The sequence below is a fragment of the Eurosta solidaginis genome, chromosome 5 (assembly GCF_040869045.1).
Source record: "Eurosta solidaginis isolate ZX-2024a chromosome 5, ASM4086904v1, whole genome shotgun sequence".
NCBI lineage: Eukaryota > Metazoa > Arthropoda > Insecta > Diptera > Tephritidae > Eurosta > Eurosta solidaginis.
Window position 1 is genome coordinate 64,489,741 of NC_090323.1, and position 60,948 is coordinate 64,550,688.

Genomic DNA, 60,948 nt, shown 5'->3' on the forward strand with positions numbered 1-60,948 from the left:
CCTGGATACTTTGCACCTTCTGCTAACGTTCACAATATGGTCTTTATTTTGTCTACTTTGGGAGCAGTACAATTTTACTTGAATATCACGAACTTCGCAAAAGCGTGTTTAAATCAAACTGATTAGTCATTCCTTTTATACTCTTTGTTGTTTCGTCCGCATATTTCTCCTAAGGTCTGGACGTTTCACCTTCAAGAAGTATTCAGCCTTATTGTAAACTTCGCGTGAATGCAATTCCCAATGGAAAAATTCCCACATTTGTTCTGTTCTCATTGTGAACTTCACATGTGAAAAATTTCCCATTTTCGAAAAATTACCCTAACCGTCAACAAATTTTTTTCCTCTTGAATGTATAGAATTTGTTCGCAAAACTGAAAGTGGGAAACAACACTCGATAAAATGTAAGGATTGTTTATTGCTTATTAAACTTAGTTAAGAATTATTTTATATCACATTAGGTCTATAAACAAAACTCAGTTGACTTTCCTGGTAAGCACTATGGCCGAAAATCCTGAAATAGGAAAGGGCTTCCAAAAAAAAATAAAGATAAAGTGCTGGCTTTTTGGAAGAATTGAACAATTCTCTCAATAGCATGGGCCCACCATCAAAATCAATCTCCGAATGGAAAAAGGTGACTATCAATGCAATGTGGCTATGGAATGTGCCATAATTTATATAGCCATTGCTTACAGGTTTGGATTGATCAAAAACGATACGTACGAAACAAGGCTGTCGAAAATACCAAAAATACCAAAAATAGGAAAAAGACCGGTGGAGGACCTTGCAAGCAACATGTTTTTTCTGTATTAGAACAGTCAATTTTGGATATAACTGCGTCAGTAGCAGCTGCGGAAGGTGTCGAAGATGGCAAGCCTTTTGGTTTGAATGCAACGAAATCAACTGGTAAGCAACGTGAAAATAACAGCAGTGATGAAGACAACAGCTCTAGTGAGGACTCTGAAGTGGAACTTAGTTGCATGGACAATAGCTTGGACGAAAATAGCACCGAAACTGCCGGTGACACGCAAAGGGAAAGTGCTTTGCCTGCACAAAAAACCAGCCAGCAAACTCGCAAAAAAATTAACCCTTCGGAGCTATTAAACATTGAACTAGATGTTCAAAAAGAAATGAATGACAACGTCAGAAAGGGCTTGGAAATCCATCACTATACTGAAATAGAAGGCCACTTAAAGGAATTAAACCAAGGCCTCGAAAACTTTCAAAATATTCAAAACAGTTTACTAAAGGAAACAAAACGCCACAATTCGGAAATTGGACGGCTCAGAAATAGAAGTTGACCGTAAACTCATACTTATAAACAGCCAAATCGAGGTTCAAAACTTGAAAATACTAGCTGCAAAGAAAAGCTTAGGCATTAATTAGAATGTTTCGAACGTTTTTGTAAAAAAAATAAATGGTAGGTACTTTATTTTTTCAAATTGGTAAAGCAAGATTAACAATAAAGCCGCTTTTGAGCTAATACAAATCAGACATTTCTTTGAAGAGTGTCATTCAATTATAAAAACATGTTGTCATAAATTTACATAAGGCAATTGCCTATATTTGCTCTAATACGCTTAGCCTCATTGAGGTATGATGAATGCGATTCAGATTCTTCAAACTGCACGTGTTCAGAAATTTCCAGTTGAGAAGCTCTATTTGAAATAAAAGGTGTGTCATTGCACCGATAGCATATATTGTGCAACGCGCAACAGACATTAGTAATTTGAACTGCTTTCTTAGGCGAATAATGTAGCTCCCTGGCTCCTAGTACACACCTCCATCTATTTTTTAAGACGCCATTGGTCCTTTCCACAATGTTACGTCCACGTGCATGAACCTCATTAAATTTGCTTTCTGTGGAGCCCTCTTCCGTTGATCTGTGGGGTGTTAGCAACCAAAGCTCCAGTGGATATCCAGCGTCGCCTATGAACAAAATTTGATTTTGGGACTTACAGATTTCATTAATTCATTCATTATATCTCCTGCTTGGTAATTTTGTGAAGTACGTGATATCGAAGTATAATTGTACTATTCCCAAAGTAGACTAAATAAAGACCATATTGCAATACTGAATATTGGAGTTATTTGTTCGACAGTTCAGCCATACGAACGTTAGCAGAAGGTGCGAAATAATCGGAACTCTCCAGAGTTCGTTACAATTGGTGTCAGAAAAGGAATTTTTGAATAAATTCCGAAAATTTTGAATACAACTTAAACATGGTGAAGTTAAGTGAATTGAAAATCCAGCAGCTCAAAAAGGAGTTAAAAGCTCGCGGCAACAAATCCGAGCTACAAGCACGACTACGCATATGGCTAGTAGAAAAGCATAAACTACAAATATACATGTATATAGAGAAATACAACTGTTCGCGAAATTACTAGACCTTAGAAGAAATGGGCGAATGAGAAAACGGAGAGTATAAAAGCCGTGCAAGCTGAGGAATCAGTAATCAGTTTGATTTAAATAATCGGAATTCCCCAGAATTCGTTACAATATATAACATTTTTGAAAACGCATAAAACCTGATTATTTACTAAATAATGATCTAGAATCTTGAAATTTGATGTGTGGACTGATTTAAAACTTGATAAAAATTAAAAGTGAAAATGGGCGTGACACAGCCCATTTGTGGTAGAATAAATTTTACAAATATTATTAATCATAAATCAAAAACCGTTACACCTATCAAAACAAAATTCGGCGGAGAGGTTGACTTTACTATAAATAACGTATGTCTGGCAAAGAATATATTTTCAATGTCTTACACTCAGAAAAAATCGTTATAAAACGAACGAAATAAGTTCAAAATTAAGAACATTCGTTGACAAAAGTGTGTTAAATACGTTTTTTCTTAACACGTGACCCATGGGCTTGTTTTAAAAACAGTTTTTTCAAATAGTGCTTGAAGTGAGCACAGAAGGTTCACACATCAATACCAAACTGGTCATAAAATAGGAACGGTGTGCTTGAAAAAACTGTTTTTAAAACAAGCCCATGGGTCACGAGTTGAGAAAAAACGTATGTGATTTAAATTTGTAGTCCGTTCTCAATTCAAGAACGGTTTGTGCTTGATCACTGGTGGGAGTGGGAAGGTAATTTTTTGATAGGTACCCAGTTATTTTTTTTATTAATAATATTTTTTTATTAATGACAAAAAAATTATTATTAAATTCCAAAAGTATAAGAACGGAATAATATAAATTTTTTCCATATATTTCTCTTTCAAGCTGATTGCTTACAAGTGACGATTGGATGAAATTTTTTTGACGTTAATTCATTGTTCGTGTCTTAAGACATTACTGCTCACATTTTACTTACAGTTTTTGTACTTCTTTTGAACGGAATGGAATGAGAAAAGAAGGATTAATATATCAAGCGAGGTTCGTGTCTCCGCTATTAAGCACAACTAGTATTGTAGCGAGTTATTCAACTACTGCCCCTAGATGGGTCTAACTCTCCTTTGCGCGCCTAGCCTAAAGTTACAAACAAGCATACATACAAGTGAAGCTAATATAAGCGTGTTAAAAAAATTGTACGTTGATTCAGTAGTGGTAGAGGGTGGTGTTTTTTTTATATAACTGCCTCTCCAACTCAATGGAGGTCGCCCCCTCCTCTGCTTCCAAATTGCGGTGTCCAGTGAAATACCTTCTTGGTCGGAGCGTCTTCGTTCATTTGCATAACATGACCTCGCCAGCGAAGCCTTTGGGTTTTTTTCACTGCACTATTGTCATATATGCGTAAAGCTCATCATTATACCTCCTTCGATATACGCCGTTATCGTGATTTGTGTTCTTTGTGCGAGGACATCTCTTTTTACTCTTTCTTGGATAACAGCAAGTAATTCGTTTTGTCCACCAGAGAAGGCGGGGCTCACAGCATGTTTGTTATTATTATTGATTGTACCACGACGGTTTAGTTCTGCTGATATAAGTATCTTCTCCAACATTATGTTAAAGAAACAACACGATATGGAGTCGCCTTGTCTTAAGCCTCATCTGGTTTCATTGGCTCGGAGAGGTCCTTCCCAATCCTTACGGAGCTGGTGATGTTGCTAAACGTCATTATGCGGAGCCTTGTTAACTTTGCAGGGAACTTAAATTCAAACATATCAGCTTACAAGCAGCTTCTGTTTGCGCTGTCAAATGGTGCTTTGAAGTTCACGATAAGGTGGTGAATGTCGATTTTCTTATCGTGAATCTCCGCAAGGATCTGGTGCATCGTGAGGACCTGTTTGATAGTAGATTTACCAGGTCTGAAAGCGCACTGATAAGGTTCAACTAGTTTGATGACTGTGGGCTTATACGCGATATTAAACAGGCTGATTTCGAGGTAGTTGAGAGTACACATAAGTACAAATCTGAAGGCATGCGTGCATCCGACCATATTTTGCATAAGAGTTGATGCATGTTTGAACAGCCCGGATAGTATTCCGTCATTACCTGGCGCCTTGTGTTTTTTAGCCGGGATATTGCCTTTCTCACGTCGTCATGATTTGTGCCGGAACGCTGCTCATGTTCTCTTTTATGCAGGTTGAAATGCGTGCGAATGTCGCGTCAGTTGCCAAGGACTTGCCCATGTGTATTTGCAAGGTTTAATTGTGTTATTCAGTTGACACGTGTACAATGAATATATTTTTAATGAAAAGTACAAACGTTTAATTAGTTTTATCAGTTTCCAAGCAGCTGTTCCTTGTTTATTTTAATTCTTTATTTTCTTTGCCGTTCTATGGAAAGGTTACTGCTTTTGCAGACGACCTTGCTTTAGCCTATAGTTCATCGAACTATCTGGAATGTTTAAGTTTGTTTAACGGAGTAGATTGAATGCTATACATTAATTTAATTTAGTATACAGAATATATGAACCAAAATTGGAATAAAAAGAAAAAAAATATGTACCTTTTATTGCAAACATATATAATGTGAAATTCTAATTTTCCGAGATATTATGATAAAATATTATTAACTGGCTGACGACATTGTGTTCAGTCTCGTATTACACTCAATGAGATGAAACTAGCTGAAATAGATCTATGCATCTTTGTTTTACGGCGGCCACCGTGGTGTCATGGTAGCGTGCTGCGCCTACCACACCGGATGCCCTGGGTTCAAACCCCGGGCAAAGCAACATCAAACATTTTAGAAATAAGGTTTTTCAATTAGAAGACAATTTTTCTAAGCGGGGTCGCCCCTCGGCAGTGTTTGGCAAGCGCTCCGGGTGTATTTCTGCCATGAAAAGCTCTCAGTGAAAACTCATCTGCCTTGCAGATGTCGTTCGGAGTCGGCATAAAATCATGTAGGTCCCGTCCGGCCAATTTGTAGGGAAAATCAAGAGGAGCACGACGCAAATTGGAAGAGAAGCTCGGCCTTATATCTCTTCGGAGGTTATCGCGCCTTAAATTTTTTATTTTTTTTATTTATCTTTGTTTTATAAATTTTGCTAATTGAAAATGCTTTGATTTTTAAATATAAGATGAATCAACCCGAAATATATCTGTAAATGTAACACCATAAAAACATGATTTATTACTATTATTTTTATACTACACCGATGTATTCAAAAATACTCCGTATGAATTTATTCTGAAAATTGTATTTGGCTGCATAATATTTATATAGTAAAGTGAATCAATTTTTAATGAAAAATGTAGAGGAAAAATATAGCAAATTCTTCAAACTATTATAAAAATATTCTTTAGCAGAAAATTAGCCACCCACTTCAGTGCCCTAGAAATTAGCCGGAGAATTCATTCATATACAAACCATATGACAAAGCTTGAATTGCATTCTCCAAAAAAACTTAAATTTTGAGTTAATCTGTTTACAATAAGACGAGTGATATATGTTTCTATAATTCTTTTTCATCAAAAACACAAATTTTATAAACCTGTTAACGGCTACTGCCTAGAAGTATTAACTTATGAATAACACAGGCAACCAATCTTAAACCAAGTGTAAAGACCCAGGTCTATTTGGCGTCACATAGTGTAATTAAAAACAAAAAAATTCAGTCATTTAATTTCTTTTATAAAGTTCATGAAATTAAAGTTTCAAAATTAACTTATATTGCTTGTTTAATATTTTGACAAATATTAGATATTTTATTATAAATACTTAAATATAAAATCAAAATGTAAATGTGTAAAAATCCAAACAAATGTTAATAAGCTTTTAAAAGCGCCCCTAAAAAATTCAACACCATTAGGTTAAAACAGAATATAGAATTATATCTACCTACATGGTGAATATAATGAATTAGAACAAAGGTAACACTTAGAGACCAAGTATTAGTATTAGAATTTCATGCTGAAGGAAAATAGCCAATCGATATAATCGCTATTGGCGAAATGCTGCCAGCGGTGATTGTCATTCAAATTAATCGAATGAAGGAAAATCGCCAATCACTGATATATTTGGATAGCAATAGCTATCGCTATTAGTGATTTTCATTCACGGCGATGCAATCAGCAATAGCGAAATATCGTTGCAACACTACTGCAGACGTTTCGCTCTGAGCAATATGTCGTGCTCTGGCACATTGTTTATCATGTAATAAATTGTAGGGATAAGTGTGTGGCATTACCACAATACAAGATATTTGTATTTATGTAAATGCCAGAATATGTCTAGCTTGTAATGCACAAGCAAATTAATTCCACTTTCGACCACACACAAATAACACATAGCGGTATAGTCATAGCGGCATAGATAAGTTATATTGGACCCAGCGGGGAGCCGTATCCGTTTACAGTTGTTTAAGCCATAAGCGACACACTCACTAACTCACGCATCGATCAACATGCCTGATCGATAGCATCGGTTTGTCGGTGCGACTGACCAAACATTATTACATAGCTAGGTAATAAGAATATTCTACTAAATAGGTATACAGAAATAGAATGTAGTTATTCTTAGTGTGTAAGCATTGTATGTAAATGTTGTAATAGTATTGTGAGTAATATTAATATAAAAAAACACGTGTCACTATGTTTGAGGCCAATGGACTCTAAAACTACTGAACCGATTTTGAATTTGTTTTGCACCCCGTTTGTAGTTTGATCTAGCTTGAAATATAGGATAGGTTATATCTCAGTTTATATATCTTAGTTTATAATCGCAATATTATTTTATTGCAAATTTTTTTATTAGTTTATACGTAATAATAAAATGTTACGTATACGCACCGGCACTCACATTTTCAGGTGGTGCGGATATACTTGCGTGTAATTGGTTGGTGTTTAATTAAACAACGTGCTTATCAATAAAAAATATTGTAGCGAATGATATCAAGTATAGCACATCACCAGGGCCGGCGAGAGGGGAGCCCGGGGCTTCTGAGGGGGCCCGCGATTTGAGGTACTAAGACATTTTTTTTAATTCAGGAGAGTCTTTAATTGTTCCATGTGCAATTTTTAAGCCGAATTTCAAAAGCAACGAAAATCTGCATTTCCTTTTAATATTATAGTGAAGTGAGAAAAATAAAAATCTATATATATAAAAAGAAAGGCTAAAATGTATGTTAGTTGGTCGCCGGTGTTTGAAGAGATGCGTCGGTCAATTTTGTTCAAACTTTCACACAAGTTGCGTAAACCTCACGCGGTGGTTACTACATAGGTTTGGTTGCGATCGACGTACAGGGTCTCCAGATATAGGCCGAAATGTGGACCCGAGTACCCCTAGAATGTGTTTATAGAATATGGATAACAAACGAAAGCTGTTGATGAGTGCTTTAGTAGAGGGCCATTTTCATAACCTGGGGTGACTAGGGTCTCGAGATATAGGCCAAAACGTGGGCCAGTGAATGCCTAGATAGTGTTTATACAATATGGATATCAAATGAAAGCTGTTGATGAGTGCTTTAGTACAGAGTAATATATTATCCAGTGACGGACTGGGACAGGGATTAGGATTAGGACTAGGACTGGGACTGAGACTCGGAGTGGGACTGGGACTGGGACTGGAATAAAATACATACCACACTCTGGGACAGGCAATAATGGATGCAGAAGAATGAGAAGAAATTGAGAGAAGGGAAAAGAGAGAAAGAGATTGAGAAAGAGATAGAATGAGACGAATATGGAGATAGATGAAGCGAAAAAGACGGAGGAAGGAGTGAATAAAAGGATTAGGAAAAAGTAAAGAGGGGGAGGGCAGGGTCAGAAGGAAAAAGCTTATTAAAATGTATGCAGATATGCCAAATTTAGGGCAGGACAACGTCTGCCGGGTCTTCTAGTTTTAATATAAAAAAGAAAGTATTCAAGAATAAAAATCAATCTGATGTCTGCGCTGAGCATAAACGCTCCTCAAACATTTTCGCTTTAATTTACTTTAATCTTTCTACATAGCGATCCTGCCAGTCTAGATCAAAATTAGCAAAACTGCTAAAGATCTAGCTGGAGGAAAATCCTGGATATAAACCAAGCAGGATCGCCTTTGAAATTTCTACATGGCGATCCTGCCAGTTTAGATTAATATCGGCAAAACCGCCAAAATAATCTAACTGACTAGAAATTCCGCCATGCTTAAAGTAAAAAGGTAAAATTCAAGATTCCTTGCCAGTTAAGCAAAAAGGAAAAATTTTATTATCATAAACGCTCAAATTTAAGCGAATATTCATACTTGCGGGCAAAGTCAGCCCGGTACTAATATTTGGCATATGATGAATTTCATATCAAATCCAATATGCGTTGAACCCGACCCCCTCAGAATTTGATGAAATTTTGCATGGGGTTACATATTACCCACCCAAACACAACCTCATTTTTAGAAATTGCATTTTCGAAAAATTGTGGGCGTGGCAAGGTATTGAAATATCCGAAAATATTAGAAAAATGACGATAATAGGTACTTTTAAAGTGTGATTACTACGGAATGGCTTTACCGATTTCAAAGATCTTCATACCATTAGAAAGGTATTGAAATAAGCTTTCAAAAAAATACACTGTAAAAATTTTTAGTACACTGAAAAAAATTTTTTTTTAAATGAAATTTAAAACTGAAAAAACACTTTAAAGATCAAGCGATTTTGAAAAATAAAATTTTATTTTAGAAAGGTCTATTTAATATATATAACATATCTGAAAACTAAAATGGGGGTTTTTTTTTTTTAATTTTTTTTGAGTAAATGCATCTCTTGGTTACTTTCTGATATTTTGATATCACGCGTAAACTAATCAACCGATTTCAAAAATTTTTATACCGTTAGAAAGGTATTAAAATCACCTTTTGAAAAAATACACTGTAAAAAATTTTTATTCCAGTGGGGTGCACCCCAGCTAACATCAAAACAACGGCTCGAATACTTCACGTACAAGGAAAAGGTCGGCGGCTCTATGTACTTGAGAACATGGAGATATACGAGTTAAAAACATTTGACGGCAGGATAATAAACGTACAAACCAACACTATCTCTCACGAAATATTTGAACCATTAAAACTAGTTTTCAAAAAACAGCACAAGCCAGAAGGTACAGCAACCAAACACGTAACAATGAACAAGCAAAAACGAAAAATTTACCAAACGGCAAAAATCACCGATTTCTACCTACCTCAACCTACCGCTTAGCTAACAAGCGGTATGTCTAGATACCTACAAAAACAACCCTTGGAAAAGGTAACAATTCGGACGTATCAATACCGCGCACACACACACGCATATTAACGTTACCTACCACGGACACATAGATTGACATTACCTGCCACAGCACCCATGGACTATAAAAAACAACACAACGGATAGACACAGACCAGAACGAAACTAGGCATTGATATGGAATCAACTAATAAATACAGATGTGTGCAGCTATTAAGAAAATGTTCCTCTCAACTTCGAAACATTAGCTTAAACGAAGCAGCGCTGATATCTGAGCATTTTCCAGCAGTCTCCGACATTCATCGTTGCCGTATTTGCGAAAGTTGTCGCTTTAAACTTAAGGATGCTATCAAGATTGCTGATAATCAGCGTTCTACTGAAACGGAAAGTGAAGAGGCACAAGCAATCTTGACTAGCGGTGAATTGTATCAAGAATATAAGGAAGTTCCAACATGTAGCAGCTATACTAAATCACTCGAACGCAACGAACTCGTCGACAATATAAATAAGCATGTTATTCCTCATCTTGGAAGCCATCCATCGCCAATGAAGCGAAAATATTTAGAAAGGGATTCATACTGCAAAAAAAAAACACAGCAAATTGCGCAAAGTATTTCGGATTCACTTGGAGGTGGCTCACTGTCAACTTTATCAGAAGATCAAAGCTTACTACGAACAAATTTTGGAGAACATGAAATATCAAATCGAAAACTGCTCAAATAATTTGGATAAGCAAAAAATATTATCTCTATTACCAAACACCATGACATCTAAGGAAATTAAAGACATTTTTGGGCATGATTTATCTTACGAATTGATAAAAATTAGCAAAGATATACAAAAAAATAAAACAAAGTTTTCGGACGTCAAACGCTCTAGCATGGACAGGCGTAGTTTACCTGAACAAACTAGTAAGTAAGCAAATATTCCGAAAGTCAGCAGTATGAGCTGCGCAAAGTTGTATATTAAATCTAAATAAATAAAAATAAAAAATTAACTTTATCAAGTGTATGTCTATTTATTGTGCGTGTCTGAAAAATTTGATAATACGATTCTTGTTCGAATCTATTAGAATACTTAGTCATAGTATCTGTATCTGTATAACTTACAAAGTATAGCTAGTTTCCATTTTTGTCACACAATAATAGCAAAATAAAAAAAAAAGTTAACAAGAGATGGTTTTACTTATAAATTTTTTTAAAAGAGAAAAAAACACCATTCTAGTTTTTATATTAAATCGACCTTTCTAAAAAAACTTTTTTTTAAATCGCTTGGTCTTCGAAGTGTTTTCCCAGTTTGAAAAAAAAAAATGTAGAAAAAAATTAAAAATTTTTCAGTATAATATAGAATCTTTACAGTACATGTTTTCAAAGGTGATTTTAATACCTTTCTAACGGAATAAAAATTTTTGAAATCGGTTGATTAGTTTACGCGTGATAACAAAATATCAGAAAGTAACCAAGAGATGCATTTACTTAAAAACATTAAAAAAAAAAACCCATTTTAGTTTTCAGATATGTTATATATATTAAATATACCTTTCTAAAATAAAATTTTATTTTTCAAAATCGCTTGATCTTTGAAGTGTTTTTTCAGTTTTAAATTTTATTAAAAAAAAATTTTTTTTTTCAATGTACTACAAATTTTTACAGTGTATTTTTTTGAAAGCTTATTTCAATGCCTTTCTAATGGTATGAAGATTTTTGAAATCGGTCAAGCCATTCCGTAGTAATCACACTTTAAATGTACCTATTATCGTCATTTTTCTAATATTTTCGGATATTTCGATACCTTGCCACGCCCACAATTTTTCGAAAATGCAATTTCTAAAAATGAGGTTGTGTTTGGGTGGGTAAGATGTAACCCCATGCAAAATTTCATCAAATTCTGAGGGGGTCGGGTTCAAAATGTACGTTTTTTCAGCCTTTGATATGAAATTCATCATATGAGAATAAAGGACAACACAAGGAACACAAATGGTACTAATATTTGGCAACAGCAGAGATTGGAATTTTAACAAGTGCAGCCTTTTCGTTCGAATTATTGGCAAATCTCAAAGTGAATGAGAATCACCAGAGGACAAATTAATTACTACCATAAAAAGATCAGCGTTACCCACTGGCAACGAGCGGGCATAATTCAAGTGGAATAAAAAGGAGAAACGTTAGCAAATAAAGATCATCAGTGGAGGAACAGCAAATAAAGAAACCTTTTATATGGCACAAGGACCAGCAGCAAGCGGAAACAACTAATCTTTTATAAGTATATTTTTAAATTTCTAGAATAATTGACCTTGGCCTTGAGACGCTTAACCATTAGCAAAAATTCTATTCAAAATATTCAAAACAGTTTACTAAAGGAAACAAAACGCCACAATTCGGAAATTGGACGGCTCAGAAATAGAAGTTGACTGTAAACTCATACTTATAAACAGCCAAATCGAGGTTCAAAACTTGAAAATACTAGCTGCAAAGAAAAGCTTAGGCATTAATTAGAATGTTTCGAACGTTTTTGTAAAAAAAATAAATGGTATGTACTTTATTTTTTCAAATTGGTAAAGCAAGATTAACAATAAAGCCGCTTTTGAGCTAATACAAATCAGACATTTCTTTGAAGAGTGTCATTCAATTATAAAAACATTTTGTCATAAATTTACATAAGGCAATTGCCTATATTTGCTCTAATACGCTTAGCCTCATTGAGGTATGATGAATGCGATTCAGATTCTTCAAACTGCACGTGTTCAGAAATTTCCAGTTGAGAAGCTCTATTTGAAATAAAAGGTGTGTCATTGCACCGATAGCATATATTGTGCAACGCGCAACAGACATTAGTAATTTGAACTGCTTTCTTAGGCGAATAATGTAGCTCCCTGGCTCCTAGTACACACCTCCATCTATTTTTTAAGACGCCATTGGTCCTTTCCACAATGTTACGTCCACGTGCATGAACCTCATTAAATTTGCTTTCTGTGGAGCCCTCTTCCGTTGATCTGTGGGGTGTTAGCAACCAAAGCTCCAGTGGATATCCAGCGTCGCCTATGAACAAAATTTGATTTTGGGACTTACAGATTTCATTAATTCATTCATTATATCTCCTGCTTGGTAATTTTGTGAAGTACGTGATATCGAAGTATAATTGTACTATTCCCAAAGTAGACTAAATAAAGACCATATTGCAATACTGAATATTGGAGTTATTTGTTCGACAGTTCAGCCATACGAACGTTAGCAGAAGGTGCGAAATAATCGGAACTCTCCAGAGTTCGTTACAATTGGTGTCAGAAAAGGAATTTTTGAATAAATTCCGAAAATTTTGAATACAACTTAAACATGGTGAAGTTAAGTGAATTGAAAATCCAGCAGCTCAAAAAGGAGTTAAAAGCTCGCGGCAACAAATCCGAGCTACAAGCACGACTACGCATATGGCTAGTAGAAAAGCATAAACTACAAATATACATGTATATAGAGAAATACAACTGTTCGCGAAATTACTAGACCTTAGAAGAAATGGGCGAATGAGAAAACGGAGAGTATAAAAGCCGTGCAAGCTGAGGAATCAGTAATCAGTTTGATTTAAATAATCGGAATTCCCCAGAATTCGTTACAATATATAACATTTTTGAAAACGCATAAAACCTGATTATTTACTAAATAATGATCTAGAATCTTGAAATTTGATGTGTGGACTGATTTAAAACTTGATAAAAATTAAAAGTGAAAATGGGCGTGACACAGCCCATTTGTGGTAGAATAAATTTTACAAATATTATTAATCATAAATCAAAAACCGTTACACCTATCAAAACAAAATTCGGCGGAGAGGTTGACTTTACTATAAATAACGTATGTCTGGCAAAGAATATATTTTCAATGTCTTACACTCAGAAAAAATCGTTATAAAACGAACGAAATAAGTTCAAAATTAAGAACATTCGTTGACAAAAGTGTGTTAAATACGTGACCCATGGGCTTGTTTTAAAAACAGTTTTTTCAAATAGTGCTTGAAGTGAGCACAGAAGGTTCACACATCAATACCAAACTGGTCATAAAATAGGAACGGTGTGCTTGAAAAAACTGTTTTTAAAACAAGCCCATGGGTCACGAGTTGAGAAAAAACGTATGTGATTTAAATTTGTAGTCCGTTCTCAATTCAAGAACGGTTTGTGCTTGATCACTGGTGGGAGTGGGAAGGTAATTTTTTGATAGGTACCCAGTTATTTTTTTTATTAATAATATTTTTTTATTAATGACAAAAAAATTATTATTAAATTCCAAAAGTATAAGAACGGAATAATATAAATTTTTTCCATATATTTCTCTTTCAAGCTGATTGCTTACAAGTGACGATTGGATGAAATTTTTTTGACGTTAATTCATTGTTCGTGTCTTAAGACATTACCGCTCACATTTTACTTACAGTTTTTGTACTTCTTTTGAACGGAATGGAATGAGAAAAGAAGGATTAATATATCAAGCGAGGTTCGTGTCTCCGCTATTAAGCACAACTAGTATTGTAGCGAGTTATTCAACTACTGCCCCTAGATGGGTCTAACTCTCCTTTGCGCGCCTAGCCTAAAGTTACAAACAAGCATACATACAAGTGAAGCTAATATAAGCGTGTTAAAAAAATTGTACGTTGATTCAGTAGTGGTAGAGGGTGGTGTTTTTTTTATATAACTGCCTCTCCAACTCAATGGAGGTCGCCCCCTCCTCTGCTTCCAAATTGCGGTGTCCAGTGAAATACCTTCTTGGTCGGAACGTCTTCGTTCATTTGCATAACATGACCTCGCCAGCGAAGCCTTTGGGTTTTTTTCACTGCACTATTGTCATATATGCGTAAAGCTCATCATTATACCTCCTTCGATATACGCCGTTATCGTGATTTGTGTTCTTTGTGCGAGGACATCTCTTTTTACTCTTTCTTGGATAACAGCAAGTAATTCGTTTTGTCCACCAGAGAAGGCGGGGCTCACAGCATGTTTGTTATTATTATTGATTGTACCACGACGGTTTAGTTCTGCTGATATAAGTATCTTCTCCAACATTATGTTAAAGAAACGACACGATATGGAGTCGCCTTGTCTTAAGCCTCATCTGGTTTCATTGGCTCGGAGAGGTCCTTCCCAATCCTTACGGAGCTGGTGATGTTGCTAAACGTCATTATGCGGAGCCTTGTTAACTTTGCAGGGAACTTAAATTCAAACATATCAGCTTACAAGCAGCTTCTGTTTGCGCTGTCAAATGGTGCTTTGAAGTTCACGATAAGGTGGTGAATGTCGATTTTCTTATCGTGAATCTCCGCAAGGATCTGGTGCATCGTGAGGACCTGTTTGATAGTAGATTTACCAGGTCTGAAAGCGCACTGATAAGGTTCAACTAGTTTGATGACTGTGGGCTTATACGCGATATTAAACAGGCTGATTTCGAGGTAGTTGAGAGTACACATAAGTACAAATCTGAAGGCATGCGTGCATCCGACCATATTTTGCATAAGAGTTGATGCATGTTTGAACAGCCCGGATAGTATTCCGTCATTACCTGGCGCCTTGTGTTTTTTAGCCGGGATATTGCCTTTCTCACGTCGTCATGATTTGTGCCGGAACGCTGCTCATGTTCTCTTTTATGCAGGTTGAAATGCGTGCGAATGTCGCGTCAGTTGCCAAGGACTTGCCCATGTGTATTTGCAAGGTTTAATTGTGTTATTCAGTTGACACGTGTACAATGAATATATTTTTAATGAAAAGTACAAACGTTTAATTAGTTTTATCAGTTTCCAAGCAGCTGTTCCTTGTTTATTTTAATTCTTTATTTTCTTTGCCGTTCTATGGAAAGGTTACTGCTTTTGCAGACGACCTTGCTTTAGCCTATAGTTCATCGAACTATCTGGAATGTTTAAGTTTGTTTAACGGAGTAGATTGAATGCTATACATTAATTTAATTTAGTATACAGAATATATGAACCAAAATTGGAATAAAAAGAAAAAAAATATGTACCTTTTATTGCAAACATATATAATGTGAAATTCTAATTTTCCGAGATATTATGATAAAATATTATTAACTGGCTGACGACATTGTGTTCAGTCTCGTATTACACTCAATGAGATGAAACTAGCTGAAATAGATCTATGCATCTTTGTTTTACGGCGGCCACCGTGGTGTCATGGTAGCGTGCTGCGCCTACCACACCGGATGCCCTGGGTTCAAACCCCGGGCAAAGCAACATCAAACATTTTAGAAATAAGGTTTTTCAATTAGAAGACAATTTTTCTAAGCGGGGTCGCCCCTCGGCAGTGTTTGGCAAGCGCTCCGGGTGTATTTCTGCCATGAAAAGCTCTCAGTGAAAACTCATCTGCCTTGCAGATGTCGTTCGGAGTCGGCATAAAATCATGTAGGTCCCGTCCGGCCAATTTGTAGGGAAAATCAAGAGGAGCACGACGCAAATTGGAAGAGAAGCTCGGCCTTATATCTCTTCGGAGGTTATCGCGCCTTAAATTTTTTATTTTTTTTATTTATCTTTGTTTTATAAATTTTGCTAATTGAAAATGCTTTGATTTTTAAATATAAGATGAATCAACCCGAAATATATCTGTAAATGTAACACCATAAAAACATGATTTATTACTATTATTTTTATACTACACCGATGTATTCAGAAATACTCCGTATGAATTTATTCTGAAAATTGTATTTGGCTGCATAATATTTATATAGTAAAGTGAATCAATTTTTAATGAAAAATGTAGAGGAAAAATATAGCAAATTCTTCAATCTATTATAAAAATATTCTTTAGCAGAAAATTAGCCACCCACTTCAGTGCCCTAGAAATTAGCCGGAGAATTCATTCATATACAAACCATATGACAAAGCTTGAATTGCATTCTCCAAAAAAACTTAAATTTTGAGTTAATCTGTTTACAATAAGACGAGTGATATATGTTTCTATAATTCTTTTTCATCAAAAACACAAATTTTATAAACCTGTTAACGGCTACTGCCTAGAAGTATTAACTTATGAATAACACAGGCAACCAATCTTAAACCAAGTGTAAAGACCCAGGTCTATTTGGCGTCACATAGTGTAATTAAAAACAAAAAAATTCAGTCATTTAATTTCTTTTATAAAGTTCATGAAATTAAAGTTTCAAAATTAACTTATATTGCTTGTTTAATATTTTGACAAATATTAGATATTTTATTATAAATACTTAAATATAAAATCAAAATGTAAATGTGTAAAAATCCAAACAAATGTTAATAAGCTTTTAAAAGCGCCCCTAAAAAATTCAACACCATTAGGTTAAAACAGAATATAGAATTATATCTACCTACATGGTGAATATAATGAATTAGAACAAAGGTAACACTTAGAGACCAAGTATTAGTATTAGAATTTCATGCTGAAGGAAAATAGCCAATCGATATAATCGCTATTGGCGAAATGCTGCCAGCGGTGATTGTCATTCAAATTAATCGAATGAAGGAAAATCGCCAATCACTGATATATTTGGATAGCAATAGCTATCGCTATTAGTGATTTTCATTCACGGCGATGAAATCAGCAATAGCGAAATATCGTTGCAACACTACTGCAGACGTTTCGCTCTGAGCAATATGTCGTGCTCTGGCACATTGTTTATCATGTAATAAATTGTAGGGATAAGTGTGTGGCATTACCACAATACAAGATATTTGTATTTATGTAAATGCCAGAATATGTCTAGCTTGTAATGCACAAGCAAATTAATTCCACTTTCGACCACACACAAATAACACATAGCGGTATAGTCATAGCGGCATAGATAAGTTATATTGGACCCAGCGGGGAGCCGTATCCGTTTACAGTTGTTTAAGCCATAAGCGACACACTCACTAACTCACGCATCGATCAACATGCCTGATCGATAGCATCGGTTTGTCGGTGCGACTGACCAAACATTATTACATAGCTAGGTAATAAGAATATTCTACTAAATAGGTATACAGAAATAGAATGTAGTTATTCTTAGTGTGTAAGCATTGTATGTAAATGTTGTAATAGTATTGTGAGTAATATTAATATAAAAAAACACGTGTCACTATGTTTGAGGCCAATGGACTCTAAAACTACTGAACCGATTTTGAATTTGTTTTGCACCCCGTGTGTAGTTTGATCTAGCTTGAAATATAGGATAGGTTATATCTCAGTTTATATATCTTAGTTTATAATCGCAATATTATTTTATTGCAAATTTTTTTATTAGTTTATACGTAATAATAAAATGTTACGTATACGCACCGGCACTCACATTTTCAGGTGGTGCGGATATACTTGCGTGTAATTGGTTGGTGTTTAATTAAACAACGTGCTTATCAATAAAAAATATTGTAGCGAATGATATCAAGTATAGCACATCACCAGGGCCGGCGAGAGGGGAGCCCGGGGCTTCTGAGGGGGCCCGCGATTTGAGGTACTAAGACATTTTTTTTAATTCAGGAGAGTCTTTAATTGTTCCATGTGCAATTTTTAAGCCGAATTTCAAAAGCAACGAAAATCTGCATTTCCTTTTAATATTATAGTGAAGTGAGAAAAATAAAAATCTATATATATAAAAAGAAAGGCTAAAATGTATGTTAGTTGGTCGCCGGTGTTTGAAGAGATGCGTCGGTCAATTTTGTTCAAACTTTCACACAAGTTGCGTAAACCTCACGCGGTGGTTACTACATAGGTTTGGTTGCGATCGACGTACAGGGTCTCCAGATATAGGCCGAAATGTGGACCCGAGTACCCCTAGAATGTGTTTATAGAATATGGATAACAAACGAAAGCTGTTGATGAGTGCTTTAGTAGAGGGCCATTTTCATAACCTGGGGTGACTAGGGTCTCGAGATATAGGCCAAAACGTGGGCCAGTGAATGCCTAGATAGTGTTTATACAATATGGATATCAAATGAAAGCTGTTGATGAGTGCTTTAGTACAGAGTAATATATTATCCAGTGACGGACTGGGACAGGGATTAGGATTAGGACTAGGACTGGGACTGAGACTCGGAGTGGGACTGGGACTGGGACTGGAATAAAATACATACCACACTCTGGGACAGGCAATAATGGATGCAGAAGAATGAGAAGAAATTGAGAGAAGGGAAAAGAGAGAAAGAGATTGAGAAAGAGATAGAATGAGACGAATATGGAGATAGATGAAGCGAAAAAGACGGAGGAAGGAGTGAATAAAAGGATTAGGAAAAAGTAAAGAGGGGGAGGGCAGGGTCAGAAGGAAAAAGCTTATTAAAATGTATGCAGATATGCCAAATTTAGGGCAGGACAACGTCTGCCGGGTCTTCTAGTTTTAATATAAAAAAGAAAGTATCCAAGAATAAAAATCAATCTTATGTCTGCGCTGAGCATAAGCGCTCCTCAAACATTTTCGTTTTAATTTACTTTAAACTTTCTACATAGCGATCCTGCCAGTCTAGATCAAAATTAGCAAAACTGCTAAAGATCTAGCTGGAGGAAAATCCTGGATATAAACCAAGCAGAATTCGCCTTTGAACTTTCTACATGGCGATCCTGCCAGTTTAGATTAATATCGGCAAAACTGCCAAAATAATCTAACTGACTAGAAATTCCGCCAAGTCTAAAAGTGAAAAAGTAAAATTCAAGATTCCTTACCAGTAAAGCAAAAAGGAAAATTTCTATTGTCATAAACGCTCAAATTTAAGCGAATATTCATACTTGCGGGCAAAGTCAGCCTTCGTAACAGCCCAGGACATTTAAACAATATAAATGGTACTAATATTTGGCATATGAGAATAAAGGACAACACAAGGAACACAAATGGTACTAATATTTGGCAACAGCAGAGATTGGAGTTTTAACAAGTGGAGCCTTTTCGTTCGAATTATTGGCAAATCTCAAAGTGAATGAGAATCACCAGAGGACAAATTAATTACTACCATAAAAAGATCAGCGTTACCCACTGGCAACGAGCGGGCATAATTCAAGTGGAATAAAAAGGAGAAACGTTAGCAAATAAAGATCATCAGTGGAGGAACAGCAAATAAAGAAACCTTTAATATGGCACAAGGACCAGCAACAAGCGGAAACAACTAATCTTTTATATGTATATTTTTAAATTTCTAGAATAATTGACCTTGGCCTTGTCCCGAGGGACAAATTGGTGATTAAGAAATGAAATATATATTGCAGTAGGCAAATTTAATTGTAATAAAAATAGGTACCAAAGTTCTCTAAGATCAAATAATTGCACTAACCCAAGAGGTTGTGCATGTGACTAATCCCGGAAAAATAAATATAAACTCTTCATAGAAGTCATGACGATTCTGTCTTGGTGACCGCCGCAGAAATCGCATGACAAGTAAGATCAAAGAAATTGCTGGAAAATATCGAAAACATAAAAAGTATAAAGGTATGAAAAATTTTTGCATGCACTGTACCTTCCGTTTACCCATTAATTAAAACTACTATACTCTTCCATCATTCACAACCCCAAATTTTTTTTTGCACAATGAGTGACAGATTTCTTACTTTATCTGTCCTTAGTTAAGTACAACTCGATAAACAATGAAAATCGTTGTTAATATAAACATCAATCATCTTAGGGAACGTACCCAAATTACGTGACCCCTTTAGGGGGAGGGGGGTTTCTTTAGGTATTACACCTGGTCACAGGGGGAGGAGAGGGATTGGGGCTTTGTCACGTAGTCAATAACTCTAGAAAATCTTCCAATTTTTTGTGGAATTTATTTCGCGTCAAAAATTTCCATGGAAAATTGCCAGAAAAACGTGCGCGGTAATTGTTTTGCGGGGCAGTGGACCCGGGGAAGTCGGGCGTGTGCGTTGCAAATAAAAAGAAATAAAACACCGAATTAGTATCAAAACAATAACAATTTATTCACTGTGTAAAGAAGATGTGGTTATTAATTATCAAAGGTTCAGTAGGGTGAAAGTTCAAAACACAAAGGGTGTGCAAGGTACACTCGCAGTATGTAATGAAGGGGCCTAATTAATTCCAACTCAAAGTATTGGGTAAAGAAAGAATTAATTAAAACGCACGCTTCACTATGCACAAATAATTACTTGCAATATTAATTCACGGAATGTAAAGATGGGAATTAATTTAAGGCACAAAGATGAAAATAATTATTTGCATATCACTTCAAAATACAACTTCTTACAGCGTACAAAAAAATGGTTGGTTTTTATTTTTACTCACCTGGGGCTAGCTGCCCGCTCGTTGACGTTCCAAATAGAAAAGAAACTTTAAAAAACGAAAAAGGTCCGCACCACCTGCCGATAGCTAACTTTCGTCGAGTTTTTCCCCTTTGAAGTTAGCGCTCGGCAGGGGTGGGCCGTTACCGGTAAAATAAATAAAATTGCCAAAATTGTGCATTAGGGTGGTAGCGAATATTTAGGCTGGTGGCCTAAACAGTAATGCAGTGGACGACGTGTCTCGCGAGTGAAGTATGTACTTTCGATTTTAAATAAAACAATATACTTTATTTGTATCTATATGTACTTTAATGAATTCTAAACTGAAGTTCATATGCTTCAGTGTAATAGAAGACTAACTTATTTCTATGCTTAATCGTCTATTTATATGCTCTGGTTTCTTTTGTTTAGTGGCTGCTGATAATGTTCAAAAAAAGGATCTTGCTGATGATGTTTAAGTAGAAATCTTATCTATGCTTACAATGGTTGAATAGGAATCTTTTGTTCGCTGATAATATTTTATTTGGTTTTGTTTATGTTTTGTTTATGTTTGTATTTGGTTTATGTTTAAATATAAATCTTATCTTTGCTTACAATGTTTTGGTTTCTGATAATGGTTAATAGATAGATAGACAATGTTTAAAGAGGACCATACTTTTTATGTAAACTACTGATTCTATATCATACATGGGATGATGTTATCGGTACAGTAGTGTATTTTCTGTTGCACTAACTCTCCTCCCTCTTAAAATTAAATGTCCTCATTTACAATTTGGACTCTAGTAATTTTTGTTTTCTTTCTTCATGGTCTTTTTGACATTGTATTAGTGCTCTTTGATAAAGTATATTCCTTCTCCTTACTCTAAATTCTAATAATAGTTTGGTTATTGTGATTAATAGGGTTATAATTAATATAGTTATAAATGTAGTCTTGATTGGATTTTGTTCAATTGGTACAAATATGGATAATATTTCGTCTAGATTATTGAACTTGTATTCTGATTGAGATTCTAAGTATTCTAATATATCTAGATTTTCTTTATGCTTTTTATGGAGTATTTTTACCATAGTTTCCCTAATGTTTATATATACTTCGTTATTTAATGTTATATTGGTTTTGAAATAAATTGAAAAATCTCCATCTAAAATCTCGTTGTTTAATATATTCAATCCGCTAATAATAATGTTTCCGTTACCATAATTAATAAAGGGTGGATTCTTTCCTTTTATCATTTTACATTGAGCATTATTTTTCTCTAATATTTGTATTGTACATCCGTCCTTTTTATTCTGCTTACATATAGTTTGATCTATAAAATCTTTACATTTATTGATTCTTACGTATTGATTTCCTTTACATAAAGCAATATTTTTATCCATAACTAATTTTCCTTTTTTTGAAGCTAATGAGTGGATGTAGAATTGTTCACATTTTTCTTTGATTTTTGGGTATTTGTAAACTGTTACAAAGTTTTGTTTGAATTTAACAATTTTAATTTCTGCATATTCTAAAATATTTATGGTTAAAACATTTGTTTTTTCTTTCGCAATGATTTCTGTAATTTCTTCTAAGTCCAATGAAGTTGACAGGAAGTTGTTATTTTTTGCTAAATTAATTGTAGTTAGGAGAGTATTAAGTTCATTGTAGACGTCTGTGAGTATTAATTTTTCAGAGAAATCCTTGGGGTTTAATTTGTTTAAAATTTTTTCGAAATTACTATTTATTATTTTTTGTTTATTGTGTCCCTCAATTAGTTGATTGATTCTTGTCTGTATCTCTACTTCATCATCGTGGTCTGGTGTACCTGTTATCCATTTTAATATTGTCCCTAAAGCGTTTAATCCTCTTTTAAATCTATTAACTGGATTAATTTGTTTTATTAATATTTCAATTCTTCGGTGTAATATTTTCACTTCAGGATTTGAATTATATTTTGAGTTTAATATATTTTGGTAAGGTGTTAATATTCTAGTTAAATTTGTAATATGATATAAATAATCATAGCTATCAAATATAAAAGCTGGATTCGTTTCTATTAATATATAATCTTTTCCTTTCAGGTCTGTAATACTTGTGTCTGAACTAATTCTGTTTATGCACAGCAAGATTATTATTATTGTGAGATTCATTTCTAGTTCGTACGGATGTTATCTTTGTGTATTATTCTTTTATCAGTTGTTGTGACTGTTTTACCGTTATCCTGTTCAATTATTTTTTTCATAAATCTATCGTGTTTTTTATTTCTTCGGCTTCTCTTAACGTAAATAATATCACCTTTCTCGTAAATAATTTGTTTGTTCGGTGCCTTCTGTTGGGTGATATCTCTTTCTTGCTTATAACGAATTCTGTTTCTGATGACTGTATAGTCGTATCGTCCCCTGTTGAAAAAACGTCCTCGGGTTTATGTCCTGTGACCGAGTGAATGGTTTTATTGTACTGTCGTACTGCTTCGAATATTACCTCTTCGTGTTTACCTTTGGTTTCCTTTACTAGTAAGTTAGTTAGCTCCACTATTGTGCTGTGCGTCCGCTCTACTTAACCGTTCGTTGTCGAATGTTGTGGTGGCACTGCTGTGTGCTGTATATGTAGTCGATCGTATAAGGATTTTGCTACTACATTAACATATGTCGGGTCGTTATCAGTTGTTAGGTTCGTTGCGTATGGGAATATTTGGGATAGTATTTCATTCAAATATATGTATGAGTTTTTCTTATCTGGTATTTTTCTTATATAGCAGAATTTTGAGTATCTATCTACTGTAGTTATATATATTTGGTTGTCCAAAAAAAATGTATCCATGTGCAGATGTATACCTACTTCATTTGGTATTGGGGTTTTTCCGTAAAGTAATTTATTAGGACGTCTGTCGTATTTACATTTTTTACATATCTCACATATTTGTGCTGCCTTCTTTGCCATATCTCGCATGTTAGGTCAGTAATAGCTCTCAGACAGTTCTTTTATATTATTTCTATAATTTCTATGTGCTCTTCTGTGTATTTGTTCAACTATCTCATTCTGTTCATTTTCGTCAGTGATGTCTCTGACTAATGCATTTGTTATTACAAAAGTAGTGGTTGGGAAAGTTTGTACTAGTGTAGTTTTTATTTTCTATAGAATTTCTTCGGTAGTGATTATGGCGTTAATATTGTTTGGGTGTAGTACGCCTTTAATATCACTTATCAATTGTTCTATAGTTGTGAAGTATATGGTATGTCTAAATTTTCCGAATATATATTTACTTTCTATTCTTACTAATCCATTGTTAGTTTGGATAATAATTTGATTATTAAAATGGTTTAAGCTAGTGCCTACCCTTCTTATGGTTTCAGTGGGTGAGCTGAGTTGAGAGTGCTGCGATTCTGAGTCGGTTAATTGATTAATTTGTTGCCGACTTAGTGCATCCGCAACGATGTTTTGAGAACCTGGTTTGTATACCAATTTGGCACCGTATTCTTCTATTTGGTTTTTCCACCTTTTTAGTTTATTATTAGGGTTCTTCTCTGAAATTTGCCGAGTCACTTTGCATATTTGCTGTTGCATTTGATTGGCATTTATATATTTTCAGTTTTCAATTGTTATTTGCTCGTGCACATTTACTTCATTTTCTTTTCACTGCCACAGCTGTTTGCATTGTGTGTTGTTAAGCGTCAGTTAATAGCGATCTTAAACTGCTCATACAGTGATCTTCAAACTGCTCAAACAGTGATTTTCTTACTGTGATCTCCAAACTATTTTCACTGCCTCCGTCTGTTTAATCAATTTTACTTTAACTTATAATGTCTTGCAATTTTGTTAACTGCCAATTGAAAGGTGATACCGAGCGTTTCGTGTCGTGCTGGCTTTGTGATGAGCTTGCTCATATGAAGTGCGCTAGTTTGACAGCAAGGGTGTGTGATGCGATCAACGATAACAAGGGTGTGCGTTGGTCGTGCTTGAAATGCAGATCCACGGAAGTGGATATTTTTAAGCTTTTCAAACATACCCGAAACGCATTCTCCGAAATCGGTAAGGAACTTTCTACATTAGGGGATAAATTCAAGTATTATGAAAACTTGTTTAAAACTTTCAAATGTATTACCGATTCAGCTGCTAATGCTAACAGCGACAGTCGTGACAGCAAACGAAAACGAACTGATGTCTCGGCTGGCGTATTGACCCTAGACCCCGTTCAAAACATCCAGAACCCAATCGTTCCTACACCTAGCACGATAGAATTAATAAACTTAGCATCTCCAAGTCCTCTTACAGTAGAGCCTTCAACATCAAAGGCACCTCCAACAAAACTAGCAGCTAGAAAAAAAAAAAAATATTGAACCTGCAAACCATTCTCAGGCGACTGAGCCTGGAACTAGGAAGTTTGTTGTAGACCCTCCTAAAAAATCGATATTCGTGTCAAGATTCGAGAGGGATACTACTGAGGAGGATCTGAAATCGTATATCTTCTCAAAAAGGAAAACTCATGACGTAACAATTCGGAAATTTAATTTTAGTTATGAAAGAAACTAATCTTCCTTTAGATTAGATGTACCTATTGACCATTTTGACACTATCTTGAGTAAAGATTTTTGGCCCTCTGGGGCACTTGTGCGGGAATTTGAATATAGGCGGAATAAGAGTGTTCCAAACTTAGCAAAGATCCCTGTTAATAACACTGAGTCAAAAAACTGAACGAAAAATCTGCTTTAGATATACTTTACCAAAATGTTAGAGGCTTAAACACCAAGTTAACAGAACTGTTTTTAAGGTCATTTAACTCAAGCTACGATATAATTGCTTTAACCGAAACCTGGCTGAAACCTCATGTTTTTAACTCAGAGATCCTCTGTAATGCATACCAGATATATCGAAATGACCGCCTGAGCAGGGTTGGAGGTGGGGTTCTGCTTGCTGTACACTCTTCAATACCATCTGAAGAGATTTGCGTAACCGCCACCGATACAACTGAGTTCTTGTGCATACGCACACAACTAGCAAATATCCACATTTATTTGGCCATCTGTTATATCCCGCCATCTTCTGAACTGTCCGTTTATATGCATCACATTTCCTTGCTAAGAACTGTTAATTCGATGCTAAAGCCTTCCGATTCCATTATTGTCTTGGGTGACTTCAATATGCCACACATATCATGGTGCATCTCTGACTTTAATATCGTACCAGTTTCGTCAAATTCTTCCAACAATGAATTTCTAGACGGAATGTCTGAGCTGTGCCTTCAACAAATCAACATCCAATCGAATAAATTCGGAAGAGTGTTAGATTTAGCCTTTGTGGATGATGAATCTAAATATTCCATTAGTCGATGCGAACCCATTATTGAACCTGAAAATGCTTACCACCCTTCCCTCAAAATAGCTTACGAAGTTGTAAATTATGCTTGTAACAGCGGAAATAAACGATACGACTCCAGTTATCGCTTCGACTTTGCGAAGGCCAATTTTAAAAAATTAAATCGTGATCTATCTCGAATAGTGTGGCCAATATTTAATGCTGATGTGGAGCGAAGCGTTTCTCACTTTTACAATACCATTTACTGTCTTTTTGAAAAATACGTACCTAAGCGGATTTGTGTACATTCCGATACAAGCCAAGTATGGTTCACTAAAGAGCTGAAAATTTTAAAGAATAAAAATTCTCGATCTTTCAAGTTGTTCAAAAAGACGGGTTTACATAACCATTACTTACAGTACTCGATTCTACGCTGCAAGTATTTTCAATTGAACAAAAAGTGTTACAAAGCTTATCTGTGTAAAATGAAAAGAAATATAACTTGCAACCCGAAGGCATTTTACGGATTCGTAAACTCTAAACGCAGGGTGAAAGGGTTTCCATCATCCATGAAATTCCAAGATAATATTTCCAGCGATGATCAAGAGATCGCCGACTTCTTTGCGGAATTTTTCAAATCAAATTACTCTATTGAGACCAACGTTTCACCTAATGAATACCCATACCATATTGATTCATGTTATTCAATCAGAGCTCCATTTATATCTTCAGAAGATGTATTATCTTATTTAAAAACTTTAAAAGTATCATATTCATACGGCCCCGACAGGATCCCGACACACTTTCTTAAAAAATGTGCCGCAAACATCTATCAGCCGCTAACAGATTTATTCAATTTATCTTTAATTTATGGCGTTTTCCCAACAATATGGAAGGAATCTTTTCTTATTCCGCTTCATAAAAATGGAAGCAGGTCTTCAATAGAAAACTACCGGGGCATAGCAAAGTTATCCGCTATCCCAAAGTTATTTGAGGCTATTGTTACCCACCACCTAACATTCTCTATTTCCCCCATAATTGCAAGCTCGCAGCATGGGTTCTGTAAGGGCAAATCACCTATCACCAATTTACTAGAATTTACCACCCACGTGTCTAATGGATTTAGAAAAGGCCTTCACACTGATGTAATTTACACCGATTTCAGTAAAGCTTTCGACAAAGTATCACACCCATTACTTATTCATAAGCTCAGTCAACTCGGTTTTCAACCCCGTCTTATATGTTGGATTTCTTCGTATCTTGGTTATCGTACGCAAAAAGTAATCTTTAAAAATACACTTTCTGGGGTCATCAATGTTTCTTCTGGTGTTCCTCAGGGCAGCCATCTTGGTCCGATTCTGTTCTTGTTGTTCATAAACGATATATCTGGTACAATTAAATACTCAAAAATCTTGATGTACGCAGACGATGTAAAACTTTTCAAATCATGTGCCTCGGTTGAGGAACATTCCTTGCTTCAAATGGATTTAAATCACTTGGTTACCTGGTGCAATGTAAATTATATGCCGCTCAATCTCAAAAAATGTAAACTCATGTGTTTTTCTCGGAGAGTTTCGCCACCAGCTTCATATACAATTAACAACTACAGTCTAGAAACTGTAAATAATTTTATTGACTTGGGAGTCATGATGGATTCCAAACTTAGTTTCAATCTTCATATTAATGCTACAGTGAATAAAGGCAAAGGTGTTTTTGCATTTGTTAAACGGTGGTCAAAAGAATTTAACGACCCTTACATAACTAAAACACTTTTTACAACATTAGTTAGGCCAATATTAGAATACGCTCGATAATTTGGAATCCGCGTTATCAAGTCCATGCAGACAGTCTCGAATCAATACAAAAACAATTTTTACTATTTGCCTTAAGAAATTTCCAATGGGACTCTTTAACTAATCTACCACCTTATACTAATCGATTAAAGCTTATCAATCTTCCAACTCTTGCTAGTCGAAGGGAAATGCTTGGTGTAATATTTATGACAAAACTTTTAAATGGATCAATTTCGAGCCCATTCCTTCTGAATGAAGTGAACTTTTGCGTTCCCTCTCGGACATCGAGACACTTCAAACCTCTTCTGCTGAAACAATGTAGAACGAATTTCGAACAAAATGAACCTTTTCGGCGTTTATGCCAAGATTATAACTCTCACTCAAACACATTTGATAGCTCGGACTCCCTTTTTTCTATAAAAAAGATTGGTCTCACCTCTCTAAATTAATGTATAATACGTTTGCTTCTGTTCTCTTTAAGTATTACGCTTGGCTGATGAAATTTCTTCTGTAGCTGAGCAGTCTCAGATCGTGACGCTTGACAAACCGCTGCCCATCAAAGACTCGGCAAAATAAAAAAAAAAAATAAATAAAAAATTATAATATATATATATAAATCGATCGCGTGAACAGGATTAGCCTAGTTTCATTGGGCCACTTGAGGGCAGCGCGCTGCCACAACGTCCATTAAAAAAAAAAAAAATAGAGTAGGTTAAGGACTGATGATCCGTATAGATTGTAAGGTCTGATCGTCCATATAAATAGTTTATGAGTTTTTGTAGTGCCCAAATTATGGCTAATAACTCTTTTTCGTTTGTGCTATATTTTTGTTCCGTCTCGCTTAGTGTTCTGGATATAAAACAAATGGGATTTCTACCTTGGGATAACACAGCTCCTATGGCAAAATTACTTGCGTCCGTGGTGAAATCGGGTTGAAAGAGTTCGACTTGTGCTTGTAATTCCTTTTTTAATATATTCATCGCTTTTATGGATTCCTCATCTTATTTTATTTGCATTCTTTCACTTTGCTTTTTCTTTACGATACCGTTTTCTCCTCTTAAAAACAATGTTAGGGGTTTGGTAATCTTGGCGTAGTCTTTGATGAATTTTCTATAATATCCTGCTAGCCCTAAAAATGATCTTAATTCTTTCAGATTCATAGGCACAGGGTAGTTTTTTATGGTCTCAATTTTTTGTGGGTCTACAGTTATTCTGTTATGTTTAATAATATGTCCTAAATATTCAGTGCTGTCTTTGAAAAAATGAGATTTTTCATATGAAATCTTCATATTTGCTTGAAGCAGTGCATTTATAACAATTCTTATGTGTTCCATATGTTCCTCATGTGAGGATGAATATATTAACACATCGTCTATATATACATGTACGAATTTTCCTATATAATTTCTTAATATGTCATCTACGCATCTTTGAAATATTGAAGGTGCATTCTTTAGTCCAAACGGCAGCCTTAAGAATTCATATTTTGCTCCGTTTATGCTAAAGGCTGTCTTTTCGGTGTCTGACTCCTTGATTTTTATCTGATGGAAACCTGCTTCCAAATCTAGGGTTGTAAAAACAGTTGCTTTACCTAAATTCTGTATTGTCATGTTGACATCAGGTATGGGATATCTATCGGTAATGGTTTCGCTATTCAATTTCTGGAAGTCTATGACCATTCTTCTCTTAGGGTTTCCTAACTCGTCAGTTCCTTTCTTTGGTACAGTCCAAACGGGTGAGTTTTAGGGACTCTTACTGGGTTTAATTATATTATTCTCTAGCATTTTATTTATATCTTTATTTATGAAATTATTGTCTGAAAAGGGGTAAGGGTACTGTTTCTTCCATATTGGCTCTTCAGTTTTAGTGCGAATCGTGGCTTCAATTGTTGTTGTAAATGGTAAAATAGGATTTGTTTCCTCATTAATTCTCATAATTTCTTCAACCTCTTTTTTATATTTGCTCTCATCTATTGTGAAATTTACTTGACTGACATCCATTTCTTTTTTCTTCTGCTCTGTTCTCCTGACATACATCATTTTATATTCGAACAGATCTATCTTAGCCTTCATTTCTCTCAAGGATTGTTCTCTTAATATCATATCAAATTCTTTTAATTCTTCGATTTCAAAAAATACTAATTCTTGTCCTAGCATTCTTATCTTCTTAGCTGAGTTTATTGTGTTTGAACCATTCAGAGTTCTACTAACAAATTGTTTAACTGGAAAGGTCTTTCCATTTGGAATATTTTTCCTAATATAATTTAATGTCGAGCCTGTGTCTATTAAAACTAAAAGTTTTTTATTATCATGTAAAATAATCTGAAGACACGGCAGATTATTTACTCGTCTAAAAAAGTAGCTCTATTTTCAAATTCACTTTCATCTATATTTACCTTTAATGAGTGATCACTATTATTATCCATTATTTGATTGATCCTTTGTAGTTTCTGCGGTACTATATTATATCTTGATGACGTTGGTTGGTGGTTTCGTTTAAATGGTTCTCCTCTATTGGGATTAAAAGGTGCATATCCTGCTCTTTGTCGTTCATAGTTGTTTCTGAAAGGATTCTGTTGATACGATTGCTGTTGTTGATGCTGATTATTCGTGGATTGCCGGAATCTTCCTATTGATGTATCCACGTCCATTGGTGTCGGGTTTGATCTTCCCATATGGGGAATAGTTATACGCTTCTCGTCGTATCGGATTATTCTGCCTTTTATAAAGAATCTCCGTGGCAATTGCGTATGCACTTTCTAAATCTCTTGGTTTTGCTGCATATAATGTGTGTTGAGTAAATTCATCATTTATGCCATTGCGGAAGCAATCTATGGCCATTTCTTTTGTGACCTGCTGTAGAGAGTGAGTATTCCCTGGGTAATCAATTTCACATTTAGTCATTGCTAAATTAAAGATTTGACAGATCTTGCTGTGGAATTCGGATAGCGTCTGTTTTCCTTGTATTTGTATTTTCATTTCCTCTATGAGGGCGTTATAGCTTCTAGTATCGGCGTAGCTGTAATCTAGGCGATTGAGTATTGCTTGTAAGTGGAACACTGTGCCATGATTCTGTAGAAGAGTTGCTGGTTCTCCTTCGATCTTCGTGTGACGTATTATAAATAATGCATCGTAATATGGTTTGGTATTAATAAAGGCTTCTATGGGACTCATTGCTGATATAATGGTTGCCCTCCATGTCCTGTATTTGGATGTGTCTCCGTTGAACACTGGTAGCCGTTCGAATAGTCTCAGATTTATTTCATTTGATTGTTTATCCTGGGACTTATCGGTTGGAATTCTTCGATATTAGGTACTTGCGCTTGCCGCAGCTGGGCTAATTGTGCTTCTATAGCGGCATGAGCTTATTCCAAGGTTACTAACCTTGCTTCCATAATGATTCCCCTGCTTTGGTCAAACACTTGTAATCGTTTTTTGCGGAAGAGGTCCAGTTTTATTTTCTGGTTCTCTTTGTCCTCTTTTTCAGGACGTGTGGAATTTGATTTTTTAGGAGTTCCTTTTATTATTCACTTATTCACTTATTGAGCCCCCAGTTAAGTATGTACTTTCGATTTTAAATAAAACAATATACTTTATTTGTATCTATATGTACTTTAATGAATTCTAAACTGAAGTTCATATGCTTCAGTGTAATAGAAGACTAACTTATTTCTATGCTTAATCGTCTATTTATATGCTCTGGTTTCTTTTGTTTAGTGGCTGCTGATAATGTTCAAAAAAAGGATCTTGCTGATAATGTTTAAGTAGAAATCTTATCTATGCTTACAATGGCTGAATAGGAATCTTTTGTTCGCTGATAATATTTTATTTGGTTTTGTTTATGTTTTGTTTATGTTTGTATTTGGTTTATGTTTAAATAGAAATCTTATCTTTGCTTACAATGTTTTGGTTTCTGATAATGGTTAATAGATAGATAGACAATGTTTAAAGAGGACCATACTTTTTATGTAAACTACTGATTCTATATCATACATGGGATGATGTTATCGGTACAGTAGTGTATTTTCTGTTGCACTAACTCGCGTGCGATCTCTGCATGTCCTCTCCAGGAGACCAAAAGAGATCTTATGTATCGCGGAGCAAAGCGCGGAGTGGATAGACATCGAGGCTGTCGACGAGGAAAAAATAATCACGTCTGAGGAAACTGCTGATGCTACTGCTCCCATAATCTACGATGTATCCCAGTGGCTTGATGCTGGAAGCGTATTCTTTATAAAGTTGAATTAGATGAAAAGAAATAAAAAGGAAAAAGACTTTATAAATTAAGTTGTTGTTCGAATATGTTTTTAAATACATTTTTTCTTCTTAATATTATTAACTTGTAATTATATGTATGCACGCACACTTCGCACACTTCTTAATATTATTAACTTGTAATTATATGTATGCACGCACACTTCGCGTAACGCGGCGGGTGCCGAATTAATAGAAACAAATATAAATCAAATAAAATTTTTTCTTAACTTAGCAAAAAATAATTTAAAATCATACTTATGAACTACTACGTGAAAACTAAAGGGGGGGTCTTAAAATATACTACCGAAGGTCACCGAGGGAAGGGAATGGGTAAAAAGTTATTAGAAATAAATATAAATATTTAGGCACCTGGGTCTCCTTTAGGAAAACCTCACAATTCAAGAGGTCATAAGTTTACATAATAGAAAAATTATTTTTACTTTAGCCACAGGTAGAATAGGAAATACTAATAGAAAAAAATCTTTTATTCTAATTCCAAAATAGAATAGAAAATAGTAGTAGAAAACATTTTTTTTTTCAAATATACCAATTGAATAAAAAATAGTATTAGGAAATATTTTTACTTTAACCTACACATATAATCCATAATAATAGGTTTAAATCAGTATAAAACATTTGCTAGTAACCCAAATGATTTAAAAAAAAATCAAAATAATCAAACTATAGACTTTTCCAATTAACTCGGCAATAAAAAAGTAAACAAACAAAGACAAAAAAATATATAAATATAAAGTCATGTTGGCATCAAGTTAAGGTTACTTTATAATAATTTGTAAACACATGCCGATTTTTAAGTGAGTCGATGCTCTTAAAGACCGGCTGTGCAAAACACATTTAAAATGCTGATATGTAGATAAAAACAAATGTCAATAACACTTGATGCAAAACATTACTCATAATCAAAAGCACATAACCATACAAATATATATATATATATTATACACGTTCCTCCCTTCAAAACATATTAAAAAATGTACAAAAAAAAGAACAAAAGAAAAAAGGCCAGCACAAAAAATCACACATTTCAAGCAAATGTAAGCGGATATAAAAATAAGTAAACAAACTCTTCACGCTCAATATCAAGTTACCGCAATACAATAAATTAAAATAGCAAACTAGAAAGCAATTAAAATTTTGTAAACTCTAAATGGGTCATAAAGTCACTTTAAGGATCACATACAATTGTTCTCAAGTGTATGTGACTCTTCTTAAAGGTGGATGGTGTGGCATTACCACAATACAAGATATTTGTATTTATGTAAATGCCAGAATAAGTCTAGCTTGTAATGCACAAGCAAATGAATTTCACTTTCGACCACACACAAATAACTTATAGCGAGATAGTCATAGCGGCCTAGATAAGTTATATTGAACCCAGCGGGGAGCCGTATCCGTTTACAGTTGTTTAACCCATAAGCGTAACACTCACTAACTCACGTATCGATCAACATGCCTGATCGACAGCGTCGGTTTGTCGGTGCGACTGCCCAAACATTATTATATAGTTCAGTAATAAGAATATTCTACTGAATAGGTATATAGAAATAGAATGTAGTTATTCTTAGTGTGTAAGTATTGTATGTAAATGTTGTAATAGTATTGCAAGTAATTTTACTATAAAATAGAAAGTATTCTTGAATAAAAACCAATCTGATGTCTGCGCTGAGTATAAGCGCTCCTCAAATTATATTTTCGTTTTAATTTACTTTAAACTTTCTACAAGTGTTTCCCAATTGAAAGAGTTGATACCTTCCAATATATGGGTCAACACATATTTCTCGCCTGAAGTCATACATGCGATCCACTGTGCGTTATTTTTATAGTCTAAGGAAGATATGTTCAAACACAACGCTTTATTACGCTTTGGTTCACTCTAAGATTCAATATAGCATATGCTGCTGGGGTGGTGCTTCTTACAGTAAAATCCAGCAACTCCTTACTATTAAAAAATGGGTCATAAGGAAAATTGGTAATGTGAACCGTTTCCACCATAGCATGGAGTTATTTAGAGAGCTGGAAATTCTTCCAGTAAAATACATGTAGGTAGGTAGGTAGGTATAATGGATGCGACCATGATCACCCAAGTAGCTAATGAAAAGCCGTTTTGATGCCATAAAACTCGTCTGAACCTACTGAGTACTACATGGATATGCTTTATAACCAACCTGAGTTGTTTATAAAATCAAGAATGTTTGCCAACCCTATTTCCGCCAATCTCCCTAGATCTTCCAAAAAAGGACTCCCGAATGATCTTAAATGGGTTCTAGCCAGAGCCGGACATTTACACAGAAAATGCTTGACAGACTCTTTTTCATCTATGTTCTTACAACTTCTGCAGTGGTCATTGTGCGGAATACCCATCTTTTCCGCATTCGTGCCTAAAGCCCAGTGACCAGTGCAGACCGCTATAAGTCTATGAATGTCGGCCCTGGATCTCCCCAGCAGATACCTTGTTTTCCTTTCGTTGTAGTCCGGCCAATCAAATGGCTTTTGAAATCGCACAACCCGCGGTGCTCTTAAATTTTTGTAGGGCTTTGTTCACATAAAAATATCGAATAACTTCTTTGGCCACCCCCAGGGGTATACCTGCTTCGACACTGGCTATTCCCTCACCCCACTCTGCTCCCCTACGTGCCAGTTCGTCATCGAATGGTATCAAAAAGTTTCAAAAATTTTGTTTTATTTTTATAAAAGCGGTATTCATGTATAAATTGCCATGCATCGTAAAATGCCAAAATTTTGTGCCTACTGCCATTTTCATGCTCAAGAAAAATGCAAAATTTTTCTTGAATGTTTGCTTTTGATCTGTGTACAGCACTTAAAAATACCAAAATGTAAGCTTTAGATTTCAAAGTATTTTCGAAAGTATGTATGTATTCTGTTTTTAAATACTTTTTGTATTTTTTATTTGGTACTTTTATCATCACTGGGTGTGTACATTGCATACTTATATAATTTTAATAAAACAATGTAATAATAACAATGTAAATAAATGTTATGTTTAAAGATGCAGAGTGAAAATTTCTGAAAGTGATCACCGAAAAACGTCATAATTTATTTTTGAGCAACAAAGATATTATTTGATAGCTATCGATAATACAAACAAATGTTCGTCTTCGATTTTTCCAAAAAATACTGTAACCTTAATTATCGCCATTTGAATTTTCTTTGTCCTATTTCTTTTAAAGTTGAATAGCAGCCTATAGGCTCCACCGATTTTGACAATTCGGTAAAAGTCCAGTTGAGGGGTCGATTGCTAATACGCTACCAAAAATATCGAGAGAGATGTCAAACGACGCGTATTGACATCAGTATTAATTACACTGGTTTACAGCCAAAATGCAACAGAGACGCCATTATAAAATTCCTATGTAAAATCACCCCCTGATATCGAAAATCAAGGTTATTTTTAATTCTATGGTAACGTTTTTGATATCTTTACGAATAACGGTTTTTTTTTTTCAAAAAAAAAAAATTGGTTCCACTTAATCATATATATCTCAAGAACGAATTGAGAAATTCCAAAAGGGTTTGAAGCTTTTAAAAGGTAACACAATTTTCTATAAACCATACAACACTTTTTGCTAGGCCCTGCAGATTAAAAGATAACGCACAATCAATACGGATTTTTTCCATTTTTTTTTGTAAAAATATAAAAAAATTTGTACTTTGCGAGGAAGGATCTCGAAAACTTTTTATTTTTTTGCAGATTTGTTTTTTTTCTCTCTAAGTTCTGTTTTATTACAAAAAAAAGCTTTCACTCAACAAAATCGATGGACTAATACAAAAGTTATAAGCATTCAAGTAAATATATCCATTTAATACTTAACCCTAGTGAGATAACGTACGTCTGTGACAGTCATACTGAGTCATACGTCGTTTTAATTTTGCCCTCAGTCTCCCACAATTGTTAAGAGAGAACATTCTCATTCTCAGTTTTCTCAACTACCATTACCAGCTTGTCAGTGGGGGTGTTGTTCAGTTGTAACTTTTAAGAAGAGTGGTGTTGATGGAAATCCGTCAAATCAATCTTCAGCATTCTAAGGCGGCTTCCGCAAACTTGTTGCTCTGTCTTGAAAAAGGCGGAGTGGATATAGTCCTTGTCCAGAAGCCGTAGCTGAGTAGTAACGGCGGAATATATAGCTTCTCCAAACCCAATTGTCAACCTCACCTATCCGCGGCGAATCCTGTTTCACTAACAGACGAGGCTCTGGCGACCCCAGGCTTCTCATGGATGGCCTGAAGGTTTAATGTGGCCACATAATTCGTTCCCGAGATGGTCGGGCTAGCACCTTAATGGTGCTGTGGTACCGGAGCGTACCGGATATGTATCAGGCAAGGGACCATCACATCGATAACACTCTCCAAAGCCTTCGGGGAGCAACCTTATCGCTACAAAAACAACAGCAACAACCACACACAGGTGTATCTTTAAGAGAATAATTTCTTTGGTTGGGGGGTCTGGAGGAGAGCCAGGCTCGAGGCCGTGGAACAGATGGATCTCCCCCTTCGACCGAGGGCTCGAGTGTTGTTGCCTGCCGGACCCTCTCAGCCGGAGAAAATATTGGAGTTGATGCGTTACTGCAACCCGAGCCTTCCGACGCATAACTGGAGGGTCCTCAGAGTAGAGGAGGCTGTTGGGCCACGTCGGCAAGTGCTGATTCTGCTAAACGCAGAGTCCACCGGTGCTCTCTCTGATATGAGGGGGGTTATCTCCTATGGTATCGAGCGTGTGGATCTCAAAATCTACCGCACCGATTCCAGGGGGATGGTTCCTCTCCCCCAGAGACTGTTCGGGGGTGGAGGCGTCCGCAGGGGAGCCAGTACCCATGTTTGTGGATGCTGACCCCGCTAGTTTGGACAGCGAAAGCACTGTTGACGTCCCGTCAATAGCGGGGTCTGTCACCAGTGCTAGTCGCCTGGCGAATCATCGATGGCGTGATCCGTCATCAGTGTAAATCGTCTGTTTGGGGGTGAGGAGGATCTCCTAGCCTCCGAGGGCGAATCCGCCAATGATGGGGTGCAAAAGAAGAGTGGTGTTGATGGAAATCCGTCAAATAAATCTTCCGCTTTCTAAGGCGGCTTCCGCCAACTTGTTGCTCTGTCTTGAAAAAGGCGGAGTGGATATAGTCCTTGTCCAGGAGCCGTAGCTGAGTAGTAACGGCGGAAAATTTTCTGGATTAAGGACGGGCAAATTCAACACCTTGGTGCATGGGGAGGCAGATCCTGTGTGCTTATTAAAAAGGCGTTTAAAGCTTTTATTCTCTCTAATTTCAGCAATGCTGACGTAACCACGGTCTGCCTCGAGCGAGGCAGTAACGAACTGTGGGTGGCCTCAGCGTACATGCCCCGTGGGGACGTAACGGGACCACCACCTGTGATACTGGGCGAAATCACCGCTGAAGCAAGGCGGAGAGGTGTTGGCGTAATCATAGGTGCCGATGTTAATGCCCATCATAGCATATGGGGTAGCTCGGATACGAACACCAGAAGTGAGTCTTTATTTACTTTTATTTGTAGATGAGGGACTTTGTATGTGTAATAGGGGGAATGACCCGACTTTTATTACTGCGGTAAGGGCGGAAGTCCTGGACCTTACCTGGTTAGCAAAGAACTGGAAGATCGGATATCTGGCTGGAGGGTTCTCAACGAGCACTCCTTCTCTGATCACCAATATATTCAGTTCTCGGTGAACGAAGAACGTCCCAGTAAAATATCTTTTAGGAACCCTAAAAGTACGAACTGGCACTTGTATTGTAGGAAGCTGGGAGAGCTATTGTCTGCGACGCCTATCGTTGGTTCGGACCTGCCCGAATCTGAGATAGACTTTCTAGTGGAAAACTTCATCTCGGCAAGCAATAGCGTCTTTCAACTGCCCTGTTCATTGAAAACTTACAGGAGGAAGGGCAAGCCGCCTTGGTGGTCTGATTCTCTTGGCAACCTAAGAGCGTCCAGTAGGCGTCTCTTTAACAGAGCCAAATGAGTAAATTACCCTCGGACTGGGAGCTCTATAAGGGGAGTCTAAGGATTTAGAAATACGAAATAAAGATAGCCAAGCGAGATTCATGGCGAAGCTTCTGCGAAAACGTAGAAGGCTGCAATGAATCCGCGAGGCTTACAAAAATACTCTCTAGGAATCCCGCCCCTCGGGGGTATCTGAGAGATGATGGTGGGGACTGGTCGATGAGTAGCGAAGAGTCCCTAAGGCTTTTACTGGACAATAATTTTCCCGATACCCCAGTTGCGCAGGGATCTTCGCCTGCATGGTCGGCGGTCGCTTGCCATGCAGAAATGCCTGCCATTCCACTACGGGGAAGTCAAATAACCTAGGCTATAAGTTTGTTCAACCGCTATAAGTCTGCCGGCCCGGACAGCATCATTCCTGCGCAACTTCAAAAGTCTTTAGGGATTTCCTCCCGCTGGTTGGCCATCATCTACACCAACTGCTTCAGGCTTAACTATATTCCGAAGGCGAGGGACAAGGTTAGGGTCATCTTCATTCCGAAGGCCGGCAGAAGCTCTCATGTATCACCTAAGGATTTCAGGCGAATCAGTCTCTCGTCGTTTCTTCTTAAGACGTTTGAGCGGTTTATTGACCTATACCTAAGGGAAAGGATTCCTCGGGGGTTACTGTCGGCTCCACAGCATGCCTACTGTAAGGGCAGATCGACTGAAACGGCTCTCCATTCGATTGGGCTTTTAACAATGTCTACCGGGGTCAATCAAAAGAGCTCTGGTGGGTTTAGGAGTCGAGGCGGCTCTGGCTGAATTTATTAGCAAACTTCTATGCAGCAGAATTGTCGCAGCTGAGTGGGGAGGGCCCATAACTGAGAGGAAGGTGTGCAGGAGCACACCGCAGGGGGGTGTCCTATCTCCTCTGCTCTGGGTTATGGTAGTCAACGAGCTTCTTGTGGAGCTGGAAGCCAATGGCTGTAGGGTGGTTGCCTATGCAGATGACCTCGCTATCCTAGTCAGAGGCAAATTTCTGGACACATTGCGCGATGTTCTGCAGGGCTACCTGGATACTGTGGCGAGTTGGGCTGAATCATGTAGATTGCCGGTCAACCCGGAAAAAACATAATTGGTTCTTTTTACAAGGAGATATAAGATACCCAACTTCAGAACTCCCTGTCGACTGTCGTGGAGACCCAATGTGGAAGATAGGGCCAGGAAGGCCGCGATTGCTTTGTACTGCTGCAGCGGGGCTATCGGAAAGAAATGGGGGCTCTCGCCAGAAGTAGTACACTAGCTTTATAAGATGGTGGTCAAACCTATTCTGCTCTATGGGGTGCTGGTCTGGTGGAAAGCACTGGACACGGCGAGCACCTCCAAAATGTTAGTGTCAGTGCAACGGACGGCGCTGATCGGTATCAGTGGCGCTCTGAAAACAACACCTACCTTGGCACTGAATATCATGCTGAATATACATCCAGTAGATATTGCGGGAAACGCAGCCGCGGATCGGTCGTTGGTCAGGCTTCGTGATATGGGTTATGGGCTTTCTGACTTCGGACACTCTAGCCTTCTTACCAGTTTCGACTTTATCCCGGACAGGACGGACTATTGTATGCCGATAACCGATCCCTATGCAACCTCCACCCCAGTCATTCCCCCGAGGGAGGAGTGGGGAAGAGGATTACATTTCTAGAGCCTCAAAAAAAATAAATCCATCGTAACAAAATTCGAAAAAGTATTTTATATGAAATGGACCGTACAATTCAAACTCACGCTGGGTATATAATATTCAGTTACACCCAAACTTAGAGACTTATGTAGATTGAGCAAAATCTGTTTGTTCAGCTAATTAAAACAAACCAAAAAACAAGTAACCGTTTATCCTTAATTAGCTGAACAAACAATTTTGCTCCATAAAAAGAGCAAATAAAAATGTATTGATTGTTATTCTAGCGAAATGAAATGAGCAACGCTTTGACAAAACATTTTGCTATACTTTTCCAAAAGAAACAATTAAGGAATGCTAAGTTCGGGTGTAACCGAACATTACATACTCAGCTGAAAGCTTTGGAGACAAAATTGCTTTTTTCATGGATACATACAAATGGTAATACCAAGAAGTGGAACAACTTGCCTTTGCTATATTTCTTCGAAATTTTCGATAGAGAAAAAGGGGCGTGGTCGGATTTCATACATTTTTAATACCAAGATAAAGCGAGTTCAGATAAGTACGTGAACTAAGTTTAGTAAAGATATATCGATATTTGTTTCATTACGGGTTCTGCTCAGCTGAGTCTAAAAACTACAAATATAAATGTATATAGCTGGTAACCAAGCACGGGATACAACTGTTCGTGAAATTACTAGACCTTAGAAGTAATGGGTGAACGAGAAAATCGAGAGTATAAAAGCAGCGTAAGCTGAGGGGTCAGTAATCAGTTTGATTTAAATAATCGGAATTCCCCAGAACTTGTTAAATTATATAAAATTTTGGAAAACACATCAAACCTGATGATTTAGTAAATAATTCATCTAGAATATTGAAATTTCATGTGGAGTGATTTAAGACTTTTGATAAAAATTAAAAAAAAAATTTTTGGAAATGGGCGTAGCACGGCCCATTTCTGATAAAATCGATTTTACAAATATTATTAATCATAAAACAAAAACAGTTGAACCTATCAAAACAAAATTCGGCAGAGAGGTTGCCTTTACTATAAATAACGAAGAAATATTTATGAAATCGGCGAAGGACCACGCTCTCTTTATATAAAAGACTTTTAAGAGGATCGTGGACGAATAAAATGAGCTTTATCTTTGCAAAAAAGACCAAACCATCTTCTATGTTTCGGGAGCCAAAACTCGAAGAAAAATTAACGGATCGTAATAAGATTGGGTGCGCATATTTTCCTTATAGCAGGAAATATTTCTAGTAAAAATGGGCGGAACGGTTAAAGACCACGCCCACTTTTATATGAAATATATAAAAAGGGTCGTAGACTAGAATAATAAGCTATATCTTACCGAAAAATAGTTTTGTATCGATGATCAAGCACTACAAAACATTTCTAGAGCATCGAAGAAAATAAATCCCTCGAAAAAATAAATCTGAAATGAACGGTACAATTCCAACTCACGCTGGGTATATAATATTCAGTCACACCCAAACTGAAGAAACATATTTTGCTCCATAAAAAGAACAAATTAAAATGTGTTGATTGTTATTTTAGCGAATCGTAATGAGCACTGCTTTTAAAAACATTTTGTTATACTTTTTCAAAAGAGAAGTACTTTGCAATTGTTTGTTTGTATGTGGGCGAATCCCAAATAAGGTCCATCACGAAACGAAAATGAAAAGTGGTCAGACTTTATTTCTATCACTTGGAATTAAGGGTCAAATATGTGCATGATGTGGAAATCGAATAGTTTATTCTTTCCACTCTTCCTGGACAGAGAAACATGATTTCAAAGAAATGCTTCATCGACTTTGCGAATTTTGATGTTTTATTAACAAAATAATAAAATTAAAAAAACTTTGGAGAACGGAGGTTTTTATAAATTGATCCTGCCTTGAAATTAAAAAAAGCTTTCAGAAGTTAAATAGGTCTGTTTACTGAAATTTTCCGGAAAGTTCGAGTAACATTTTTTATTGGTGTCTTCCAATAGTTGATCCATATACTGTTAATTGATTCCTAATTTATTTATACAATCAGAGGAAAATCTAAAATCAGTTCTATTTATTAATAATTTGTTGACCAGTTTGGAATTTATTTGAATTTTATTAGGCTTTGCTGGTCTATTGTAGTTAATCCAAGTAAAAACTCATACTTTTTCTAAAAAATATCACCCTACGTTTCGCCAAGCTCCTTCAGGGGCATAATCTTTATTTGCAACAACAAAAGACAGAACAAAAACAAGTAAGGAAGGCTAAGTTCGGGTGTAACCGAACATTACATACTCAGTTGAGAGCTGTGGAGAAAAAGTAAGGGAAAATCACCATGTTGTAAAAAGAACCTAGGGTAACCCTGGAATGTGTTTGTATGACGTGCGTATCAAATGGCAGGTATTAAAGAGTATTTTAAGAGGAATTTATTTTGTATGGTATGGGTATTAATGAGTATTTTAAAAGGGCGTGGGCCTAAGTTCTATAGATGGACGCCTTTTCGAGATATCGCCAAAAAGATGGACCAGGGGTGACTCTAGAATTTGTTTGTACGATATGAGTATCAAATGAAAGGTGTTAATGAGTATTTTAAGAGGGCGTGGGCCTTAGTTCTATATGTGGACGCCTTTTCGAGATATCGCCATAAAGGTGGGGCAGGGGTGACTCTAGAATTTTTTTGTACGATATGGGTATCAAATGAAAGGCGTTAATGAGTATTTTTAAAGGGCGTGGGCCTTAGTTCTATAGGTGGACGCCTTTTCGAGATATCGCCATAAAGGTGGACCAGGGGTGACTCTAGAATTTGTTTGTACGATATGGGTATCAAATGAAAGGTGTTAATGAGTATTTTAAAAGGGCGTGGGCCTTGGTTCTAAAAGGTGGACGCCTTTTCGGAATATCGTTATAAAAGTGGATCAGGGTTTACTCTAGAATGCATTTGCACAATATGGGTATCAAACGAAAGGTGTTAATAAGTGTTTTAAAAGGGAGTGGGCCTTAGTTCTATGGGTGGACGCCTTTTCGGGATATCGCCATAAACGTGGACCAGGGGTGACTCTAGAATGCGTTTGTACAATATGGGTATCAAATGAAAGGTGTTAATGAGTATTTTAAAAGGGCGTGGGCCTTAGTTCTTTAGGTGGACGCCTTTTCGAGATATCGCCATAAAGGTGGACCAGGGGTGACTCTAGAATTTGTTTGTACGATATGGGTATCAAATGAAAGGTGTTAATGAGTATTTTAAAAGGGAGTTGGCCTTAGTTCTATAGGTGGATGACTTTTCGAGATATCGCCATAAAGGTGGACAGGGGTGACTCTAGAATTTGTTTGTACGATATGGGTATCAAATGAAAGGTGTTAATGAGTATTTTAAAAGGGCGTGGGCCTTGGTTCTATAAGGTGGACGCCTTTTCGGGATATCGCCATAAAGGTGGGCAGGGGTGACTCTAGAATTTGTTTGTACAATATGGGTATCAAATGAAAGGTGTTAATGAGTATTTTAAAAGGGCGTGGGCCTTGGTTCTAAAAGGTGGACGCCTTTTCGGGATATCGCCATAAACGTGGACCAGGGGTGACTCTAGAATGCGTTTGTACAATATGGGTATCAAATGAAAGGTGTTAATGAGTATTTTAAAAGGGCGTGGGCCTTAGTTCTTTAGGTGGACGCCTTTTCGAGATATCGCCATAAAGGTGGACCAGGGGTGACTCTAGAATTTGTTTGTACGATATGGGTATCAAATGAAAGGTGTTAATGAGTATTTTAAAAGGGAGTTGGCCTTAGTTCTATAGGTGGATGACTTTTCGAGATATCGCCATAAAGGTGGACAGGGGTGACTCTAGAATTTGTTTGTACGATATGGGTATCAAATGAAAGGTGTTAATGAGTATTTTAAAAGGGCGTGGGCCTTAGTTCTATAGGTGGACGCCTTTTCGGGATATCGCCATAAAGGTGGGCAGGGGTGACTCTAGAATTTGTTTGTACAATATGGGTATCAAATTAAAGGTGTTAATGAGTATTTAATAAGGGCGTGGGCCTTAGTTCTATAGATGGACGCCTTTTCCAGATATTGCCATAAAGGTGGACCAGGGGTGACTCTAGAATTTGTTTGTACGATATGGGTATCAAACGAAAGATGTTAATGAGTATTTTAAAAGGGAGTTGGCCTTAGTTCTATAGGTGGATGACTTTTCGAGATATCGCCATAAAGGTGGGCAGGGGTGACTCTAGAATTTTTTTGTACGATATGGGTATCAAATGAAAGGTGTTAATGAGTATTTTAAAAGGGCGTGGGCCTTAGTTCTATAGGTGGACGCCTTTTCGAGATATCGCCATAAAGATGGACCAGGGGTGACTCTAGAAATTGTTTGTACGATATGGGTATCAAATGAAAGGTGTTAATGAGTATTTTAAAAGGGAGTTGGCCTTAGTTCTATAGGTCGATGACTTTTCGAGATATCGCCATAAAGGTGGGCAGGGGTGACTCTAGAATTTTTTTGTACGATATGGGTATCAAATGAAAGGTGTTAATGAGTATTTTAAAAGGGCGTGGGCCTTAGTTCTATAGGTGGACGCCTTTTCGAGATATCGCCATAAAGGTGGACCAGGGGTGACTCTAGAATGTGTTTGTACGATATAGGTATCAAATTAAAAGTATTAATGAGGGTTTTAAAAGGGAGTGGCCCTTAGTTGTATATGTGAAGGCGTTTTCGAGATATCGACCAAAATGTGGACCAGGGTGATCCAGAACATCATCTGTCGGGTGCCGCTAATTTATTTATATATGTAATACCACGAAGAGTGTTCCTTCCAAGATTCCAAGGGCTTTTGGTTTCGCCCTGCAAAACTTTTTCATTTTCTTCTACTTAATATGGTAGGTGTCACAAACATTTTAACAAGTTTTTTTCTAAAGTTATATTTTGCGTCAATAAACCAATACAATTACCATGTTTCATCCCTTTTTTCGTATTTGGTATATAATTATGGAATTTTTTTCTTTTTTCGTAATATTCGATATCGAAAAAGTTGGTGTGGTCATAGTCGGATTTCGGCCATTTTTTACACCAATATAAAGTGAGTTCCGATAAGAACGTGAACTGAGTTTAGAAAAGATATATCGATTTTTGCTCAAGTTATCGTGTTAACGGCCGAGCGGAAGGACAGACGGTCGACTGTGTATAAAAACTGGGCGTGGCTTCAACCGATTTCGCCCTTTTTCACAGAAAACAGTTACTGTCTTGTTTTGTATTTTGTTGCACCATATCATTACTGGAGTTGAATGTTGTTATAATATACTTATATACTGTAAAGATATTAACTTTTCTTTAAAATTTGAATTTAAAAAAAAAATTTTTAAAAAGTGGGCGTGGTCGTTCTCCGATTTTGCTAATTTTTATTGAGCAGACATATAGTAATAAGAGCAACGTTCCTGCCAAATTTCATCATGATATCTTCAACGACTGCCAAATTACAGCTTGCAAAACTTTAAAATTATCTTCTTTTAAAAGTGGGCGGTGCCACGCCCATTGTCCAAAATTTTACTAGTTTTCTATTCTGCGTCATAAATACAACTCAACTACCAAGTTTCATCGCTTAATCCGTATTTGGTAATGAATTATCGCACTTTTTCGACTTTTCGAAATTTTCGATATCAAAAAGTGGGCGTGGTTATTGTCCTATATCGTTAATTTTAAATAGCGATCTGAGATGAGTGCCCAGGAACCTACATACAAAATTTCATCAAGATATCTCAAAATTTACTCAAGTTATCGTGTTAACGGACAGACGGACGGACGGACGGACGGACATGGCTCAATCGAATTTTTTTTCGATACTGATGATTTTGATATATGGAAGTCTATATCTATCTCGATTCCTTTATACCTGTACAACCAACCGTTATCCAATCAAAGTTAATATACTCTGTGAGCTTTGCTCAACTGAGTATAACAAACAGAGAATACATTTTGAAAACACATACATAAATCACTATAAAACATTGGTGACAAACTTACATAAAAAGTATTAAATTAAGGTGTAAACATCACACAACATAAAACAACAACATTTAAAACTAACAAGTAAGAAAGGTTAAGTTCGGGTGTAACCGAACATTACATACTCAGTTGAGAGCTATGGTGGCAACATAAGGGAAAATAACCATGTAGGAAAATGAACCGAGGGTAACCCTGGAATGTGTTTGTATGACATGTGTATCAAATGAAAGGTGTTAATGAGTATTTTAAAAGGGAGTGATCCTTATTTCCATAGGTGGACGCCGTTTCGTGATATCGCCATAAAGGGGACCAGGGGTGACTCTAGAATGCGTTCGTACACTATGGGTGTCAAACGAAAGGTATTAATGAATATTTTAAGAGGGCGTGGGCCTTAGTTCTATATGTGGACGCCTTTTCGAGATATCGCCATAAAGGTGGACAGGGGTGACTCTAGAATTTGTTTGTACTATATGGGTATCAAATGAAAGGTGTTAATGAGTATTTTAAAAGGGAGTGGGCCTTAGTTCTATAGGTGGACGCCTTTTCGGAATATCGTTATAAAAGTGGACCAGGGTTGACTCTAGAATGCGTTTGTACAATATGGGTATCAAACGAAAGGTGTTAATAAGTGTTGTAAAAGGGAGTGGGCGTTAGTTCTATGGGTGGACGCCTTTTCGGGATATCGCCATAAACGTGGACCAGGGGTGACTCTAGAATGCGTTTGTACAATATGGGTATCAAATGAAAGGTGTTAATGAGTATTTTAAAAGGGCGTGGGCCTTAGTTCTATAGGTGGACGCCTTTTCGAGATATCGCCTTAAAGGTGGACCAGGGGTGACTCTAGAATTTGTTTGTACGATATGGGTATCAAATGAAAGGTGTTAATGAGGGGTTTAAAAGGGAGTGGCCCTTAGTTGTAAGGTGTTAATGAGTATTTTAAAAGGGCGTGGGCCTTAGTTCTAAAGGTGGACGCCTTTTCGAGATATCGCCATAAAGGTGGACCATATGTGACTCTAGAATTCGTTTGTACGATATGGGTTTCAAATGAAAGGTGTTAATGAGTATTTTAAAAGAGCGTGGGCTTTAGTTCTATAGGTGGACGCCTTTTCGAGATATCGGCATAAAGGTGGACCAGAGGTGACTCTAGAATTTGTTTGTACGATATGGGTATCAAATGAAAGGTGTAATGAGTATTTTAAAAGGGAGTGGGCCTTAGTTCCATAGGTGGATGCCTTTTCGAGATATCGCCATAAAGGTGGGCCAGGGGTGACTCTAGAATTTTTTTGTACGATATGGGTATCAAATGAAAGGTGTTAATGAGTATTTTCAAAAGGAGTGGGCCTTAGTTCTATATGTGGACGACTTTTCGAGATATCGTCATAAACGTGGACCAGGTGTGACTCTAGAATGTGTTTGTATGATATGGGTATCAAATTAAAGGTATTAATGAGGGTTTTAAAAGGGAGTGGCCCTTAGTTGTATATGTGAAGGCGTGTTCGAGATATCGACCAAAATGTGGACCAGGGTGATCCAGAACTTCATCTGTCGGGTACCGCTAATTTATTTATATATGTTATACCACGAACAGTATTCCTTCCAAGATTCCAAGGGCTTTTGATTTCGCCCTGCAAAACTTTTTCATTTTCTTCTACTTAATATGATAGGTGTCACACCCATTTTACCAAGTTTTTTTCTAAAGTTATATTTTGCGTCCATATTGGCGGCCACCGTGGTGTGATGGTAGCGTGCTCCACCTACCACACCGTATGCCCTGGGTTCGAACCCAGAAATTAGAAGAAAATTTTTCTAAGCGGGGTCGCCCCTCGGCAGTGTTTGGCAAGCGCTCCGGGTGTATTTCTGCCATTAAAAGCTCTCAGTGAAAACTCATCTGCCTTGCAGATACCGTTCGGAGTCGGCATAAAACATGTAGGTCCCGTCCGGCCAATTTGTAGGGAAAATCAAGAAAAGCACGACGCAACTTGGAAGAGAAGCTCGGCCTTAGATCTCTTCGGAGGTTATCGCGCCTTACATTTATTTTTTTTTTTATATTTTGCATCAATAGACCAATACAATTACCATGTTTCCTCGCTTTTTTCGTATTTGGTATATAATTATGGGATTTTTTTCAATTTTCGTAATTTTCGATATCGAAAAAGTGGGCGTGGTCTTAGTCGGATTTCAGCCATTTTTTACACCAATACAAAGTGAGTTCAGATAAGTACGTGAACTGAGTTTAGTAAAGATATATCTATTTTTGCTCAAGTTATAGTGTCAAAGGCCGAGCGGAAGGACAGACGGTCGACTGTGTATAAAAACTGGGCGCGGCTTCAACCGATTTCGCCCTTTTTCACAGAAAACAGTTATCGTCCTAGAATCTAAGCCTCTACCAAATTTCACAAGGAGTGGTAAATTTTTGTTCGACTTATGGCATTAAAAGTATCCTAGACAAATTAAATGAAAAAGGGCGGAGCCACGCCCATTTTGAAATTTTCTTTTATTTTTGTATTTTGTTACACCATATCATTACTGGAGTTGAATGTTGGCATAATTTACTTATATACTCTAAAGATATTAACTTTTCTTTTAAAATTCGAATTAAACATTTTTTTTTTAAAAGTGGGCGTGGTCGTTCTCCGATTTTGCTAATTTTTAGTATGCAGACATATAGTGATAAGAGTAACGTTCCTGCCAAATTTTATAATGATATCTTCAACGATTGCCAAATAACAGCTTCCAAAACTTCTAAATTACCTTCTTTTAAAAGTGGGCGGTGCCACGCCCATTGTCCAAAATTTTACCATTTTTCTATTCTGCGTCATAAGTTCAACTAACTTACCAAATTTCATCGCTTAATCCGTATTTGGTAATGAATTATCGCACTTTTTCGATTTTTCGAAATTTTCGATATCGAAAAAGTGGGCGTGGTTATTGTCCGATATCGTTCATTTTAAATAGCGATCTGAGATGAGTGCCCAGGATCCTACTTACCAAATTTCATCAAGATACCTCAAAATTTACTCAAGTTATCGTGTTAACGGACAGACGGACGGACGGACGGACATGGCTCAATCGAATTTTTTTTCGATACTGATGATTTTGATATATGGAAGTCTATATCCATCTCGATTCCTTTATACCTGTACAACCAACCGTTATCCAATCAAAGTTAATATACTCTGTGAGCTCTTCTCAACTGAGTATAAAAACATTCATCAGTACCATCATAGTGTACCTATAGAAGTGTGTCAGCTAAGCGATAAACGTCAAAACCACAAACAGCCTCGCTCACCTGATGCAAATCTCAGGTCTAGAGTTGCATTTTTGGTACGCAAGAGTACTTCAAGCTGAGTTGCATTTGATAGTTTAATAAAACTTTGTAGTATTTACAGACGAAATAGTTGCATATATTTCCGCGGAAATAAAAATACTAGAAGATGTGTAGCCTGCAACAATGCGGAAACATACGGAAAGCAAAATTTATTTAAATTAGAGTCAAAATATAAAGCGCCACACGTGTAACATGGAAAGATTTCACTTCTAAGGCTGTTTACAAAAATACATAAGGGAAAAATTATATAAACGCTTTGGTCGTTTCAAAGCAAAGATAACGTGCGGCGTTTCATTGTTCTTCACATGACGTTGTCAAAGCGTAGGCACGCAACCAAAGCATTTATGTAAATTTTTCGATACTTCGCCCGACAGGTGAATTAATGAATGCAACACAACCAAAGCGTCTGTGTAATTCCGCCTTAATTTTAGTAGCTTTAAAAGTCTCCTTTAAATAAAATGGTGCTGTAAGTGCAAACAAATCAATCTCCTATATGACACTACTTTATTTTCTATGTATTTTTCTTGTATTTTCTCTTATATTTTTTGTCGAGGGAGCCAATAAGGTTTCAGTACTGGTGTAAGTGTGTGAACTATATTTAAAAAAACTAACGAAATACAAGAAAAATACAACGTAGTTCATTAAAAACGAACAAGCCAGTTTGTATTTCGATAGGGTTTTTTGACATTAGGCTGTTTTTTCTTTATTTTTTCTGACAAATGAAAATTTTGTTTTTAGTTTAAAAATTTTGTACATAAAAACACAACTAAATTCAAAGTGTAAATTGTGTGTGCAAATGAGTTTTCAACAAGTGTACATTTTTCAGTTTTTCATAGTTAAGGAATTGACCTCCAGATTCTTGTGTTACACAAATATAGTGAACTTGGGTACAGAAATTCAAACTAAAAAGTTTTTCACAGTAACTTGAAAAACTCTACATTTTCTCTGCTTTTTACACTTAAAGGAGTGACCCTCCGTAATAAATTAAACTTTTAATGAAAATCAATAACTCTGAACTGAACACTTTTCGCCATGATATAAAATTAGAAGGCTGTGGAACAAGAGCAACACTTTTGTGACTACATAAACCCTGTTTCTATCTTTTACGTCTCTGCACAGAACCCTAATTGACCGTTTTCAACCGAAACAACAATGGCAACCCAGATTTTCCCGTTATGCTCACTTAAGCGAGTGCCTGTCAGAAAGAAGTCAACACACTTGTACTTGTACACTATGAGTACCATGAGCATTGGGTACTTTTGTTATACTAAAATGTCATAAATAAGCCAAATAGCTAGCAGCAATAAACCTGGTGTCTTCTTTTCTGTTCATCGTTCTCTCCCTCCTTTGTAATATGTGTAAGTTTCCAATGTGTATCTCGTCTTTTCTCTCTTCTCCACGTCTATTATTGTTGTATTTTTAAGATCAGGTGTGTGTCCGTGTGTTAGTGCGTGTTGAGCAAGTACAGTTCTGGTCTTCTTCTTTCTTATATCGTCGTCGTGCTCTGCCAATCGGGTTCCTAGTGCCCTTTTCGTTGTTTCAAAGTATATTTTGTTGCAGTCCTCGTTATCTCCACCTTTGCATTGAATTTCGTAAACCACGTTGTTTTGTTGGTGTGACTCTATATGGCTTCTTGTACGTGTAAAAATTCGACAAGATATGAAGATTAGTGTAGGTTTTATTTGTATATTCAACAACTTCATATCAAGACACAAAAGAAAGCAATACAAATTAGCTAGCATTTTTCTTGTGAATCTTATCTGCTTGAAAAAAAGATATATATATTAGGGTGTCCCTTATATGAACGAAATATTTCGTTTTGCAATTATCAAAACGCATACCCTCTAATTCGGTTCAGTATACAAACCTCTGCTTAAATAACAAATTTTAACTTTCCACGTAAACTTTAACCCGTGCCGACAGGGCCTCAAAAATAGCAGTTTCTTTCTTCATCTAGTAGCTAGATCAACAAAATGTTCATTGCTTTGTTTAATAATAGAAATTTGTATTAAAGATTGTTTAATTTAAATATTGTTAATAGGATTACTCAGAACATTTTCTTTTTAAAGTCTGTTTTTTACAATCTGGATACATATCTCTATGTTCTTGCACACAGCGTAAAAGGAACTGCTTTTGTTCTTCTTCTGCGGTTATCAAACCATGAAAGTCTTGCATAAGTTTAACAGCTCTTTCAGCTGTGTCATTAACTGCTTTTAAGCACAAAATCTTCTTTTTTGCTTCTATATAGGCCACGTTTTCTTCCCACGAAGATATATTTTCCTGAAGGAAACTGCAGTCAACTTTTAGCCTCGAAAATATATTTTTGCTTCTAATAGTGATGAAATCACTCAAAGATTTTTCTAAAACAAGAACAAAAGTTTAGCGTTTAGTAAATAGTGAGCATAGCTTAATACATATGAATAAATATTGACCATATAAAGATATCGACGTTTCATCCTTCGATGGAACGTATCTCTTTCCGGAATCATCAAAGCTTTCTCTTTTTAAGTTAATTACAATGTTCTTCTTGGTTTGTTCATCAACGTCTTCGTCAAAAATTGATAGCAGGGTTATTTCTTCTGATAAATACCACAGGTGGTGACTGAATTTTCCTAAAGCTGCTTTGGAAATCAACTTGTCAACTCTCTCGTAATCCTTCAGGGTCTTTAAAAAGAGTAAGTCTTGATTCGGCGCTTTTACTGCTAAACTGCATCTTAGCCAGGGCTTAACATAAACTGTCACAATGAATAAAGAAATATCTCTAAGTGCTTGTTCGTCCTTGACGCTCATTTTAAATTGAGACTGCAACAAACATATCTTTATAGAGCAAATAGCTCTTGCCATCCACCGAGCTTGATGCTATGCGCCTGGAGGTCTGATTTTAATTTTATTCTCAGAGTTTCCTCCCAAAAAAATAATAGCTAGTTCAATCAGTTCCCGATAATCATCTCGTACAATTGACTTCTCCAGTTCGTTGTAATAAAACTCCACCAACTCATTTATCATCGTCTCACAAAAGTGTTGTTTTACGAAATTAGAGCAGGGTTCGATAGCATTAGGATTAATATTCTTCCAGTTATCTTTGAACTTTTTAAATAGTGGAATCGCGGGACTGGTACTGTCCTCTTGGATTTTAGTTTGAAATACACTTTTGAGCACAAGTTCGTAAACATGATGACGACAAGCAAAAAGTAACAATTATCTTTCTAATGCTTGCGCCAAAAGCACACAAGCTCCATTCAAGCGACCTGTATTAGATGCTGTCGTATCACAGCACATTATTTGTACCTTATCATTAAGGTTCCAATCATTTAGCGTATTTAGTACTGCATTTGCTTGATTTTTGCCGGAAGAGCTCTCTAATTTCGGGACTGCAAGAATTTGTTCTTTCTCTTCAAACGAAATAACGATTGGCAAGCGTTTTTCTTTAGAGCTTTTTACGTTGAGACTAGGTAACAGTTTTCCATCCCAATGAACAGCAACAACTTCGGGTATGTTATTCTGAAAATCAGATTTAATGGATTCTGCTCTATGTTTTCTCATTTGCGTTCGAATGCGTTGAATAGAGGATTTGTTGATTGGGTAATCGTCACAGTTAAGACCTAGTGCTTCCACTAACGCTTGAACTAGGTTAGGTTAGGTTGGGGTGGCTGCCCGAGGGCACACTTAGGCCAGTAGTACTAGGCCCGTTGTGATACCACGAAAAACACCGTTACCTCTCCTCTTCGAACCATTTTGAGGACCTGATGAAATCTACCAGGTCCTTGACGTCATGCTCCACAACCTGACTCATAGTATCAAGAAATGGAGCTCCCAGAAAGCGCTGGGCAGTTGCAAATGAGGTGAACCACCGTTTCCTCCTCCTCATCTTCTTTACAACTCCTACAGCAACGACGATAAGGCGCTCCTAGCCTTTCTGCATGCCTACCTATGAGGCAATGACCCGTTAGTGCCCCTACAAGTGTGGAAATTGTATCCCTTCTTAGGTTGTAAACGTGACGGGACCTTTTAGGATCCCATTTAGGCCAGGTTTCTTTCGACGTTCGACATCCCGGTGTTTGTAGCCATCTTTCGTCGGCTTGACGGTAGATGTGCTCTTTTAGCATTAGCTTGCATGTGGACAGGGGCATACCTAAGCGTTCTTGTCCAGGAAGAACCTGCTTGGTTGTACCCTGCCTAGCGAGTTCATCTGCAATACAGTTTCCCTCGATATCCCTATGTCCAGGGACCCATGTGAGGTGTACACGGTTCTGTTGAGCCATCTCTTGAAGAGATCGGCGACAGTTTAGTGCTAGTTCAGAATTGAACGAGTGGGAGCCCAGAGATTTTATGGCAGCTTGGCTGTCGCTGAAGATAAAAATTTCTTTGCCGACAATGTATGTCCCTATCCTAGCTGCGGCTTCCATTATGGCTGCAACTTCTGCCTGGAATACACTGCAGTGGTCGGGTAGTCTGAATGAGAGCTGGAGGTCAAGGTCCCTTGAGTATACTCCACCCCCAACTCTCCCGTTTAGCTTGGAGCCGTCCGTGTATATGGAAATGCTGTTGCCCATAGCAAGGCACTTGTCCGACTCCGTCCAGTCATCCCTGCTGGGTATGTTTATCTTAAAGTTGGTTTCCGCAACTGTTGTGGTCGCACAGCGATCCGTGCTAGGAGGGAGAAAACTGTATTTGTTTAGTATACTTGAGTGTCCTGTGGTACTGTTGTTCCAGCACGACAACTCCCTTAGACGCAGGGCTGACGTTGCCGCTGCTCGATGACCAGCCAGATCCAGTGGAAAGATGTCAAGAATGACCTGAAGAGCTTCGCTAGGCGTTGTTCTTAGAGCCCCGCTTATGCTTATCATGCTGGATCTGTGGACTTTCCCCAACAAGTTTAGGTTTGACGCCTTGCTCAAGGCTGGCCACCATACGACTACTCCATACAGCAGTATGGGTCTGATAATCGCGGTATAAATCCATCTGCATATGTTGGGGGTGAGTCCCCATTTTTTGCCAATGGCTCTTTTACACGTATATAATGCAATGTACGCTTTCTTTTGTCGCTGGATAACGTTGTCCTTCCAGTTCAGCTTTTTGTCTAAAACTACGCCTAAAAATTTGGCTTTATCTGCCAGGCTTAGGCGCACCCCATTTAGTTCAGGTAGGTTCAACGATGGTATTTTGTATCGTTTGGTATATAAGACAAGCTCTACTTTATCGGAGTTGACGCTGAGTCCACATCGGGAAGCCCACAAGGAAACCTCTCGCAATGCTACCTGCATCAAGTCGCACAAAGTTTGAGGAAACTTGCCTCTGTAGATAATCGCTAGGTCATCAGCATATGCCACGACCTTCCCGCTCCCCCAACTAGTATCTCTTAATAGCGAGTTTACCGTTAGGTTCCATAGTAAGGGGGAAAGGACACCACCCTGGGGCGTGCCCCTTGCGACAAATCGTGTTACCTCAACCTTCCCCAGTGAGGAGAGCACTTTCCTTCCCCTGAGCAGTTGATCAATTAGTCCCACTAGGGGTCTATTTACGTCCAGATCAGTTAAAGCAATGTTAACGGCGTCTGGACTTATGTTGTTGAATGCTCCTTCAATGTCTAGGAAGGACACAAGACAATAATCCTTTTCGAACAAGGATGTTTCTATAGTAGAGACTAGGCTGTGTAGCGCAGTCTCCGTAGATTTACCTTTGGTGTACGCGTGTTGATAGTCCGAAATGAGATTCCTATCAATGCTTGTAGTGAGAAAATCGCTAACTATTCTCTCTAGGGTCTTGAGTACGAAGGATGAAAGACTGATAGGTCTATAGTCCTTCGGCTCGTAATGAGAGGCTTTGCCTGCCTTAGGAATGAATATGACCGTGGCGCTCCTCCATGCACACGGAATATAGTTCATAGCCAAACAAGCGGTATATATGTGCCGCAGCCAGTTGGCTGATACCTCCAAGGAGTAGATAAGTTGAGCGGGTACAATCCCGTCTGGTCCAGCAGCCTTAAAAGGTTTAAAACTTTTGACTGCCCTCCTCACTCTCTCCTCAGTGATGGGTATATTCACAGCTTGGTTTGCTGCAGGTACATCCGGTGCGTTTGTCATATTTCCCGGGAAATGTGTGTCCAGGAGCAGCTCTAGAGTTTCCCCTTCTGTGCTGGTCCAGGTACCATTCGGTCTCCGCAGAAAGCTAATAGCTGTTTGCGTCTTAGAAAGCACGCACCGTAGCCTGGATGTGTCCACGACACTTTCGACTCCAGTGCAGAAGTTTCTCCATGAAGTTCTCTTCGCTTGTCTCAGGACTTTTTTGTAGGTTCTTAGTTTGTCCTTGTATTCTAGCCATTGTGACCCGTTATCAAGGAATTTGGCTTTGTTAAACTGTTCTCTACAGGATTTACGAAGTAGGTCCAGATCATGGGACCACCAGTGAGGTTTACGCTTACCGCGCGGTTTTGGCAATGGACAGGCCTGTTCTAAGGCTTTTGAGAAAGCCGATGTGAAGGTTTCTACCAGACCCTCTAGCTCCATCGTTGATGAGAGGCTTTGTGGGGGCAGTTCTGGTAGTTCTCTTGCTAACAGCTCATTATGTAGTTCCCAGTTTGTATTACGTGGGTTACGTCTCGCAATGGGCTGATCGACGAAGAACTCTAACATTACTTCAATATAGCGGTGGTCTGAAAAGGAATGTTCCTCAAGAACACGCCATTTTTTAACCCACCCATAAACGCTTTCGCTACAAATAGTGAGGTCAATAACCTCTCTACGGTTTTTAGTAATAAAAGTTGGTTCATTACCTACATTGCAAACTACAAGGTTAGTTGTTAAAAGGTACTCAAAAAGTGACTCACCCCGAGTGTTTATGTCGGAACTACCCCACTGCACGTGGTGGGCGTTTGCGTCTGTCCCAATTAACAGATGGCTTGAGTCGGCCACCAGATCCTTTACCGTCTTTTGTGGAGGAGGTTCCTCTGCGTCGTACGGCATATAAACGGAGGCTAGCGTTAATTGGGTGCCTCCGCTTGACAAACTGGCCGCTGTGACGTCACCATTGCTATAATTAGGCAAGAGAAAGATATTTAGCTCTGACTTTACTAAAATGCATGTTCTCACTTTACCTTCATCTGCAGCTCGGATGAGCTTAAACCCAGTGGCCCCCAATCCGCAAATCCTTGAGTTGTTCACCCAGGGTTCTTGGATAAGGACCACTTCGACGTCGCCTTTAGAAAGGCGACTGATGAGAGCAGCCGAGGCTGCCTTACTTTTGTGCAGGTTTATCTGGAGCAACCTCAGCATGAGCTTGCTCAGACTCCCCTGCCTCCATCACCGTGATGTTGGGATCCTCTCCGTCGCTATCCAGCAGAGCATCCTCCATCGACAAATTGCCCAGAGCCCCTGCGCAATTTGACGTGGCGGAAACCAGGCTTTCGGCGTCGGAGATTTCCGCTTCCACTTCGGGTGCCTCAATGTCCGTGTCCAAAGAGGCACTCGAAAGGGATGCGCGCTGTGCGTCCCCACGGTATACGTGAATTACGACCTCCCCGAGGCCGTAAAACACTCTTCCTTTGCTCCGTCTAAGGGGCTCGAGAGCTTCCTTGTTCAGGGCTAACACGACCTGTCTCCTAGGTCCTTCAGCGTCCTCGACTTGGATGACACTCCAGTCCTGCGTTGGGAGAGCCGGGTTCATCAGTTGCAGCATCCTGAGAATTCTCTCAGGTTCTGCTGGAACCGCTGGAACCCATGCCCTGGCCCTTGGCCGAGCCGGAATGTCCTTCCAGTCAACGACCTCGATAATCGCCCCGGGATAGACTTGTCCCAGCTTTGCGGCTGCTGCCTTGTACAGCGCAACAGACCTTGCGTCCTCGCAAGCGAGTACCTTGATTTGGCCCTGGTACCATCCTGCATCAGAACCTCGCGGCGGACTACCCGGAGACTCCATCAGCACGTCGAGAACGGCGTTGCCGATTTCATTCCGGACGTACGGCCACTGGTCTTTAGGGATTGCACCACGGTCATTCCCTCGGTCCAGGATTCCTATAAGGATCCGGCCCTTGGCTACCTCGGCAAAGCTGGGTTTGGCTACCGCGGGGTGATTCTGGTGCCTTTTCGGCGGTGGTTTGATATCCTCATCGGACCTTTGACGTTTATATGGGGTTGCGCTTGTTGGCAGAGAACCCCGAAAATTCGGCAGTAGAGCTCGCGCCCTTTCCACCGAATTCCTGGCGTTCTCTGACAGCGTTTCCAGCGGAACACCCTCATACCTTGACAGGACTTTTGCAGCCCTTCTTTTGTTCCTGTGGAACGATCCCTTGTGGGAATCTTCTTGAGAAGGGGTCCGACCCGTAGTTGCCCTCGCGGTCGTACCCCCGGATGATGTCTTCATTATGGCTCCTTTCTCCTTTGGCTCAGTGTGACCAGATCGTGGGACCCCTGTCACAGCCGTGGGGAGAACAGTCGCCATACCGGCGTCAGACGGGCGCCCAGCATCAGCAGGCGCGTCAGTGTTCGCCGTTGCCAGCGCAACTACCTTCGCCGCCATACTGGTGCTTGCCCCCGTCCGATCACCTAAGACGGTGTTGACTGAGGTTGCCCTCTTGTCGTCCCTGGGGAGCCGACCCGTCGTTTCCAACGCAGTCGCTCCCCCGGTTAAAGTAGCTGTTGCGGCCCCGTTTTCCCTTGGCTCGGAGTGGCCAGGTCCAGAGACCCCTGCCACAGCCGTGGGAAAAAAGGTTGCCGTTCCGGCGCTTGGTCGGTGTCCGACAACAGCAGGCGCGTCAGGGTTCGCCGTTACCAGCGCAACTCCCTTCGCCGCCATACTATTGCCGCCCCCCACCAAGTCGCTCTTCACTTTAGCCTTGGTAGCATTGGTAGCCCTCCCTCGTTCACTAGGGCGTATGGATGCCAATGCTGTTGTCCTTCTCCCTGTGGAGGAGAAAGGATTATCATTTTCTTGTTTTTTTTTATTTTTGTTGTTCATCTTGTTCGTACGACCCCTTGCTAGACGAGGCCAGCTTAGGGTCACCTTATTGAAAGGGGGAAAAGTGTCGTCCGCCGCGGCAGAGCCCCTTACCGCGGTAAGACCATTTTTACTCTCTGAGGCGGCCCGGTGTCAGAGAGGCTCCGTACAAATACAGCCAGATTAACCTCCCGGCTGCAAACCATCCAATGGGCACGGTGCCGCATAACACCCTGGATTGGGAGGGGACAGATCTTGGTCATCGCTCACCCCAGGACTAGGCCACCGCAGCCATGGAGATCCATGTGAACCTGCATCCTACTGGGTGGCATAGTCCCGTGGTCAGCGACTAAGCCCTCGCATCGCGGCAAGATGTCTGCCCTTCGCGAGGGAAACGCTTGAACTACATAAACAGAATCTCGAATGCTGAGTTGACATCTGTCTAAAGTCGCAACCAATTTTCTTCCTCTTTTTGCTACTGCAATTAAAAAACGAATTGATTGAGAAGTGGAAGGAGTCGGTTCGTTCAGACTTTCTTCAGAGCTTGCAGATTGGTCATGTAATTCTGTATGTGTCATATCCTTTTAAGCAGCAACAGATGTCGATACGGCATCTGAGGGCATTTGTTTTAATCTATATTTCTCTTTTGCTAGTTGTCTTAACCTTGCCTTTTCTTCAATTACAGCCAACTTTTTGTCTACACCCATTAAGCAACCTGGGCGGCCTGGCTCTCTCTTACGTAAGAATACTTTATCTTCTTCTATTTTAATTCTGTTGAGAGCATCAGCATGTGCGATATCGAATAAATTATCCAAATCCTGTTGAAACTCCTCCTCGCGACGTTTATAAAAATCCGGTATCTTTTTACAATTTTTTTGCAGTCCTCGCCAGAACTGATAAAGATCCACAATTTTTTTAACACAATTAGGGAAAGCTCTGGTGGGTATTCTAGCTTTTTCCCAGAATATAATGCACTCCCGAGCCACAAGATTTGCACTTTCACTAATATTTAACTTTATTTCGCGAATGTTGAAAAACAGAACCGCAAGAATTTGACGATTCGACGGTAATTTTGCGCCTGTTATTTGGTGATTAATCTCACCCACCAGAAATATACTGTTTTTATTGCTTCTTAGTTCCACTGACATTTTCGAAATGAAAAACCCGACAACTCAAGAATAATAATCCGTGCACGTCTTATTTGAACGAACAGTTATGTAGAAATTTTTTTCTATTAATAAGAAACGCCACCAAATCAGTTGGCCTAATATTATCAAATTGTTTTTATTTGGAAAAAGCTAACGTATTAAGGAAAACAGATTCAAGACGACAACGACGGTGCGGCATCTGTCAAATTATTTTTACACATGTTCTTATGGGGAGGAAATTTTTGGGTACGACACGACAAAGCGGCAATTAATCATGAATGCCGCTGTCGCTAGATTAGATCTATTTCTATTTTGACAGGCGACGGTCGTGACGTCCTTTTTTCTTTTTGTGAATAAAAATCAAAATAAATGCAAATAGCCTTAAATATGTGTTGAAATTGATTTGTTATAAATTTTTTTAAAACATGCAATACTTTTTTCTAAATTTTTTGTTGTTGTTTGAGCTAATGCAGAACTGTCGTTGTCGCTTTCATTATAATCAGTAGTCGGTGCTTGGCGGCAATTATCGTCAAGCTTCAGTTTTTCGCCGTTGTCGTTCGCAGTCGTCGTTTTGAATGTAGCCGGGCTATATTTCTGTATAAAGCTGCACTGCGTTGCGTTGTTGTTCTAATACAGAAGGTGGCGCCACTGACGGATGAACATTTAACATGAAAATTTAATAACAATGTGATCCATATGGAACAATTTGTTGTTTCGAAAGAGCATTTGCGTGGTATTTGGTGGTATTTGGCTTTCAAAGAGTTCTTTTGCCAGTAAAATTGCCTTTTTTTGTCTTTTTCCATAGAAAATCGAGTCCTACGGGGAGGGTTTGAACCCGCACCCCCCTCCCCGGCAAATCCGCCACTGTATCCAAGTATCGCAAATCAATGTACTCACTATATGGGGATGAAATCATGAAATCTTCAGAAAAACAACTACCCACATATTTAGGTTTCAATTTAAGGTATATGGCATCGAAGCCCATGGGAGAGATCCATTCCCTAAAATCCCTCCCATCTACACCACTGATACTACTCGTAAAATTATATTCTAAATATTAGTACACTTTATTTAGAATATAATATATAAAACCCAAATCGTAAAAAATTGTTTATAGAACACCTCATTTCAAATAAAAAGAATTTGATCGAATGTTAACCGTTGAACCTGAACCAACTTGTTTCCAAAGTAATTCGGCACGGTTTAGAGTTTTCGTAATGAGCTTATATTTTTTTATTGAGTATATTGGATTAAGGAGAACCGATCTGAAGGGTATGCGTTACAAAAAAAAGACTTCTAAAAATAAGGGACACCCTAATATATATACTAGAAATGGTTAAATGGTAATATCTTATCCTTTCAATTTATTATATTCGTAAGTTTTTGAATGCAAAATTATATATAGCCTATTTAGAGTTTTCATTATTCTGTACTTTTGTTCTATTTCTTCTATAAAACCAACATTAGTACATCGTTAGAAGCTTGAGAGCGTACTCTATTGAATGACCTAAAAATTTATCGAAGAATGAACAGAGGGAAAATATTGCCCCCTTAGCCCGGACTTTGAGGGCGTATTCGAAATTCCAGGGTTGCAGGACTAGACCTAAAACTTGAGGTATGTCTGGCAAAGAATATATTTTCAATGTCTTACACTCAGAAAAAATCGTTATAAAACGAACGAAATAAGTTCAAAATTAAGAACATTCGTTGACAAAAGTCTGTTAAATACGTTTTTTCTTAACTCGTGACCAATGGGCTTGTTTTAAAAACAGTTTTTTTC

General features: G+C 37.7%; 1 long non-coding RNA gene across 1 annotated transcript; it reads right to left on the minus strand.

Moving 5' to 3' along the window:
- Positions 1–31,415: 31,415 nt before the first annotated feature.
- LOC137251651 (uncharacterized) lies at positions 31,416–58,394 on the minus strand. Its single transcript, XR_010953307.1, has 3 exons — positions 56,183–58,394; positions 55,916–56,118; positions 31,416–32,100 (listed from the first exon to the last, which is right to left on the minus strand). It is a non-coding gene; the product is annotated as an uncharacterized lncRNA (long non-coding RNA).
- Between the last annotated feature and the right edge of the window lie 2,554 nt (positions 58,395–60,948).